Genomic DNA, 72089 nt, shown 5'->3' with positions numbered 1-72089 from the left:
ACATCACTGGTAAGAATATGAATTGGTAAAGTATTTTGAGCTATATATTTGGAAGACTTTTTTACTAGTTAATTGTATATCCCGTTCCACCGAGCAATTTTTCTTGTCCCACAGTAACTTGAAAACACATGTTTAAGAATTTTTATTGTAATCTTGTTTATAATAGAGAAAAAACTGTGCATCAAAGTGTTCATTAATAGGGAAAGGGTAAATATACTCTAATATATTCATACTTCGTAATTTTTTGCAGCAGTAAAAAAAAAAAAGATCTTTAAATGTAGCAACTAAACGCCCAAAGTTACAAAATGACAGCAAACACTGAAACCTGTTTATAATCAAGGTGCTTAAAAAACAAAGCAATAGCTTTGAAACGCTACAAAACTTCTGCTCATATTTCACTGGACAAAGTAAGTCGCATGACCAATTCTGATATCAAAGGGGCAGGAAAACTCAATCCTCTCACAGGGAGGGGCAGCAAATAATCAGGAATGATAATGCAATCTATCAAATTATTAATCAAATGTCAAAGCTGTGATGCATAAGGCCACATTTTTTGACATCTGTGATTTTGCTGTCCATGCCTGTAAAAGTGAAAAGTGGTGGAGGGGATGTTAAATTCATCCACATCCTATGTTCTTGATTTTTCTTCCCTTGTTTTAAGAGTCTGTGACAGGATTCTATATGTTTTCTTTCTCAATCTTTCCTTCTCCTAAGGATGTATGGGATGTGGTTTGATGTTTCTTAGCTTCCAGGAATATAAAAAAAATTTGGCGGGTAGATCATATTATTGCTCTTAGCCCTTCACTCTTCCTTCCTATGGAAGAATTGCACTTCTCGTCTGTTGCCATAGACTTTCCGTGACTCCTCTGAGAAGAGGAAGATACAGTCCCATCCCCTCAACGTAGGGCTTGGCCATGTAACTTGCTTTGGCCAATAGAATGCAAGCGGATATGAGTTATGCCACCATTTAAAGAGAAGTCCTTTGCCATGAGAATTACATGTTGTAAATAAAGGCTCCTCCCTCAGCCTGTAACCCAAATAGAGCAGAGTCCAGCAGGGTCATAGTAGACAGAAGTAAACCTTTGTTTTTGCAAGCCACAGGGAACTGGGGGTCACCTGTTATCACAGCAAAGATGCTCAATGTGCCTTTGGTTTAACCACCTCTGGTATTCACACAGTTACCTCTAGAGCCCGAAGATGGGAGGTAAAAAATCTCTATTTACTGTTCCTCCCTCCAGTGACCAGCAGCAGTATTCTTCACTGGGAAACATTGTTCCATGAAGCGTGGAGTTTAGTTCTTTTTCCAAATGTCCATATTTGCCTCCTGTGAAAAGAGACTCCTAGGAGAGTAACACCAACTGTAGTGTTGCCTTCTTTTTCTCTGTGTCAGAAACTAATACTCATCTATGATATCAGATTTGATTCTCCTTTGATGCTTTGAAATCTTTAAAAAAAGTTTTCCTGCTTCCTTCTTGGCTGTCTCCTTCCATGCTCTCCAGAAGCACTTAATCTTCTCTGATGAGCTGCAGCCACGGAGGGCAGGTGAACATAGTGAACAGCAGACAAGGCCCTGCCTCCAAGAGCTTACATTCCAGTGGAGAAGACACACAAGAAACAATAAACAAGTAAAAATGTACCATACTGCCAGGAAGAGGTAACTATGTAGAAAAATGAATAAAGGAGAAAGAGAATGGCAGGAAGTTTTACCTTAGATGGGGTGATCTGGAGCGATTGCCGGTATAACGGGCTTTGACACAGGGCCATCTGGGTCCACACGGGTAGACCACACCACTACACTGCGTGCTGTCACTAGCTAGCGCTCTGCAGGACTGTCCGCTCCTACAGCACATTCCACCCCAGCCCCACCTGAGAATATCCCCCTAGATTCTACTCGCTGCTCTGAAAACCTGAATGGGACTCCTTTCTTAACCGTGGGCCAAGGTATCCGCGACTGACCTCAGGTTTTGCTTATCATGTTATTTTAAAATATTTCTCTTTGTGCCTCAGATTTAGAATGGAACTCAAGAGGGCACTGGGGAGATGATAAATAAGTGAGAGGGAATATTTTTATGGATTGAAAAGACAGCAGCCGAAAGCAGCCTTGACTGTGGTCCTTCAAGACTTTGCTCCTGGGGTTGGGGTTCATTGATAACAAGGAAGCAGCCTGATAAGAAATGAACAACTTTTATCTGTAATATTTTACTTTTTAAAAAAAAAAAGACTGGAAAGAAATATGACCACAAGAAATGACTAATTTTGCATAGTAGAAAGGTGGGTGTTTGTTATGTTCTCTCTGCATTTTAAAAATTTCTTAAAAGAAGAAAAAGAAAGAAAGGAAGGAAGAAAGGAAGGAAGGAAGGAAGGAAGGAAGGAAGAAAGAAAGAAAGAAAGAAAGATGGAAGGAAAGAAAGAAGAAAGAAAGAAAAAGAAAGAAAGAAAGAAAGATGGAAGGAAAGAAAGAAGAAAGAAAAAAAGAAAGAAAGAAAGAAAGAAAGATGGAAGGAAAGAAAGAAGAAAGAAAAAAAGAAAGAAAGAAAGATGGAAGGAAAGAAAGAAGAAAGAAAAAAGAAAGAAAGAAAGAAAGAAGAAAGAAAGAAAGAAAGAAAGAAAGATGGAAGGAAAGAAAGAAGAAAGAAAGAAAGAAAAAGAAAGAAAGAAAGATGGAAGGAAAGAAAGAAGAAAGAAAAAAGAAAGAAAGAAAGAAAGAAGAAAGAAAGAAAGAAAGAAAGAAAGAAAGAAAGAAAGAAAGAAAGAAAGAAAGAAAGAAAGAAAGTTTCTTAAGGAAAAAGAAGAAGATGAGATTTAGCATTCAAAACCTTTGGTCCTGCTATTGCATTACCCTCTGCTGGCCATGTGTCCTTGAGCAAGTAACTGAAATTCCATAAGCCTCGTTTTCTGTGCCTGTAAAATGATGATAAGGTGTGCCATTTAGGACGTGACGGATGTTAAGTGAGAAAATGGATGCAGAGTGTTCAGCATTGATCAGTCCTCACCATGTGGTGGCTGTATGGCTTTGTGATTTCCCAAAGTGTGTCTGTGGGACATTAATACCATAAGAGGTTCCCAAGTAAAGGATTCCAAGGTCAAAAAAGTTTGGGAAACTCTACATATTACATTCCCTTCTTGGGGACTCAGAGTGACATTAGGATATTAAGGCCACTGAGAATATCTGCTGTAAAGACATCTGTTTTGTTTCTTCATTTAAATCAGTGTTTTCCAGATGTTGAACATGAAACGCTGGCGGACGGTATCCTTGCCTGAAAAGAACAAGGGAGATACACGGGGAGTTCCTGAACTTTGTGAGAAAAGACTACGTTTCTGTTCCTTGAAGAGCTTGGTGCATAGGGTAGGGGTGCTAATGGTGAGGATGTTCTCTCCACGGGGATGTGGCAAACTGTAGAGAGGGGTGGTCACTCAGAGCTGAACCTGACGTGGAGGCCACCCAGAAAAGCATCGAACTCTACTGGTGGGTGCCCGTTAGCTGGTTGAAAAGCTAAACCTGGTATCTTTACAGTTGGGAAATGATGGGACTTTTTGAAGATCCCACAAAGCAAACAAAATATACATTTTAATGACTTTGTATTTCTAGCTACTGAAAACTACCCAACAGGCAAGAATCAGCTTCTACCAAAAGCACGTGATTTGTGCCTTGTTTTGCAGGGAAGAGACCGTTAATAACAGCCCTACCACTAATCCTATTGGCAGATGGTCACTCGGTGTGAAAAGGACAAATATAGATGGGTGTCATGCTTGGAGCTCATTTTTATGATCCGCTGGAGCACTGAAAGAGTTTTATCATGAAAGGGATTCATCCTCCCTGCTCTGGGTTATGCATTTGAGGAGGAAAGATGGGCTGAAAGGAACCTGCATTATTACTGGCAGTGGGTCCTGGGACCGTTGGCCGAGTGTGACCTCAGAGGAGGCAGACGGATCTTCAAAATCGAAGACAGCATGTCTCCAAAGAGGATGAAGAGCCAAGGAGAAAAGCAACACGTTCAGCAGCCTAGGCAGGAGCAGAGGGACGCAGACGATAATGTCTCCTTTCCAGAGAGGAGGTTTCTTTCCCATGCATTCGTCTTTTCTAAACAGGGAAGGGCTGAGTGTTAGGAAGGGGTGGAAGGAAACCCTTACTAGGAGTGGAAACTCGGGTCAGGTAATTATCGTCTCCAAGGCTTGATTTCCTGATCTATAAAACTGAGATACTAGTAATTGTATCTCCCTTGTGTGGTTGTCATGCGGATTCTATGAGATTAAATCTGGAGTCTTAGCATGGTACCTGGCTTCTAGGAGGAGTTCTGTTAACGTTGGATGTAATTTAGATTGTGATAAAAGAGAATTTAACTGGCAGGTCCCATGTCATGTGCTGGCCACATTTACCCTGCTTTTCCCAAGAGGCACCTGTGTCCCAGCAGGCACTTGGCTGAAGCATGCTCCTTGTAATTGAATCTAAGGTCTGGTCATGCTGTGTAAAGATTAATTGATATGCAGAGACTCTGAAACAAGCTTTGGGAATCAAACATCTGGTTTGGAAGGCGGCCTTGTAGGCCAACCCCCTGTAGACTTGGGTAGGAGAGGAAAACAGGAAGTTTTATTCAGCTTAACTTTCTTGGTTTTTCAAGTTATGGTCTCCAGCTGTTTACATCAACTTTGTTTTTCCTAAAGTAAAGAGAGAGAGAGAGAAAGGGAGAGCCACTATAAAGAACCATAAGTCACAATCTTTCCATGAAGTAGCCCTTTGTAGAAAATCAGAGTTATTCTTTTAACTTGCTAGCTCAACTTTTATTTTTCTCTACTCCTCCCAAAGCAAATATCATTTCCCTGGCTGCTTTTCAGGCTTAAATAAGTTGTGGAGAAGAAGGAGAGAAAGGAAGTCTACGGAGAAGGTAAGGAAGAGGCAGAAAGAAATAGAAAAAAAAAAAAAAAGCCTGGAGAAGAGGAAAGAAAGAGAAAGAGTTCATGCCCCTGAAATTAGAGATGGTTTCAGAACTGTAGCTTCCGCCACAGGAATGGATGGATGGATGTGAATGCGGTGGGGCATCACAGATGTGGGTAGTCGGCCTCAGAGCTGAAAAGAACAAGGGCAAAGAAGCCCTCAGAGCATAAGTGAAAGACTGTTGCTGTGTTTCTTGAAAATAAATGATGTTTAAGTTTTTTACCCTGAAGTTAACGAAACACAGGGCAAACATTTAATGTGGTATTTCCTAATGTGCCCTTTGTTTGTGGACCTTCATCTTCTAGAATAGGGGAGAAGCCAATGTTGCCTATTGTCCTAGACTACAGGGGCTCAAACCCCAGCGGGGCTACTTACTTGCAAGCTAGGTGACCTTGAGCAAGCCACTTAACCTTCTGGATCACAGTATCTTCGTTTGTAAAATGGGGATAATGGTGGTGATGATGACGATGAAAGTAAGAGTTTATCTACAGCTTAGGCTGCTGTGGGGATAAAGTGAGTTAATATATGTAAAGCACCTAGCCCCGAGATAAGTGCTCTATGAATGTTAACTATTATTGTCCTATCCCACTCTAATGCAGGTATTTAATCCTATGCCACAGAGTGGCATGCGTTGGCCCTTTATAGCATTTGCAGGCACTGTCCTGAACACTTCACACACCATTTCATCTCACACCAACCCTGGGAGGCAGGTGTACTATCATTATCTCCCAAGTGATAGGTGAGGAAACTGACACACAAAGAGATGGTCACTTGCTTAATTTCATACATATGATAAATGGCTTAGCTGTCCTTAAACCCAAGTAGTTTAGCTTAGAAAGGGGTCTCAGAGAAGGCATGGAAACTCCATGCCCCTTCCCACATCCTCGCTCCATGCATCTCTCCCATTTGGTCGTTCCTGAGTTGTATCCTTTATAATAAACAAGTAACTGTAAGTAAAGCATATTCCTGAGTTCTGTGAGCCATCCTAATAAATGATCAAACCAAAGGAAGGGGTCATGGGACACCCCCTTCTCAATTTATAGCCAGTCAGAACCTGGGACTTGCTCTTGGCATCTGAAATGGGAGGAGCCTTGTGGGACCAGGTTCTTGACCTATAGGTCTCTACTAGTTCCTGGAGGTTACTGCCATTATTGAATGGTAGCACACCCAGCTGGTGTCCAGGGAGTTGGAGAACTGGCTGATGTAAGAAAAACTCACACCTCTAGCATCAGAAGTGTTGAGAGTAGGAGAAACAGGTTTTTCTTTTATGTATATATAACATTATATTATAAACTTTTGGAGTCCATATTAAAATTTGCCTTTTAATGTCTTAAAACATAGTGAGTAACACCAGAGAAACAGATGTGTAACTGATGAAAATATGAAAAAGATTTGTACAGGTTAGGATGGCTCATTTAGTTTGGCCAATTTTCTTCAAGGAGGGCTACTCAGGGATGACACCAGAGTTTGCAACAGCTCATTCTTTTTTTTTAAAATTATTTTGAATGTATTTAGAGTTTCTTTATTTTAATTTTTATTGGAGTATAGTTGATTTGCAATGCTGTGTTAGTTTCAGGTGTACAGCAAACTGAATCAGTTATACATATACATGTATCCACTCTTGGAACAGCTCATTCTTGAAAAGGTGGCATCCCAGGGTTTGAAAGAGCAGAGGTTTATTTTCCAGGGAGATGTTTACTTTTACTTTTCCTTCCCCATAAGACCTGACTCATTATTATTCTTTCATCCCTCCCTCCTTGTATATAACCTTTCAGTAAAGGATCAAACTCTGGCCTTGTTCCCCCCTGACACCAAGGAAGAAAAAACAAGGGAAAAACTTGGACCCGAAGAGGTCCAGGGAGACCTTCTGTAACTAGGAAATGTGCTATTTGCATTTATTTATTTTATATATGGTTTTGAATTCTTCAAGATCCTCAAGGACTTTGGTTTGGCAGACTTTGGGGCACATCAAAAGAAGGTCTATGTGGTTCAGCATTTGGTTGGCTACCTCTCCTGGTCTCTGCTTTGCTATTCTTCCTGAGACCTGCTTTGGGCTGTAGACAAACATGAGTGGACATGTGGGAATTGGGCGTTACAATGGAGTCCAGGAATTAGGTGAAACTTAAAATGGACAAAAGTTTAAAAAGATGAGCTATTCATCTCGATGGCAAGTGTATACCTCATTCAAAAAGAAAGTATTTTACATGTAAAACTGTCTCATAGTAAGGAATATACAATACCTAAAGATCAAATTAAGTAAAGCTCAACTGTGGCTTAAAATGTTTTAAAATAAATGGTCGGGGTGCGGGAGAGAGAGAGAGAAAGGGAAAGATGTTAAGAGTCTGTTGTATAAAAGACATTATGTTATATTTAGCATAAATCATGTAACCGGAGGATTTTTGGTGTCTCTGTAGGTTTTCCCTCCTCCCTAACTATTTTGAACACTGTCATTATATTAATCTTCCCAAAAGATTACTTCCATCTTTAAAGAGCCAGAAAATATTTGCTCCAACCATCTCATTTTGGATTTTAGAAACTGAAACCCAGAAAGGTGATTTGGCCAAGGCACACAACTGCTGCATGAACTGAAGCCCAGATTATCTCATTTCCAAGTGCAACACTATACTTCCTGAAGACAGAGACATTGCAAGGCAGTGCAGGAGACCTGAAGAGATGTGCAGAGGAGCTAGGAGTCAAGAGACCCGAGTTATCACCCAGGCGCTGCCATTCCTTAGCCGCATTTGGAATAAAATCTAAAACCCTTAGCCTGGTGATTGGTTCCCATCAGAAACTGACCTCAACCTCCTTTCCCACCCACCTCCAAATAAATTCTCAATTCAAGCAATATGCATCTAGTTATTCTAGATCATTCCCCTTGTCCCCCTCCATGCTTTTGCTCATTCAGTTCTCCCAACTTTTTCTCTTCTCCATCCTTCAAAGCCCCCCATCCCTTGAGACCCAGTTCAAGGGCTCCATACCTATTATATCCCCACCCCCATGCACCCCTGGCCCACCAAAACACCAAAACCTCTATCTTTCACAGCAAGGGATGACCAGAGACTATTTCCATTTCTTACCTGATCTACATTAGAGTTATGGCCTTCAGAGATGCTCTAGAAAGTTTATTGCTGCTGAATGTTTGTAACTATGTCCATCATTCTCTGTCTACTAGAGAGACAAGAGGATGATCCAGGAAAGGACCACAGGGCTCCTTCTGGGTTGTTTGTCAGTGGCCTCTCCAGGGCAGTGTTGGTTTTTACCCAAGCAGTGCCCAAACTAAACTTTCCATGGGACTGGGAGCTTCCTCTCCCCAGGAGAGGGGCATGCCGTACACACACACCCCATACACTACGGGCCCCCATGGAATCCAAGTACTGAGCATCTTGCGTTCCGCAGCTTCTCCTAAACATCCGGCATCCAATTCAGACAGACAATATCCACTCCCACTCAAGCTGAGAAGCCTCCCCCTCAAGTTCAGCTCAAAAAAGGGGGAACCAGAAGAGGGCAGAGCACCTCTCCTGGAGCGTAGCCCTATGTGTTCAGCAAGCTGGCCTGACACTTCTCTGCAGAATGGAGAGAGATCCAGGAACCACGTGTGTCTTATCTTACTAATCCTTGACTTCCAATCTGATGAACCGTGTTCTGTGACTCCCATGGCACGGCACTGTAAGAAGCCTCTTCTGCCTCCTGGCCACAGCAACTCAATGCAAATGGTCCCCAGCAGACTTTGGAGTCTCCAGAGCTTCTGCTGTGAATGCTCTGAGTTAAGCTTCCAGTGAGTTCTCCAGACACAAATCAAGGTAACGGACATTCTGTTATGCAACTTAGCATGCAACGCTCATAACTTTGGAACTTGTCATATCAATAGTAGCTACTTTGAACTGAACGTGTATTGTGTGTCTGCTCCCAAGATTTTTTCACTTAATCCCCATAACAATCCAATGAGGTTGGTACTATTTTTTTATTATTATTCAAACAGAAAGTCACAAAAATTATAATCATACTCATCAGTTCACTCGGTCCCATGTAATTAATTGTTTTAAATCTTGATCTTTTGTTAGCACTTTTATGAATTCATCAGTTTTCCACTAGAGTTCTGAAAATGCTTATTCATTCAGTTCAGCAGTCTAGTCAGTTACCAGAGGTTGGTATTATTATTATCTTCATTGTATATTTGATAAAACTGAGACTTGGTATATTCAAGAAAAATATATAGGCTCAAGGCCCCTTAGTAAGTGGCAAAGACCAAACGCTGAACCTATTTGACTATATGCATATATATATATATAATATCATTAATATATATCTCATATGTATATCATCATTATCATGAGTTTGTTGTATATCCTTATAGTTATATTTTGTAGTTTTACATAAATATATGTAGATCCATTAGCAATATAGTTTACCATGTGTATGTTTAAAGGTTACATAAATGTCATCAAAACAGATATAGCTTTCCTAAAGCCTGTCATTCTCACTTTCTTCGTCCTCACCAATTGTCTCCTCATGTCTTTTAACAGAGCAGCATGGTGATGGGGACGAGTGGACAGAGGCTGTTCTTAGATGGCTGTGACCATAAAGCAGAGAAATCGTGGTTGTACTGCAGGATGCCTTCACTCTGGAACACTCTGCTGTCCGGGTCAGTAGGCCCTTTAACTGTATGCATGTGTGTATTAGTGATTGTGTATTAGTGGTGTTTGTGCCAAGGTGGTTTGAAAAGCTCCAATTCAATAAGATACTACTGGTCAAAGTTGGACAAGCCTTTTTGTCTATTCCAGGGTCATCTGGTGCTAAAATCCTGGTAGATTTAAATTTGTTTCCATAGATGATTGTGGGTCCATTTGTAACCTTTATCCATAAGGTCGGTGCTGTATCTAGTAGCCAGATGTGAGTCTGGGTTCCAGTAAACAAACAAACACAACTTCCAGAACTATAAAATCTACTTTTTATTGATTCATAGGTTTGAGCTGCCTTTCTTAGGTTGATTTTTTTTCCTTATTGCCTAGTCATCCTTCAATAATAATATTTTTCCCCAATAAATAACATGCTGCTGAAGTGTGTCCTTTACCTTCCAAAGTCTACAGAAGGTTGTGGGAAGGTTCTGGCTTTCTAGCCCTGGCTAGAGAGTGAGGCATCCCATTTTCCAGGGCGTATGTCAGCTTACTCACAAGCCAGTGTGTGGTTAGCCATGAACTGCCCTTAGATGATTTTGTTCATTTGACTTCAAAGCTCAGTTTTTAAAAATGTAATATCAACTTTTCCCCTATTATCCAGGGTTAATAACTTAACATTTAACTAAACACACAATGTGTATCCATTAGCAATATAGAGCTTACCTTGTTTATGGTTTAAAAATGACATAGAATGTTAAAGATTGCATAAAAGATTATATACAGTGTAATCTATACTGGGCTAGGTTTTAAAATCAGCACATAAGGGAAATCACATAGAGACATGTTCTCCCTGGATCCTCCTTAAGTAGCCCATAAAGTACAGCATGGGAATGTGACACTCAAGATTTTTAACAACAGGTTCAGCACAGTCACTGGTCAATAAACACCCTGGTTGTAAATACCTCGGGGGTGCAATCACACCCATACATGCAGGTGCATCTCTGCATGGCACAGGGAACCCCTGCACATCAGTGGTTCTCAGCTGGGAGGGAGCATGCCGCCCCCAGGGGACTTAGGCCATGTCTGGAGACATGTCATGACTGGGGCTGGGGATGCTACTGGCATCTAGTGGTTAGAAGCCATAGATACTGCTAAACATCCTACTATGCACAGGAGACCTCCCCCACTGCCCCCACCTGCCCCACTCAACAAAGAATTACCAGCTACAAAATGTCAATAGTGCTGTGGTTGAGCCCCACTGGTGTATATGACTTTGTGTGCAGTGCTGTGTTTGCATAAATGTACCATATTGACAGTCATGTATAATTGAAAACTATCACTTTAAGCACACAGGGAGCGACACAAGCAATAAGCCTAACCTCAGGGTTTCCAGCTCCACTCTCTGAGGTGTTTGCTCATGGAGTGAGTGACTGATGGGTGGAGCTATTTGCTCTCCTAGATTTTTCGGTGTGTGGTCATACATGTGCTTCCTCTTACAGGTTCTTTCTTCAGCTCTGGAGTGAAAATTTCTTTAATGGTAAGGCCTTAATTATGGACATCTTTAAAGAATCCACAACTGTAGAATGGTTTATACTTGGAATAGTTCCCTCAAAATTTTAATGATCAAAATAATATATCATAATTATGGAAAACTTGGATTATGTAGAAAAGTAGAGAAAAGAAAACAAAAAACTGCCCATAATGCCACCCATCACCCAGAGAATTGACAGTGAAAATCTTAATGCTGTTCCCTTTTGTATTCTTTTGGTTTTTTTCCAGCTTTATTGAGATATAACTGACGAATAACATTGTGTAAGCCTAAGTATACAAAGTGATAATTTGATATGACATATGTACTGTGAAACGATTACAACAAAGTTAGTTAACATATCTATGGTGGCACACTGTTACTTTTTTTGTGTGGTGAGAACTTTTAAGATCTACTCTCTTAGCATCTTTCAAGTATAGAATACAGTATTACCAACTAGTCACCATGTCTTGTACATTTTGTATTTAATGCATGTATATTTTCCTCTGCTTGAGATTCGACTATAGTTTTACTCTGTCCCTTAACTTTATGAACAGTTCATGGCTATATAATTAAATCATGTGGGTTGCAATGTATTTTACATATCAATTTTCTTTTTGTGAAAAATTTAAATTATTTACACCTTTTTCTGATGTAAGTTGTACTGCAGGGAATACTTTTGTATATGACCTTTTTCCTATATTTTTTGATTTTCAATAAATTTCCAGAAATTTATTTATTGGAACAAAGATTATGTGCCTATTTAAACCTATCATTGTGAAAGTGCTTTTGTGAAAAGTTGTATCCACTTTATATTCCCAAAAGTAGTGCAAAAGTGCAGTCACCTCTGCCTCCTCTCCTGTGTTGAACCATTCATTCATTGTTGTCTTAAAGCTTTGCCATTGGAGAGGTGAAAACTGGTATGTTGTTGTCTTAATCTGCATTTTTCTGATCTCCAGTGAGGTCAACGTTTTAAAATTAGTGTGTTAGCCATTTTTTCATGTTCTCTTGATGATTTCCCCTTGTCTTTTTAGGATTGGGTTCCATAGGCTCTTTATCTGATGTCAGTACTTCATGATTCTGAAAAACTATAAACATTTCTATAAATTTACAAGAAATTGACTCACCAATCCTTTAGAAATAAGCTTACTCACCTTTAAGTTTGACCTTGGGGAAGGAGGGCAGCTTCCTCTTTCTCTGCATGCGGTTTGGGAGTTCTCGAACTTGTCCTTGGAGATGAAACACCTGAAGATCGTGTGATCCTTATGGAACAACCTAAAACATTGACATATTCCTCTTAAAATAACAAAATAACTTTATGCTTAATCAGTTGCCGTCTTTCCTTAGAATCTAGTATTAAGCCTTAAGAAGAAATTTGGGTAAAATCTTTAACATTGAGACAGTGCATCCTATTAACTCACTTTATCCATTAACTGGGGCAAAACCTCTACTGTGCACTTGTTTTTAATGGGAAAACACTGATCTAAAACACAAGCATCCCACAAAAGCGTAATTTCAGATATAATGACCCAGGCATCAAATCCTACACGTTGCACTAGAGTGGAAAGTCCCTGAAGGCAGGGATTTATGTCTGTTTTAATTACTACTGAATTTCAATGCTCAGAATAAGCCAGGTACATAATAGTTGCTCAGTAACTATTTACTGAACTCATAAATTCTGCCTCCATCAGGAGACAGTGTGGTGTCTTGGAAAGAGCAGCGTCTTTTGGATTACACAGACCTTTATAGAACTATGTCAGATGCCTACCCGCAGCCTTCACCAACTCATAGTCATCAGAAATAACTGCTAAGTACCTAGGGTACCACACCTGCTTCCCTTCACTCTCTGAGCTAAGAAAGACAAGGGCTCTCCCAGGGATTTCTGGGAAAATCCTTTGAAGCAGCAGCTCTATCAGGGAAGAAGAAAATGATTGCATATAAAACTTGTGTATATTATTTTCTTCCCAACTTGAGTACAGTCCTTTGTAAATTTTCAGGCTATTTGTAATGGGGCAGATGTTTTGTTTTGCATTTTTATCATCGCAGACCAATACTTTTATAACATACAATACAAATGAATTACTAGCAAAATTAAATTTTAAAAAATCAAAATATATGGCCAGTTTTTAAATTATTAGATTCAACAGACATAAAGTTACAGTTCAATAAACGTAGTCAGAACAAACATAATATAGGGAAAAAGAAAAAATCACCAAAACTATGAATGCTGTTCATTGAAAGAGTAGGCATAGGTGATTAAAACAGAGTTGTAATTGCACTTGTAAATTTCTATTTTAAGCAAGAATAATAAAGAATTCATGAGTGAAATAACCCATATTAGTTATCTGTATGCACACTTAGAACAAACCCCATGTATATCAATTTTTAAAGTATTAATGTGACCAAATAAGCTTGTTTCTTGCTGAATAATTTATGTCATCTAGGTAAGATTGATGGCAAATGACCCTCACAGAGGATACTATATATCTAAATAGTTTATACATTTTGTTTTAACACTCATAGTAGAGAAACTAATCTCACAGAGGCATGTTGATAGAAATGGAAGAAGAGATATTAAAGCAGTTTCCACAAGCTTAAGATATTTATTTTTAGGGACTTGCCTGGAGGTCCAGTGGTTAAAACTTCGCCTTTCAATGCAGGGGGTACGGGTTCTAATCCCTGGTAGGGGAGCTAAGATCCCACATGCCTTGCGGCCAAAAAACCAAAACATAAAACAGAAGCAATATTGTAACAAATTCAATAAAGATTTTACAAATGGTCCACATCAAAAAAATCTTTAAAAAATATTTATTTTTAAATTTTGTCCAAAATTAAGCAAGTAGGAGGACTTCCCTGGTGGTCCAGTGGTTAAGAATCCGCCTTCCAATGCAGGGGACGCCGGTTCAAGCCCTGGTGGAAGAACTAAGATCTCACATGCCGCGGGGCAACAAAACCCACGCGCTGCAACTACTGAGCCCATGTGCTTTGGAGTCTGCGCTCCACAACTAGAGAAGCCGGTGTGCTGCAACGAAGATACAAAAGAAAAAAAAAGCAAGTAGGGCTATAATTTCAAAACTTTCATCAGTAACCGGTCCACACACACACACACACACACACACACCCCTTGGCTCTGCTTAAGAGCCTCTCCCACCCCTGAATCTGACAGAACAAGAGCTCAGAGCCATAAGTGAATTTCAATTATGGAAAATGTACAAAGTTATATTTCTTTTACACTGAAGTTTGCGAAATGAGATTCACATCCATTATTTCATATATCAAAAAGTGATTCAACGGTATCTTGAGAAACTTAAAAAAAATCTACCAAAGACAACTGCTTTGTTTGATGTAATCAGTGAACAAAAACCTTCTGAAATGTAACCTTTTCGAAGACAATCAGCTTTGGTAAAATGTCTTCTTTAAGTGAAACTCCTTCTTTGTATTTAATGTATGGAAGAAGCATATGTTTTAGAGAAAGGTATATTTTATAAGGCGTTAGGTTGGGCCCCCAGCCAAATGGAGCGGGGTGAGATGTAGAAAGTGTAGCAGCCAAAGTGACTCTGACCAGTTACTCTTTTTTTTTCGGTACGCGGGACTCTCACTGTTGTGGCCTCTCCCGTCGCAGAGCACAGGCTCCGGACGCGCAGGCTCAGCGGCCATGACTCACGGGCCCAGCTGCTCCGCGGCATGTGGGATCTTCGCGGACCGGAGCACGAACCCGTGTCCCCTGCATCGGCAGGGGGACTCTCAACCACTGCGCCACCAGGGAAGCCCGTGACCAGTTACTCTTGAGCACCTTCTTCTAGGTCCATTTAAAGCCCAAATGAAGCCCAAATGAAAAGCATTGGGAAAAAGCGGGAAAAAACATCCCTTTTTCCATCATCTCATTTGGTTACAACTGAACTCACTTAGCCAACAACAAAAAAGTACATTGAATGAAGTTGTTCTTTCTAATAGCTGACATTGCTATTTTGATCTTTTCCCATACAACAACAGGGCAATCGTGCAATAATGGTTTTTATCCTGTTCACTGACATTTTCTTGAAGGAGTGCCAAGTTTAATAAAGTGAAGAAACGTTTCTACCAATCTCCGTAAAGCTTTGTCTGTAAGTAATAAAATATAGGAGAAAACACCTCTATATTTAGTCCAATGTTGCTGTGTTTCCCCAAGGTGGTTGATTAACAAACACATGAAGTCAGCAATAAAATTCAATGATGTGTCCACCAACAAGACAAAAATTATGGCTGAATCTACTGTAAGAAATAATTAATGTAAGGCAAATAGTGACACTGTGGGATTAGGAGGAGGGAAGAAAACCCACTTGGTATGGTTTTTAAAATACTCTTGGTGTACTTAAAGGAGTTTGCATGTTTAAGTGAATTACACTAGAGAACATTTACCCTAAGTGTCTGTTTTATTATCCACTAGGAACCTGTGCAGATACCTTGGCTAATCTCTTCCTTGTCTGCCAAGGTAAACATGCCAAAAAATGGACTGGGTTTGGCCAGGAATGAAGCCTGCTCTGCTCCATCAAGCATTTTTTTCTTTGTCGTGAGGCAGCACTCAACAGGTATTCCAAAGGCACACGTGCAAAATGGAATTCTCTCTGCCTGGTCGTGGTGCCTCTTCCTGCCTCAGGACACTTTCAGAGGGCTGCATCTTTCCCCAGTGGGACCTGGATGATTTATAACTCTGGAGAGAAGCTTACACTCCATCTAATCGGGTGGCCAACATTTGGACTCAATTTTGAAAATTTTTTTTTTCTGTTGTCCTTATAAACCAAACAGGATAAAGACAAGTATAGTTAATTTGGATGTGTCTGGGCTGTAATTTTTATCCATTTGTACCTTGCAGCTTAAATTTTGAAACAATTGAACCAGAAGACTTTTGCTGTTGAAAAATTGCTCTCTTAAAGGGTGTGTGTGTGCGTGCATGTGTGTGTGTGTGTGTGTGTGCATGTGTGTGTGTGTGTGTGATTCCAATAAAGAGACATAAGGAATCATTAAATTGTAAGTTTCTTGAGGGTATGATCTTGTTTTATTAAACTTTGTATCTCTTATGTCCCTAATTTAGTAACTGGTACAGAGTAGGCACTCATAAAATGTTTAATTCAGTCACTTTAATTCATTCCTTTTAATCAACGAATATTTACTATTTTCCTAACACTACCAATCAATTGATAAATGAATAAAGAAATAAATGAACAAATGAATGAATAAACCACCAGCTCCATGATATTACCATATCTCTCTAACATTACGTGCTCTTGATTTTCATGTCCTCAGAAAATATAACAATTTTTTAAAGTCTGTTACAGTCCATAGACCTTATACTTGGGAAATGAAAACAGCAGTAAATGTCACTAGTATCAAGGAAAAACATTTTTAATGTACAGTACATGTAGCTTCATGGTAATTAATGATTCTGTTGAGTACCTTCTGGCTTTTCACACGCTGTGGGTATTCTAATATCAGTCAACATTAAGCCTTTACTGTGGATGAAGGAATGTTCTAAATTCATGTGTATTTTCTAATGTAATTCTCATGACAATCCTACAAGGTGGGTACTGTTACCTCCCCTTCAGAGTTGGGGAACTGAGATGCTAGTACGTGAGGGAACCCTGGCAGTCTGACTCTAGCACCTTAATCAGGCCATACTTCCTACCCTCTCTGTAGCGCCATCGACCGGTCCAACCACAGTAAAGAGTCTGGCCTGTTGCAAAGGGCTCTATCTGCTTAGAGCAAACTTTCTTCTTTACCCACAATCATCATAATCATAAACTTCAATAAGGAAACAGAAGGTTTGAGTTGTACTGACCAGCAAGCAAAAAGAGCTCCATGAACCGACATTAGCGTAAGGATTTCATTTGTGCAACATGGTGTATGCCCGTGTGTGTGTGTGTGTGTGTGTGCGCGCGCAAGCTCGCTCATGCACATAAAGGGATGCACAGAAAAATAGTTACCAAATGTGAACGTTCATTATCTCAAGGTGATGGCATTTCAGGTGAATTGGACCCTTTCTATTACATTTTCCTGTGTTGTTTGAATTTTTACAATGAGTAATATGTCATTTATAAAATCAGAAAAGAACATACTAAATTATTTTTGTTGTGGAATAAAGAGTGGGGCTCTGGAGTCAGCTTGGGTTTGAGTCACTGTGTTTCTGAGCTTGGGCAAGTTTCTTATCCTCCCTACCTTGGGCTTCCTTATCTGCAAATAGGGCTAATAAAAAGCACCTGCTGTGGGAGTGGAGGGAAGGATATGACAGAGCAGCTATAGTGCGGAGTCCTAGTCACTCTCACAGGCCTGAGGAAGAATGTCAAAGGAAGATGCACCCTGCATTCAGGGAAACTCCTGCCGTTGGCTTCTGAAGAAACAAATGAAATTTGCATCCCTAAGACCTGCCACTGGGTCTCATTTCCGAGGAAGACCAGGCCACCATCACAGGTCAGGCAGTTAGATTTGTTTCAACTCCAGTTTGGATTGTCAAAACCCCTTTTCTGTTTTACATCAGGAGTTCAAAACAGCTCCAGGCAGCAGTGGTCCAAATGACTCCACTCTTGGCCATCCTTGCATGGGAATCGTGTGGGAACAACATTCCAGAATGTTTAATCCATTGGTCTCCTTTTGTCTGGCCAAAGAGGAGGCGTGTCCCATAAAACAAGTATAGCAGTTCTTGTCTTTAATGCTGACAATGCAAGTTCGCTCTTTGAAAAGAGCAGTGATTGGCAGTAAAATCCATCCGAGGACCTGATGATGGAGACAACTGGCAAGACTGGTTTCACTGCTGCTCGTGGGTGGAGGATACTCTCGGCGAAGATCGTGGCAGCTGAGAAAAGAAAAATGCAGGAGCCAAGGGCCTGAGCAATAATACCACACTCTGTCACCTTCCCTGTCCGTGGAAGAACTTTGCGATGTTTGGAGGAATTCCCGGACGTCTATGGCCAGGTTCAGTGAAAACCTGCAACCCTTGGTTTCCAAAACAGCCAGGGCAGGTCATGTGATAGAGGCTCCTCTAACCAGGCTCACTCGGGTGACACTTCTACTTTGGGAGATCAAGTCTATTGGTAAGGGTGGCACCGGGGGTGTCTGGCTTCCACAGAGGTTTACAATGTCAAGTTCCTGGTGGGGCAGTAGCCCCAGTGGTTTCTCTAGTGTCTGGTGGAGCAGCAGTTGCAGTTTCCTCATCAGGCCATCCTGGGCTTGGTTTTGTCCATGGCTCCTGGAAGCCTTGCCTCAAGTCATCCAGTATCTTTTTACAAACTCCTTCTGCTTAGTTAGCAGCAAGCTTCCTTACAAATAACTAAGAAGCCTGAAAGATACAAGTGCCGAATACCAGGGAATTGTCTTCAGCCTTCCAGGAGCCCGAGAAGCGCTGCTGGGCAGAGTTACTGCTAACGAGTCATATGCACTTTGAGACTCTGAGCACAAGTGCACTCTTCACCCGCCTGTTTATCACTGTCCAGAGCAACGATCTTCTGAAAGGGATGGTTTACCACTTCACACACTCGGGGATTCTGATGCCCTCATTCTTTTTTTTTTTTAAGCTTACATATATATTTTTTGTGATTTTTATTTTGTATTGGAGTAGAGTTGATTAACAGTGTTGTGTTAGTTTCAGGCAGAATGGCCGTCATCAAAAAGCCTACAAATGCTGGAAAGGGTATGGAGAAAAGGGAACCTGACGCCCTCGTTGTTCTTCACATACGAGTTTCTGTTCCCATATCAGTGGTTCTCAAATTTTGTTACACATTACAATCACCTGGGGAGATTTAAAAAATCTCTTCTGCCCAGGTCAACTTCCATACACATTAAATGAGTCACTGGGGGTGGGGTGCAGGCATCATTAATTTTTATGTAGCCAGGTCTCAGAGCCAGTTATCTAATCTAATCAGTGGTTCTTAAAGTGTCCTCCCCAGACCAGCAGCACCTGAGAGCTTGTTAGAAATTCGGATTCTCAAGCTCCATTCCAGACCTACTGAATCAGAAACTCTAGGGACTGATTGCCACCCCACAGCAGCAATCTGTGTTTTAATAAACCCTCTTTGTGCCTCTGTTTTACACTCAAGGTGGAGACTAAATCGCTCTTGTCTGTCATGTAGGCATTTTTAGAGCTTACTCTTTCAGGTCACTGCTTAAGAAAACTTTCATTATTTCAATGAATACATCGGGATTCAAATTTCTTCACAGACAGAATTTTCCATGTCCCAGAGTCAGTACAGATTCCAAACCAAACTCCATCCCTGATAAGTTTTGAATGAATTCATTTTTTAAAAAAGCCTAAAATATCTATTTCATTGTGTCTATTCCATGAGACTTTGTTTACTTAATTTGGAAATGTTGACCTAAAAATAAAATAAGAGGAGCTGCTTAACATAAAGAACACAACCAGAGACTTGAGCTCTAGCAAACACACACACCTGTGCGCCCATGCACACAAATGCACACATGAACAGATTCTCATGTGCACGCACACAGTTCCATGAGGTGAATGTCACCTGTCCCTAGCGGCACTCCTGGATCTAAGGGACAGGATGAAGTTGGTAGTCGACCAGGAGAGACCTGTGTGAGACGCTGCATTGCCTGGCACAAAATCGTAGAGTCCTAGGTGAGGACTGTGACCTTTTATCCTGTGACCTTTTCTGTAATAGACGATTGGACTTGCTTTCAAAGCCAGCTTCTGTCACTTACCAGCCGTGACATGAGAATACTGATGTTCCTCCTCTAGTAACAAGTACCATCAATCAACGGTTTTATAGCTGTTCATTTTATTATTGCTCTTAGCATCATAACGGCAGTGGGCACCGGGGGTGCTTCCAGATACACTCACCCACTTGAGACTTGCAAGCACAGAGAAGGATTTCCCCATCCAACTTATTTTTTGGTTCAATCCTGAAAAAGTAGGCTTCAAGAAAGCCTGAAAGAGAGGAGAGTTTGGATAAATTTTCAGTACAAGCCACCCTTCCCAACCTCTAAAATAAAATAGAGCACCTGGGTTACAGGAAATCATATAAGAAAGTGAGTAATCAGCTGAAGAATGTTCTAAGGTGTCTATTCTCTATGTAATGTGCTCACATTTGCTATTTTGAAAACAGCATAGTGATCAGTAGGCAACACCCTTCCATGAAGGACCTATTAAGGGACTAGTGGGAAAAGAAGAGGTGTTTATATCACATCTTGCGCAGTGAAGTCCTTGGAGTAGATTGCAGCAGCTTCAAAATGAAGAAAGGGAACGCCAGGGGTCTCAGAAGTGATAGTTGATCATCACAACCAACATTAATTAAACACTTCAATAATGCAAATTAAGCATTAATTGTCAGGTTCTGGGATGAGAGTTCCCACCCATTTTAGCCAGGTACCATCATGAGCCCCCATGTTACGGATGGAAACTGAGGCACAGAAAGTTTACCTGAACGCAGTTTCCCGATTGGCGAATGTCTGAATTTGAAACTATTTGCCACACTTGACCAGCCAAAGAGTGAGAGGTGACTTCCATCCCCGCCCCACCCCTTAATTAAAATCTCCAGGGTCCTGTTCATCTCCTCTACAGATACCGTTGCTTTTATTGCCTACCAATGATGTAGCAAGTATTGTCTTAGTTCGGAGTGGAAATAATGGTGGGTAAGACAGGCACAGGCCATCTTCAGGTGGGCGTACAGGAAATAATGGCAGTCGGATATGATCAGTGTCACCCTGGGGGCTTATTAGTGGGAGTTACAGCTGAGCTGAGAGCTAAAGGAGTTATCACTGGCCGAGGAGGGTGATCCCAGGCAGAGGGAATAGCCTGGATGAAGCCTGGAGGCTGGAAACCACGGCCCTTTAGCAACTCACAAGAGTTCAACATGGCTGGAATGCAGGTCAAAGGCCCTTATTAGTTTTTTTAAGAGCTTTTGGATAGGGAGGGTGGGAGGGAGGGAGACGCAAGAGGGAAGAGATATGGGAACATATGTATATGTGTAACTGATTCACTTTGTTATAAAGCAGAAACTAACACACCATTGTAAAGCAATTATACTCCAATAAAGATGTTAAAAAAAAAAAGAGATTTTGGCTTGAGCCTGACAACTAAGGAGTCATTGAAGGCCCTTAAATAGGGAAGGGTCTTGATCAAATTTGAGTTTTAGAAAAATTGTTCTGACTGCAGCATAGGAAATGTATTGGGTTTGCGTAGTTCCTGACCGGGGGCATGGGGAACATTAACAAGTATCAGTCGGTGTTTCCTCGCCATGTGCCCATCACCACTCTGGCCTTGGGTGCTGTGGTTAACAAGACAGCAAGAGCCGGGCTCTCCTAGGACTCACATGTTAATGGGGGGAGGAAATCAAGCAAGTCACCACATACACAGAGGTGATGGTGAGAGGTGCGGGGTGTTTCCCCCATGCTTCTCAAACTATCTGTACTGAAGATGAGAAGTTTTTTCCAGTTCAGCCTAGACCAATATGTGATTCTAATGGGCACGATGAGTGCACCTTACACCACATGTGACCCACCACTTGAGCTTGTTCACACCCGAGTGTCCTCTACTCCATTCCAGGAGACCAGTTCATTGATTTTGCATGGCAGTGTTGCAGCGATGTCAAACTGCAACCAAAGTTTTTACACCTTTACTCTCGTTTACTCACAACTAGGGAGGGGTATGAGATAGAAGCAGATCTGGAGGAAGGTTCTATGTTGGAGATATTGATTACGGGGTACTTAGTGGAGTACGAGAGATGGCGGGACAAATGAGTAGGTGGGCTTGAACTTTAATCCCCGTACTCAGACGGGAAGAGCAATATGCATTGTCATTTCCTTCAAGTCAACTTAAATCTGAATCTGATTCACTGTCCCAGAATTTTGGATCAACTAATTTAGATGATAAAGCCAATTTCAACTGACTTCACAGTGAAAAAGAAACAATATTGCTAACCGAATTATGCTTGTGCACATACTGAGTGAGAATGTAATAGGGAAGAGAAATGAGAGAAACAGACCCAGAGGCAGCAGGATCTCCAGTATACACGCATAGTGAACTGGCCCCTGCTGGTAGGAAACTGCTTTTTCCCAAAAGGCCTTGACTCTCCGGATGAGGTCAGTGGTCCGCATCTTGAACAGAAATCCTTGTTCGTCAGTGTCAGGAAGCAGAGGCAGGCCCTGGCTTTCTCCTTTCAGGTAGCCAGCCCCGCAGGCGCTATCTCCGTGGCCTTCCTTCTGCTCTTGCAGCCAAGTTCTGGGATCAGGGCTTGGCTGCAGGCTTTTGTGATGACCTTCAACCCTGGGCCAGCCCAGAGAAGATGTGAACAGAGGCACGTAAGAGGCCTTCCTACCCCCATCTTTTCTAAAAGTGATGACATCCAAGGGAAGAGGGTCCCACAGCTTTTCACTTGGTGGTGGTGTACTGGGAAGACTGACCAGGGACTGTGCACCCCCTTCCTCGCACTTCCCGTGCCTCCTCCACTGCCCCTCACTGGAGGCCCTGTGAGTGCGTCTCCTCAGCGCTACCCCTGGGAGGGAGGGAGGCCACTGACCTCACCTCACTCCGCCAAAAGCCTTGCCATCATCCCAAAGGCGGTGTTAGATGCAATTAAGGACCAAGATGGATTATGAATGAAAGAAAACTACTTTGTTTTCCATCCCTAGACTGAACTGCCAGCAGTGTACTTTCAATCGACACTTTCACGAATCTAATTATTTTGTGGAAGCACCGTTACAGTATTTTGTATTTGTGTGTGTTTAAAATACGAATCAGCTAAATATAAACACGTTTTAAGTATCACAACTTCCATTTCTTCATTGTAAAAGGTAAGTAAACTGAGAATCTCAACTAGTGGAAATTGTCTGACCCTATCTCCCCCTAAGATGCTCGTTTCTCCCTCACCCATCCACCCCCAGGAACCTGCCCTTTTATTTCCTTAGTTAAGAAAGAAAAAGAAAGAAAGTAAGTAAGAAAGAAAGAAAGAAAGAAAGGAAGGAAGGAAGGAAGGAAGGAAGGAAGGAAGGAAGGAAGGAAGAAAGGAAGGAAGGAAGGAAGGAAGGAAGGAAGAAAAAAATACAAGCAATAGTTTTCCCAGCAGGGGGCAGCAAGAGACAAAAAATATGATGCTCCATTGGGCTTCCCCAGCCCCCAACTTGTCTGAAATCCTAGATTTAAATTGGGAAGAGGGTGGTGGTGGGGGAACAGGGATGCAATCCAAACCACAGAACCCAAATTCATAAAGTTAAGTGGATGCAGAACTTGCTGGAACAAGATTTACTGAGGACAATAGCAGGACTGCTTTTTTTAAAAATTTTTTTTAAAGCTTTATGGAAGAAGGCGGGCCAGTGGAATTTTTAAAAGAATCTGGTTCTCTGTGGTGACGTCCACAAACTTGGTAATATGATTGTTCTTTAGGAAATATCCCATATAAGAGGAAAACATGTTGTTCTCTTTGAATAAAATCCCCCAACCTATCTTCACACAACTATGAGCTGGAAACATGGGTCTCACAAGCCAGAAGTACCTGGGTAGCTGGGATATACAGCACCCAGCATGGGGCATCTTAAATAGGACTCACCTGATCCGGTGAGAAGTAATATGGGATGCTGGAAAGAGAGTGAGATCAGGTAGGCTTTGTGGTCCAGGACTGAACCTCTCACTGGCCCAAGAATCCTTGTGGTATGTAAAAATGTGAGCCCTGATATAAAAAGGCCTAAACCAGAAGAAGAGCATAAGGAGAAACAGGAAACGAAATGATTGCAATGGGAGGGTTCTGCTTGGGAAATATTTATCCGGGCTCCCAGGCTGTAAACGTTGTAATTATAAGTCCTGGCAACAACAGCTGGGAGCGCTTGGGCTTGTGTCCCTTTCGGGGAATCTTACTAGTTTCTTGGGGCTGCCATAACAAAGTACCACAAACTGAGTGGCTTATAACAACAGAAATTTATTCTCTCGCGGTTCTGGAGGCCAGAAGTCCTAAATAAAGTGTCGGCAGGGCCACGTACCCTCTGAAGTCTCTAGGGAAGACCTGTTCCTCTCCTCTTCCTAGCCTCTGGTGGCCCCTGGCATTCCCTAGAGACCCTTGGTTTGTGGCTGCAGTCCCTGCCTCCATCCTCACGTGGCCTTCTTTCCTGTGTGTATGTGCCTGTGTGTCTGAATCTCCTTCCTTTTCCTCTTGTAAAGACACCAGCCATTGGCTTTAGGGCCCACTCTAGTTCAGTATGACCTCATTTTAATGTAAATCCTTACATCTGCAAAGACCCTATTTTCCAAATAAGGTCACATTTTGAGGCTCTGGATACATATAACTTTAGGGAACATTATTCAGCCCAGCACAGACCCCAAATAGCACTTATGTTATGGTGATAAAACTAGACAATGCTGCTCTCAAATCCTGGCTCTGCCTCTTCCTGTCCCTTCATCCCATGAACCTTGGCTTTCTTATCTGTCAGATGGTAGCAGTAATCCCCAGTGGGATTGTGGGATGGGTCAGAGGTTCCATGCTTGGTACAGGTGGTATAAGACAGTAGGGGAGGCTGGTGGAGCTGCAGTAGGGGCTCCTCTCTCCCATTCACAGGAAGCCCCAGGGCACTTGCCCAGGATCGTCCTCAACTGCTTTGCCCCAAACGCTCCTCTCAGGAGCTTCGCTCACCAACTTACCAGCTAGAAATCTGGTACATTGATCTTTGTTGATGAGCTGTTGTTCGTCTCCTACTGGATGAGATACATTTAAAGGGATACTTCCTACTTAGATTCTGCTTTGGCTTCTTGGGTGATGACAGGTGCCTCAGAGACTGTTACAGACCAATGAAGGAAAGGGGGTTGGGGGACATTTGAGCAGGGCCATGATTCCTCGGCCTCTGATGGCATCCAGTAGTGACACCTGACCTTGCTGCTGGTGGGGCTGGCCTGGCTATAGCAGGGTTTTGTTTTGGAAATTTGGCACAATCAACAGTCACCAGTCCTGTGGGAAGAAAACAGGCACATCCTGAGAATTGTGCTGCAGGCTTTTATAGGAATATTTCTAGTTTCCAGGGGCTCTTACCTTGGGGCTCGTTCGGGCACCGTGTTTGGTAGGGCCAGGAGCATGGTTCCTCAACCAGTGTCCACACTGGATGCCCTGAGATGGATAACTGCAAAGGTCCTTTGATATTTGATAGTGTTATTCACTCATTTACTCGTCTGAAGTCCTTCTGGTGTCTCTGTTGGGCCAGTTTATTGATTCCAAAAGGGAATTCTTTTTAATGTGCAAATATGGTCACCTAGGATTTATTTATAATCAGGAAAAATAAGAAATAGCTACATAAGCATTTTGGCCAGGGACGGTTAAAAAAATGTGCAGAACTTTTAATAATCTTTTCTTAAAAGCAACCTGTCAATGTGCATCGAGATATATATATTTTTTTAAGTATTTATACTCTTTTTTAAAATTTTTATGAGTATAGTTTATTTACAATGTTGTGTTAGTTTCAGGTGTACAGCAAAATATATCAGTGATACATGTATCCACTCTTTTTTTAGATTCTTTTCCCATATAGGCTATACAGAGTACTGGATACAGTTCCCTGTGCTATACCGCTGGCTCGTATTAGTTATCTATTTTACATATAGTAGCGTGAATATGTCAGTCCCAGTCTTCCAATTTATCCCTTCCCCTTTCCCTCCCCCCACCCCAGTAGTCACAAGTTTGTTTTCTACGTCTGTGACTCCTGTTTTATAGATAAGTTCATTCGTACTCTTTTTTTAGATTCCACATATAAGCGATATCATATGATATTTGTCTTTCTGTGTCTGACTTACTTCACTCAGTATGATAATCTCTAGGTCTATCCACGTCGCTGCAGATGACATTATTTTGTTCTTTTTTATGGCTGAGTAATATTCCACTGTATGTACATACCACATCTTCTTTATCCATTCGTCTCTGGATGGGCATTTAGGTTGCTTCCATGTCCTGGCTATTGTAAACAGTACTGAAATGAACATTGGGGTGCATGTATCTTTTTGAATTATGGTTTTCTCTGGGTATATGCTGAGGAGTGGGATTGCTGGATCATATTGTAGCTCTATTTTTAATTTTTTAAGGAACCTCCACACTGTTCTCCATAGTGGCTGAACCCATTTACATTCCCACCAACAGTGTAGGAGGGTTCCCAAAAGGGGATTTTTTCTTGGGCTCATATCAGTCTTTTTTGGTTTATTTAAGGAAAGGGTTTTTTTATATATGTATATGCCCAAGATTTTTATGAGCCTGAACCTTCTTGAGTGAATCAGTGACAGCTGACTGGAAATGTTTACCTTCCACAGCCAGATTGGCAGATTCCAACCAGACACAAATAAACATCTTAAGGAAGTGTCTCCATGTCTCACTAACTCAACAAAGCTGGGGAAACATCTAACTCTCTAACAGAGCCTTCCAAGAATGGACCTTCATTGAAATGTGCTTTGACCCAGAAGTGTTCAATCAGATGGACTGAGTTTGTCAAGGGTGTCATGGAGTCTGTCCTTTTGTAAGGATTGGCATTAGACTATATAACCTCACATATCCATTATCCATTCATTTAACAAATATACAAGCATCAGGCGGTAGACAGCTCCTAAAATGTCTCCCAACCATCTCTGCCTCCTGGTACTATGCATTTATAGATTTCCTTACAGTTGAGTATGGCCTGGGTTTAGGGACTTGCTTCTGACTAAAAGAATGCAGCAAAAGTGATGGAATAGCACCTCAAGAATGGGTTACAGAAGACTGTGACTTTTGTTCTCATTCTCTGTCTGTGTGTCTGTCTCTCTTTCCCTGGCCTCTTCTCTCTTTTTCTGGCCTCTCCTCGCTTGCTTACCTCTGTCTGGTGAAGTAAGTGGCGGTACTGTGAGCCGCCCTGTGGAGAGGCTCACGAGGCAAGAAACTGAATCCCTTGAGCTGCGTGAGTGAGCCCAGAAGCGTGTTCTGCTGCAGTCTAGCCTCCAGTTAACTGCAGCCCAGAATGACATCTTCACTCCAGCTTTGAGACACCTTGATTCAGAGGACCCAGCTAAGCTATGCCCAGATTTCTGACCCACAGAAACTGTGAGACAATAAATATTGATGTTTTAAGCCCCCAAGTTTTGGGGTAAATTGGTACACAGAGACAGGTGACCAATACACACTTTTCTGGCACTGAATATAAATTGAAAAAATTGTTTTGGTCTTTTAAGACATGCAAATAATTTTCATAGAAAGTGGTAACTGCCCTCACTGCATCTGTGTTCAAAATGCAGTGGTAACATAATAATAATGTGGTCTGGGCTTTTAGCCTAAATATATAAGATTCATGAAACTGACCAAAAAAAGTGATTTGGAAGAACTTTTAATTATGTGAGATATTTCTGACTGCTTGGAAATGGCTCACTAAGAACTTGAAAATACGCATAGATTTCAGAACAAAAGGTGTCTGGAAGTTGGATTAGAAATTATTTCAGATGATATCAGCCTCTATAAAATTCAACTTTATTAATGGAACCACTGTAAATAAAATTAGAAGAGGAGGTAATGAGGTCATCCCACCCACTTCTGTTACTTCCTTTTCCATCAGTAGTATGTTTTCTGCTCTAGAGTAATTGCAAAACATACACTATAAATAAAGTACACAAATAATATTTGTGCCAATAAGAATAGAAAGACTTTGAAGGAAACCTCTTGTTAAAATTTTGGGCCAGGATTCTCCGACTCCTATGAAGTCAAGATCCTGAACTTCAGGATCTGTTGAAATTTCCTGATTTTCTACTCTGCTTATACCTATGTTCTCAAATTTAATTCCAGAAAATTAGCTTGCTACCCAAATGGACTGGAGAGAGGCAGTTGAATCGAAGCATCTCGGGTTCAGTAGAAGGGTCCAAACTGGATGAAATGGAGTGGTGGAGAGAGAGTAAAGAAGAAATCCAAGGACTGTGGGCTGATAAACTCCAATGTTAGGAGGGCTAGAAGCAAAGGAGAAACTCAGAAAGAAAACTGAGAAAGTCCAGCTCGGCCCCATCCAACACAGGATTCACTGGGAGGGAAAAAATGTTCATATTGATTCATGAAGATTGTGTCCTTGGTTCTTTCTACCCTCCATCCATGCTCTCACCCTTAGTTATTTCGTTTATTCCCTTGACTACTATATATTCATTCCCATGAAAATGATTCCAAAATTTATGTCTTTATTTCTACATTCTGGACGTCTCTACCTGGATATCTATAGTGGCATCTCAATGCAGCATGTTCCAAATCAAACTCTCTCTTTTTAAAATTTTTATTGGGAGATAATGTTTTTTAAATTTTTATTGGAGTATAGTTGCTTTATAATATTGTGTTAGTTTCTACTGTACAGCAAAGTGAATCAGCTATACATATATCCCCTCTTTTTTGGATTTCCTTCCCATTTAGGTCACCACAGAGCATGGAGTAGAGTTCCCTGTGCTATACAGTAGGTTCTCATTAGTTATCTATTTTATACATAGTATCAATAGTGTGTATATGTCAATCCCAATCTCCCAATTCATCTCACCACCATCCCCCCGCTTTCCCGCCTTGGTGTCTATACATTTGTTCTCTACATCTGTGTCTCTATTTCTGTCTCGCATACTGGTTCATATGTACCATTTTTCAAGATACCACATATATGCGTTAATATACGATATTTGTTTTTCTTTTTCTGACTTACCTCACTCTGTATGACAGTCTCTAGGTCCATCCACGTCTCTACAAACCAATTTCGTTCCTTTTTATGGCTGAGTAATATTCCATTGTATATAGGTACCACATCTTCTTTATCCATTCATCTGTCAATGAGCATTTAGGTTGCTTCCATGAACTGGCTATTGTAAATACTGCTGCAATGAACACTGGGGTTCATGCGTCTTTTTGAATTATGGTTTTCTCTGGGTATATGCCCAGTAGTGGGAACGCTGAGTCATATGGTAATTCTATTTTTGGTTTTTTAAAGAACCTCCCTACTGTTCTCCACAGTGGCTATATCAATTTACATTCCCACCAACAGTGCAAGAGGGTTCCCTTTTCTCCACACCCTCTCCAGCATTTGTTGTTTGTAGATTTTCTGATGATGGCCATTCTGACCGGTGTGAGGTGATACCTCATTGAAGTTTTGATTTGCATTTCTCTAATAATTAGCCATGTTGAGCAGCTTTTCATTGTCCTCTTGGCCATCTGTGTGTCTTCTTTGGAGAAGTGTCTATTTAGGTCTTTTGTCCATTTTTTGATTGGGTTTCTTTGTTTTTTTAATATTGAGCTACATGAGCTGTTTCTATATTTTGGAGATTAGTCCTTTGCCCATCGATTCATTTGCAAATATTTTCTCCCATTCTGAGGGTTGTCTTTTTGTCTTGTTTATAGTTTCCTTTGCTGTGCAAAAGCTTTTAAGTTCCATTAGGTCCTATTTGTTTATTTTTGTTTTTATTCTCATTACTCTATGAGGTGGGGCAAAAAAGACCTTGTTGTGATTTATGTCAAAGTGTTCTTCCTACGTTTTCCTCTAAGAGTTTTATAGTGTCTGCTCTTACATTTAGGTCTTTAATCCATTCGGAGTTTATGTTTGTGTATGGTGTTAGGGAGTGTTTTAATTTCATTCTTTTACATGTAGCTGTCTAGTTTTCCCAGCACCACTTATTGAAGAGACTGTCTTTTCTTCATTGTATATCCTTGCCTCCTTTGTCATAGATTAGGTGACCATAGGTGCATGGGTTTATCTCTGGGCCTTCTATCCTGTTCCATTGATCTATATTTCTGTTTTTGTGCCAGTACCATACTCTCTTGATTACTGTAGCTTTGTAGTATAATCTGAAGTCAGGGAGTCTGATTCCTCCAGCTCCGTTTTTTTCCCTCAAGACTGCTTTGGCTATTCGGGGTCTTTTGTGTCTCCATACAAATTTTAAGATTTTTTGTTCTAGTTCTGTAAAAAATGCCATTGGTAATTTGATAGGGATTGCATTGAATCTGTAAATTGCTTTGGGTAGTATAGTCATTTTCACAATATTGATTCTGCCAACCCAAGAAGCTGGCATATCTCTCCATCTGTTTGTGTCATCTTTGATTTCTTTCATCAGTGTCTTATAGTTTTCTGAGTAGAGGTCTTTTACCTCCTTAGGTAGGTTTATTCCTAGGTATTTTATTCTTTTTGTTGCAATGGTAAATGGGAGTGTTTCCTTAATTTCTCTTTCTGATCTTTTGTTGTTAGTGTATAGGAATGCCAGAGATTTCTGTGCATTAATTTTGTATCCTGCCACTTTACCAAATTCATTGATTAGCTCTAGTAGTTTTCTGGTGACATCTTTAGGGTTATCTATGTATAGTATCATGCCATCTGCAAACAGTGACAGTTTTACTTGGGGGATAATTGATTTACAATGCTGTGTTAGTTTTAGGTGTACAGCAAAGTGACTCTGTTATACAAATACATATATCCATTCTTTTTTAGATTCTTTTCCCATATAGGCCATTACAGAATATTGAGTATAGTTCCGGGTGCTATACAGTATGTCCCTGTTAGTTATCTATTTTGTATATAGCAGCGTGTATGCATCAATCCTAATCTTCCAATTTTTCCTTCCCCCCTTACCCCCCCAGTAACCATAAGTTTATTTTCTACATCTGTAACTCTATTTCAGTTTTGTAGATAAGTTCATTTGTAGCCTTTTTTCTTAGATTCCACATATAAGTGATGTCATATGATTTTTGTCTTTCTCTGTCTGACTTACTTCACTCAGTATGAGACTCTCTATGTCCATCCATCAGATCAAACTCTTAAATCTCCCCACAGATGCCATCTTCTCCTGAAACACCTTCCAGGATCAACTTACCTAAAAATCCTCCTACCCTTCCCCTCAATCACTATTTCCTTAAATTGTTTTATTTTTAGTAATAGCACTTACCAACATTGAACATTACATTATGAATTTATTTCTTTGTTAATTCTCTCTCTCCCACACTAGACTATAAGCCGTATGAGGGCAGGGACTTAGCCTCTGATTCCCTGATGTATCCTTTGCTCCAAAAGTGGTCCCTGGCCATAGTAACTGCTCAATAAATATCTCCTGATTCAGGTTTTTTGAAACCTCTCATTACTGGATTTTAAAAACTAAATTTATTATTTTTAGATAATTTTAGATTTATGTGCAGTTCTAAGAAACAATACAGTAGGGATCCAATGTAGCTTTTACCCAGTTTCTCTCAGTGATAATGTCTTACAAAACTGTAGTGCAATATCACAACCACAATACTGACATTGATGCAGTCAAGATACAGAACATTTCCATCACCACAGGGATCCCTCACATTGCCCTTTTATAACCACATCCATTTCTTCTTGCCTCCACTCCCTCCTTAACCCCTGACAACCACTAATCTGTTCTCTAATTCTATAATTTTGTCACTTCAAGAATGTCGTATAAATGGAATCATATAACATGTAACCTTTGGAGATTTGATTTTTTTCACTTAGCATAATTCTCTGGAGATTGGTCCAGGTTTTTACATGTATCAACAACTTCTTGTTGCTAAGCAGTGGTCCACAGGATGCATGCATCACAGTTTGTTTAACTATTCAACCATTACAGGACATCTAGGTTGTTTCCAGTTTGGAGCTATTAAAAATGAAGATGCTATAAATATTCATGCACAGGTTTCCATGTAAACAGAAGTCTTCATTTCTCTAGGATAAATGCCCAAGAGTACAATTGCTGCGTTCAATGATAGTTGCATTTTAAAGAAACCATCAAACTGTTTTCTAGAGTGGCTGTACCATTCCTACTAGCAATGTATGAATGATCCAGTTTCTCCACATCCTTACCAGCATTTTGTGTTTTCACTATTTTTTAGTTTATTTTTTCTAACATGTGTGTAGTGATATCTCATTGTGGTTTAATTTGCATTTCCCTAAAGGCTAATGATGGTGAGCATCTTTACATGTTATTACTTCCCATTTGTATATCCACTTGGTGAAATGTCTGTTTAGGTCTTTTGTCTATTTTTTAACTGGATTACTTAGTTTTTTTACTGCAGACTTTTCAGACTTCTTAATATATTTGAATACTAGGTTTTTGTTGGGTATGTGCTTTGCAAATATTTTCTCTCAGTCTGTAGCTTGTCTTTTCCTCCTCTTAAGAAGGTCTTTCATAGAGCAAAAGTCTTTAATTTCTATCAAGTCCAGTTTATCAATTTTTGTGCTTTTGGTATTACATCTAAGAACTTCTCTCCTAGCTCTAGATCCTGAAGTTTTTCTTCTTTGCTTATTTTTTCTAAAAGTTTTACAGTTTTACATTTAAGCTCATGACCTATTTTGAGTTAATTTTTGTGTAAGCTGTGAGACATAGGTCAAGGTTCACTTTCTTGCCTATGGATATCAAAATTTGTTGAGAAGGTTATCTTTCCTCCCTTGAATTACTTTCACACCTTTGTGAAAAGTCAGGCGTATTTTGGGAACTCTATTTCCGGGTTCTCTATTCTGTTACATTGGTCTGTGTGTTTATCCCTCCAACACAATCCAATATAACAAAATCCTGATAACTGTAGATATTTAATGTCTTGAAATCAAGTAAACTGATTCCTCTCACTTCATTCTTATTTCTCAAAAATGGTTTCAGCTATTGTAGCTCTTTTGCCTTTCTATATGAATTTTAGAATAATGTTGCTATATCTGCATAAAATCTAGCTGGCATTTTGATAGGAATTGCATTAAATCTGTATATCAAATTGGGAATAATTGACATTTTGCTATCTTGAAATCCATGAACATTGTACATCTCTCCATTTATTTAGATCTTCTTTGATTTCTTTCATCAGCATTCTGTAGTTTTCAACACACAAGTCCTGTACATGCTTTGTTAGATTTATACCTAAGTTTTTCTGCCCCCCGCTTCTGCAATTGTAAATGGTATTGTATTTTTAATTTCATTGTCCACATGTTCTATGTTTTATGAATTCTTTACTTGCTAATATTTTATTAAGGATTTTCTGTGTCTGTATATTTTTGAAAATATTGGTCTGTAGTTTTCTTTCTATATAATATATTCCCTTGGTTTTGGTATCAGGGTAATGTTAGTCATAAAGTGAATTGCGAAGTATTCTTTCCTCTTCTATTTAGTGGAATTGATTGTGAAGAATTGGTGTTAATTTTCCTTTAGACATTTGGTAGAATTCTTCACTGAAACCATGTGTGCATGGAGATTTCTTTGGGGGAATTTTAAAATTACAAATTTAAATTTTTTAATAGTTATGGAACTATTCCAATTATCTCTTTCATATTGAGTGAGCTATGGTAGTTTATGGGTTTTTTTTGAGAAATTGGCCCATTTCATCTATGTTTACCAACTTAATGTCAACATGATGGCAAATTTGTTGTCAACAAATGTCAAATTTATGTGTGTAGAGATATTCAGAGAATTCTCTTTTTATCTTTTTGGTGTCTGCAGGATCTGTAGTGATATTCTCTATTTCATTCCTGTTGTTGGTGATTTGTGTCTTTCTCTCTCTTTTTCTTTTTGTCAGTCTTGCTAAAGATTTGTCAAGTTCATTAATCTTTTCTAAGACAACTTTTTCTTTCATTGATTTTCTCTGTTTTCTATTTCAATTTCAATAAGTTCAGCTCTTTATTTCTCCCTTTCTTTTACTTGCTTTGGGTTTATTTTGCTCTCTTGAAATGGGAGCTTATATTATTCATTTGAGACTTTTCTTCTTCTCTAGTGTATGCATTTAGTGCTATAAATTTTCCTCTCAGCAGTGCTTAAGTGTCTCCCACAAATCTTTTCCAGATTTATTGAGATATAACTGACAAATAAGAATTTATACAACTTGATGTTTAGATATATATATGTAATAATCACCACAATCAAACTAATCAACATATCTATCACCTCACATAGTTACCATTTTCTTTTCCTTGTGGTGAGAACACTTAAGATCTACCTTCTTAGCAAATCATGCATACAATACAGTATTACTAACCATAATCATATTGCTGTACATTAGATCTCCAGAACTTAACTTGCATACCTGAAATTCCCATGAATTTTGATATGTTGTATTTTCATTTTTGTTCAATATATTTTTTAAGATCTCCCTTAAGATTTTCTCTTTGATCCCTGGATTATTTAAAAGCATGTTGCTTCCAAGTTTGGAGATTTCTGTTATCTTTTTAAATTGATTTCTAGTTTGACTCCTTTAATGTCTGAAAACACACTCTGAACACTGTATGATTTCAATTCTTTTCAATTTGTTGAAGTTTACTTTACGGCCCAGGATGTGTTCTGTTTTGTTATATATTCTATGGGTACTTGAAAAGAATGGGTATTCTGCTATTATTGGGTAGAGTGTTTTATAAATGTCCATTATATCTTGCTGGTTGATGGTGTTGTTGAGTTCTTCTGTATCTTTGCTAATTTTATTCTATTTCTTCTATCAATTGTAAGAGAGGACATTACATTGAAGTCATCAACTATGATTGTGGATTTGTCTGTTCCTCCTTTTAGTTCTATCAGTTTTGCTTCACATCTTTGGTACCTCTGTTGCATAAACATTTAGAATTACTTTTTTTTTTTTGGTGTATTGGCCCTTTTATCATTATATATGTTCCTCTCTGTCTCTGGTAATTTTCTTTGCTCTGAAGTCTACTTTATCTGGTATTAAGATAACCTCTTCTGCATTCCTTTGATTAATATTTGCATGATGTAACTTTTTCCATTCTTTTGCTTTCAACTGGCTCCTATATCGTTATTGACGCATATAGTTGAGTCCTGTTTTTAAATCCACTCTGCCAATCTCTGCCTTTTAATTGGTGCATTTGGACGATTTCCATTTAATGTAATGATTGATGTCAGTGCATAAATATGCCATTTTAATGTTTGTTTTATTTGTTATCACTGTTTTTCATTTCTCTGTTTTCTTTTTCCTTCCTTTCTGTGGATTACTTGAACAATTTTTAGAATTCCATTTCTGACTTATCTGCAGTATTTTTGAATGTATATTAATATAGATATTTTTAGTAGTTGTAAATATTACTTTATATAACTTAACACAATCTACTGGTGTTGCCATTTTAGCAGTTCAAATCAAGCGTAGAAAACTTACCTTTCTTAATGTCCCTTTACTCTTCCCCATTTATAATGTAATCATTGTAAATATTTTCTCTACATACACTTAGAACCAAAGCAGACAATGTTATCCTTTCTACTTCCACCATCAGATATACTTTAGAAAACTCAAGAGAAATAAATTCTATTGTATTTATCTGTACTTTTGCTGTGTTCTCTCTTCCTTCTTGATGATCCAAGGTTTCTTCCTTTATTGTTTTCTTTCTGCTTAGAGAACTTTAGTTAGCCATTCTTTTAGCGTAGGTATGCTAGTGACATATTCTCTTAGTTTCTTTATCTGAGAATGTTTTGATTCCTCTTTCATTCCTGAAAGATATATTTTCACTGGAAATAGGATTCTGGGTTGATAGTTCTTTTTTTTCAACATTTGGAAAATGTGTCACTGGCCTCCATGGTTTCTGATGAGAAATCCAATGCCATTCCATTTGTTTTCCCCCTTTAGATAAGGTTTTGCTTCCCTCTCATTACTTTCGAGATATTTTTCTGTCTTTATTTTTCAGAAGTTTGATTGTGATGTGTCTTGGTGTTAATTCCTTTCAGCCAATTATGTTTGGGATTCACTCAGCTTCTTGCATCTGTGAACTTATATCATTTGCCAAATTTGGGGACTTTTCAGCCATTATTACTTCAAGTACTTTTTCAGCTTAACCCTCTTTTCCCTCTCTTTTTGAGACTCTGTTAACATGAATGTTAGATTTTTTTTATAGTCTATCTTGCATATAAGTAACGTCATTCTGATAAATTGCAGGGATGGAGTATACCATTTTTCTTACAGTCACAGCCAGGCACTGCCTCCAGCATGTATTAAAAAAAAAATTCCATGCCTATTGTAAATCCATTTCTCTCACAGTGTGTGACCTTCTGTTAGGGCTCCCATATTTCTTTCTTTATTAAAGGCAGATTGGGACTTCACAGCATTTAATAGGCTCTTTATCTCTTAAAGAAAATTTTATGAAGGAGTTATAGAAAAGGCAAAATGAAGCTTGAAATAATGGAAATAATATTTAGAGAAAAAGATCAAAGTAGTAAAAAAGATTAAATATAATGCTTTGTTAAAGGGCTGGCTTTGAACATAATACTTTCTCAGAAAGGCTTTAAGAGAAATAAAATGGTGCTCAAAATTCCTAATGTAGCCTCAGAACAGAATGATTTACCCTTGATTAACAGTTGGAAAGCCCTGTTATGAGCCAGTCTGAGCCTCCCTTATTGAAGACAGGTGCTTGCAGGTAAACAGTTTATCAGTGTTCATAAAAACAATCAAGGTCATCCCTTATGTAAGGTCTGGTCCCCTCGAGTGGGTTCATGCATTTGCTGTCTAGCCGAACTCAATCCTGCTGGATTGACAGGTGTTAAAACATCATCATTTGCTCCTGGAACAAATCTGAGAGTGTCCCCCTACCCCAAAAGTGACTTCAAAGCCCCCAGAACTTCCCCTGTTACCACTTTTCACACTTTACTGATACTCCTTCTTGAATGCCTGTCTCCTCAGATACACTCTGTGCTCTGTGACATCTGACAAAATCCCGTCTTTTTACTCAGCACATGAACCATATACTGGCACATGGGGGCACTGAGTAAATGTTTGTCTAATAAATGTCTAAGTGAACAAGGTCTCTCTATAGGTATAGAAAAAGATCTACCCACTCCTAACTCTATACTTCATTCTGTAATTTATTCCAAGAAAGTTTTATGGTTGTCTACTATGTGCCAGGTGAGGTGTTAGACACTGAAAGTACAAGAAAATAAAATGTGATTTATATTCTGACCAGGAGTCCCATGGAAATATCCTGCCTGATAGACACTGAAAGTACAAGAAAATAAAATGTGATTTATATTCTGGCCAGGAGTCCCATGGAAATATCCTGCCTGATCTATGCTCTCACATGGTGGGTTGGGCTCCTACATGTGTCCCTAGATTAGGGTTTGGCAAATTATTGTTGGTGAACCAAATCGGGCCACTACCATTTTTGTAAGTAAAATTTTATTGAAATGTAACCATGGTGATTTATTTGTGTATTGCCTAAAAACGCTTTCACACTAGAATGACCTGTAAAAGCCTAAAATATTTACTGTCTAAACATTGACAGAAAAATGTTGCCAACCTCTGCCTTAAATCATAAATTGGGGAATGCTGGATATGCCCTCCCCTTACCTGGAAATTCCTGCGATGCCAAAAAGCAGGCAAAGATGGCTCCATCCGTTAGCCAGCACATCCTTTGGTCAAGACTGTTAGGGAAAAATATTTAATTAATAAACAAAATATATACTGTTCCCTAAAAATCTGCAGATCACATATTACTGTTAACAACCTGATTTTACTGGACTGTCTTCTATCTGCATTAAGACTCCCAGGATGGACTCACAGGACTCGCTAGCAAAGGCGGTCTGTAATCAGAGTTCAGGGCAATTGTTTGGTTCCCATTATTTAGAGGTGGGGGACACGTGATATTTAAGCATGAGCAATATGCAGCTAACACCCCATTGGCCTTGAAGTCAGACCGTGCCTGACATGTTTGAGGAACTGCCAGGGGTTCAATGTGGCTGGAGGGAAGTGAGTGAGGGGATGCAGTGGGGGATAAGACCAGAGAGCTGGGAGGGGATGAAGAGCTGGCCACTGAAAGGACTTGTACTCTAAGATGGGAGCCATCTGTAGGTTTTGAGCAGAGGAGTGATCTGATCTGATTTGTGTTTTAAGAAGACCACTCCGGTGAACAAGTGGAGACTAGACTGGGGCGGGCAGGGGGGCGAGGGTGAAGCAGGGCCATTGGTGAGGAGACTGTTGGAATGATCCAGATGAGACGTGATAGTGGCTGGCTGAGCCCAGGAAGCAGTGGTGGAGGTGTAAGAGGTGGTTGGATTCTGCACTTTGAAAGTGGAGCCAATAGGATTTTCTGAGGGATGAAATGTAGGAAGAAGAGTCAAGGAAGGGTCCGAGGTTTTTGAACTGACGGACCGGAAGGATAGATTGCCGCTGACTGAGATGGGAAAGACAGGGAGAATTGGGTTTTGGGGGGTGAAATCAAGAGTTCATTTTAAACATGTGTGACACGTCTTATTTTTTCCAAATTTCATCCCCTTCCCTTGAATTACCCTTCTTTAAAAACCAGGACCTCTACATTCTTTTCTTCAATTGTTGATTTACAATGTTTCAGGTGTAGAGCAAAGTGATTCATTTATACATGCATACATACATATGTATTATTTTTCAGATTCTTTTCCATGATGGATTATTACAAGATATTGAATATAGTGCCCTGTGCTTTATAGTAGGTCCTTGTTGTTTATCTATTTAATATATAGAGGTGTGTATCTGTTAATCCCAAATTCCCGATTTATCCCTCCCCCCGCCTTCCCCTTTGGTAACCAAATGTTTGTTTTCTATGTCTGTGAGTCTATTTCTGTTTTGTAAATAAGTTCATTTGCATCATTTTTTTAGATTTCACATGTAAGTGATCTCATATGATATTTGCCTTTCTCCTTCTGACTTGCTTCACTTAGTATGATAATGTCTAGGTCCATCCATGTTGCTGCAAATGGCATTATTTCATTCTTTTTTTATGGTTTAGTTGTATTCCATTGCGTGTGTGTGTGTATGTAGACCTCATCTTCTTTACCCATTCATCTGTTGATGGACATGCAAGCTGCTTCCACAGGCCCTCTACATTCTGGTTTCTAGACCTGTCCCACTCCCTTCCCTTCATTAACACCCCAACCAAGAGATGACAGTGTAGCACGGTGGTTGAGAGTGTGGACTACAGAGACAGAATTCTGCACTCACATCTGGGTCTGCCACTTCCTAGCTGTGTGACCTTGGAAAACTTGCTTAAGTTCTCTGAATTTCAGTTCCCCATTCGTAAAATAGAAAAAAATAGTCATTGCTTTCCCCTCGTGGTTGTGAGGATTTCGAGGGAGATTATATGAGAAACTGGCAAGTGTACTGTCAGTGTTCTCTCCCTGGCTATATCCCAGTTTCCTGTATCTAAATTTTTTTCCAGTTTCTTGTGCCATATCTCAGGACTGGGGTGTGAGGATGAGGTTCTTAGGGGAGGGAGACAATGTGGGGCAGGTGAGAGGGGAGGAGCCAGCATCTAGCACAAGGATCTTTGTCTACTAGACTGGCCTGGGGCTTGGGTGCAGGTATGATTGGCCAAAGAGAGTTGCCCAGATAGGCGAGTCACATAAGGACTTAGCACCCTGCCATCTCTTGGAAATACACCATAAATCTTCCCAGGAGTAAGAGGGGCAGATGGGGACGCCAGGACCTGACTTGAGGCACAGCTAGGAGGAGAGGGCAGTGGGTTAGCTAAGCAAGTAATGTCTAGTGTCCAAGCACAAGGCAAGAAGTATTAAGATTTTACAATGGCCTGCAAAGGGCTTCCAGGAAGAAATGGTGGGATTCTAACAGAGGCTGGAACACAGTGATGGAGGGTAGGCATCATCTGGAAGGTTTTTCTATGGCTGGGGCTCCCCAGCAGAGCCCAGGCCCTTGTGGTGAGTAGGTGAAAATAACAGTTATTCCTCCAGACCCATGATCCAGGTGTCCCCACCTGAGTGCTGGGCTCTGAATCTCTGTCCCTCCTATGCCCACACACCCTAGTCCCTGAGACTGAACCACTGCCTTTTTTTCAGGAAACTCTTCCCCTACCCAGTTCCGCTGTTAGGGAAATAACAGCGTGTTATTCACCTCACCCTTTGATGAGCAGTTGAGTTCTCCAGCTTTGGAGTCAACACTGGTCACTGCCCTGCTATATAACAGAGCACTTCTCTCATGCTCTCAAGCCTCAGTTTCCTGATCTAGAAAATGGGTATACTAGTAACACCTCCGTCTCAGCATTAGTCGTGTGGATTCAATGAAACTTAGCACTGAACCTGTCACACTGCAAGCGTTCCTGGGATGGCAGCTATGATTATGATCATGAAGTTGACTTGCCCGCCCAGCCTACTTTTCACTGCTTGGTCATCAAGCTGGGTGATTACCTCCTATGGTACAGAAAAAGATGAAAGGAGTCTAAATTCCTTTTGTAGTTTAAAAACTGGATAAGAATGCAATTCTTTAAAAGATTTTCATGTTTTTAGCAATTACATATGATGTTCTTATGGAAAGACCACTGAAAGATGGTCCTTGTTTGCATGTAAGAATTCCAGTGTGTTTATTAAGAACCACTTACTGGTTTTATAGTCACACCTAGATGTATGAGGTGCAAAATTCAGGAGGGGGAAAAAAGAAATCCCTCTATTACCATGATGAGCATTCACATATCTAGAGCAAAACAGTTTTGCTTCAGAAAATTCTAATTGAGGTAGCCTTGGTGTTAATTTTTCCTATTCGGGCAGCCCGTGAGGCTACCTCACAAATGCCGTTTAATTCTTTTTAAGGAGACGCTGCACCCACCAATTGTCCAGCCCCTCACCCTAAGGAGAAGTCTGCACAGCGTTTGTAGGAAAACATTTTCCTCTAGCTCCCATCTGGTTCTCTAAATTAGCAGAAGTGCTTCTGCAGAGCAAGATTGTATTATGCAGCAGAAGCTACAAAGATGTCAGAAATTCTATTCCTAAGAATTTATTCTAAGGAAATGTTAATAAGAAGGCAAAAACTATATGCAAGAAGATGCTTCCCGCAACATTAACTAAAGAGGAGTAAAAATATGAGAAATGAACTAATTGCACAATAATGTGGGAAAGTTTAATAAGTCATGAAATATTGTGAAGCCATTGAAATTTTTAAACATGAAGGCTTTGCAAACATAGAAAATGTTTTTGATGGAATGTTAAATGAAACGGCAGAATACAAAATAGACATTGCTTTGTGGTTGCAAGCGTATAAAATGCTTATATGTGGATGAGCATGGGTAGATAATGGGCAAAAATGAATCATTACTTGAGGGTGCTGGAAATAGAATCTGTCCCTTCAGAATATTTGTCCATGCTGTTGCCATGACAACTTTTCAACAAAAATGTTTAAAATAATTAAGTAAACCAGAGGGACCAAAGATGTGGACTCCCTAAGGCTTTGTGAAATGATGCACTGCTTACGAGAGAAAATGCCTCCTCCGTTGCTTAGGCATACTTACAGATCACCTGCTGACATGCATCTTTTCACTGAGGCAGGAAGCTACTGTTGCTGGTAAATCTTCAGTATGTGCCTCATAGACATCAAAGGCCCCAAATCTATGTAGCCAGAGCTAGAAACACTTGCTGCCTCCACCAGGAATTTTAGTGATTGATTTCCTGTCCAGAGAAACTGGGTCTGGGTGAAAGAAAAAGTTTGACTTACATCCCTTTACCTATAGGAATGGTAGGGTCCATGCTTTGAATAATTAGTTCTTTAAGCCAGACTAGGCTTGTAAACATTCACTGTAGTCGTTCACTCATTCATTCATTCACTCACTCACTCACCAAGCCTTTTTGAAACATCTTTCATGTGCCCAGCATTTGCTCTGCATGAAGAATTAAAATGCATAAGAAATAATGTTATCAAGAACTCAAAATCTAATTGGGAAAGACAGACATATCCTCAATTTTACATGATGAGTTAAGGTCTTGCTTTCATCATCTGTGAAGTAGAGAGAGGATTTAGTGAGGTGACATGTGTAAGAAACACCCAGGAAATAGATAATACTTGGGAAATACTGGTTTGTTTCCTATTGACATTGATCATTGGGCTGCTGTGGTCATTCTAACACGAAGGAAAAGCAGAATTCCTAAGATTTTGCTGATTATAGGAAGGGAAGGCTCCTCGGATGCAGGGACGCTTATCCTGGACCCAGGAGGATGGGTGGGATTTCTCCAGCGAGAAGAGAAGGGACAGGACCATTCCAGACAGAAGGAACTGGGTACACAGGTACAGAGGGGGTAGAACCATGCTACATGCATGCAACCTCCATGAGTATTGCTCTATCATGTTTGACTAGCTTGGGGTTCAAAATCAGGTGACAATACTTTCAACATTCTCTGGAAATAAACGAAGACCAACCAAATGAGATCAAGCAAAGAATATTTATTCGGAGCTTGCTATAGAAAAGGAGTCAGTCACCATCATTTATGTTTTGGCAGAGACTCAAAGGCAGAGGGGTAGGAAAACTTTATAGTGGGGAAAGGGGAAGGCTTTGGGCGTGCCCTGATCAAAGGCTGCTGGCATGGGGAAGCTGGAGGTGGGCTAAGGAAACAGGCATCCTCTGTGATTGGCTAGGAGTACATATCCAGCTTTCTCTGATGGGTCCTAAGTTGCAAGCAGAGACAAAAATTAGGGAAGCAAGGCCTGGCCGTTTAGGGAAGATTGTTGCAGGAGTTACTGTTTGGCTTCCTGGTTTGTTCCTAGAGATAGCCATCGGACTTCCTACAAATCTGACTTACAGCAGGCTGGCTTCCTGGGCTGGTATGTCTCAATAATGGGTTGATTTCCTGAGCAGGTTGCTGCAGATTGTGGGTCAGAGTTCTATTCTTATAAATGATCTGGCCGTTGTCCATTTGTATATTGTCTCTCAATTGAAATTAAATGTCCTGGGTCCCCCATCTCACTTAGAGTGAAAATGTTCTTCTTTCCTCCTAGGGTTCCCCTAAGGGTTCACTTGTGTCCAAAGGACCGGTTCTGAAACCATGAAAGATGTCTCCACCCTGACTTCAGCCCCCAAGCATGCCCTGTTATCCCAGAACATGCTTCATTCTTCTGCATGCAGTTGTCACCAACCTCCCAGGAGTCTGAGGAGACATGGATCTTTCTCTCCCTCCAGTCCTCGTCCTGGGCTTGGAACTAGCCCACATTCAGTTCAAAGGCACATTCTAGCTTTTCCTGCCTCACTGCCGGAGCCAGAACTCAGCTCACTCTCAGGAAGCAGACACTGGATTATAATTGGCAGCAACTTTAACTATGATTTTGCAAAAGACAGATTTTTCCCACAGATGGGTATTTTTTATATTTCCCTCTACCAAAAAAAAAGTTAAATCACAACTTTTTCCCCACCAAACGCACTTCTGTGAAAAGCTCAAATAATAGAGCCCAGACCTGCTGTTTTTGAAGAATAGAGCCCAGACCTGTTGTTCTTCTAGTGAGATGACTCTGTACTGGGATAACACTTAGAGAATGAAGAGGAATGGGGAGTTAATATGCTGTTTAGACCATCTGAAAAATCAGATGTCTCCATCACTCTCTTGGCAAATGTTGAATTGCAATCAATTCTTGGATGAATTCTCTGACAGGTGCTCAAAGTGATGACATTCTGGGCTGTTGATTAAAAAGTGAGCCGTATGTTTTAGATGCCAGTTGTGCAGACAGCAAAGTCAATAGTTAATTGAGAAAATGTAAGAGCCTGGCTGATATTTCCCCCAGATGGATGGCAGGGTTGTCGGCAAGTGAATGAAGTATTATTTTTTTAAGGGTTAGGTCATAAAGAATGAAGCGATCATTCTTGCCAGAAAAGATAGAAAAGGCATTTAAAAATCATTTTTAATCTGCTTGGATCTCCACCAGTTTATTTTCGAAAGGTGAATTACCCTTCCATTTAAGAAAATAAATGTCCACCGAATGCCTGCTAGGCTAGCTTTTGACTTCCTGCAGGAAACAGGGATTTTAAAGGCAACCAGAATACAAAGGAGAGGGTGACTATTACATATTGGTTGTTCCTCATAACATGATTCTGAGCCAGAGCAGGATTGCTGGCTAATAGAATAAGGCACTTCGATACAAAGAAGAGCTGTCCTCAGATCACACACAGACCTACTATGTGCAAAATACCATACTTAGCTCTACGGTAGATGATAAAAGAAAAGTGACATCTATCTAAAGCAGTGGTCCTCAACCAGACCATTCTGCCTCCCAGGGGACATTTGGCAATTGTCACACTGTGGGCGGTGCTACCTGCATCTAGTGGGTTGAGGCCAGGGATGTTGCTAAACATCCTACAGTGCACAGGACAGGCCCACAACAAAGAATGATCTGGCCCCAAATGTGGTGGAGATACCCTGGTCTGGAGGAAGCTGTGTGCTCCATTCCCTGAAGAAGCTAAAATTGCTGGTAAGGGAGATGGCTCTGTGATATATTGCTTAGAACAGGGAGGCAGCCTGACACTCAAAATCTAGCAGGAGTGGCTTATGGGCTAGTGATGGCTCCCACCCTCCTCCTCTTCCCTGTCACCTCACCTTTCCAGCCTCCCCTTCCTGGGATGCCCCATGGAACAGCTATCACTTTCCCGGCAGCCCATGACTCTTGACCTCTGCCCCCACTCACTCTCCTCCTTGCTCTCTGGCAACTTCTTAACTATCCTTCAAGAACCCATTCAGGGACTTCCCTGGTGGCACAATGGTTAATAATCCACCTGCCAATGCAGGAGACATGGGTTCGAGCCCTGGTCCGGGAAGATCCCACGTGCCGCAACTGAGCCCGTGCGGCACAGCTACTGAACCTGCGCTCTAGAGCCTGCGAGCCACAGCTACTGAGCCCACAAGCCACAACTACTGAGCCCGAGAGCCGCAACTACTGAGCCCATGAGCCACAGCTACTGAAGCCTGCATGCCTAGAGCCTGTGCTCCACAACAAGAGAAGACACCACAATGAGAAGCCCGGGCACCACAACGAAGATTGACCCCCTCTCGCCACAACTAGAGAAAGCCTGCATGTAGCAACGAAGACCCAACACAGCCAAAAATAAATAATATATATAAATAAAATAAATACATTTTTAAAAAGACCCTATTCAGACGCTACACACCTCCTTTGTGACACCTTCTCTTACCCCCACCTCGCAGTCCACTCTGTCCTTCTAGGCAGAGAAAATTCCCTGCCCCCCTCTGTCTCCCACTATAGCATTCATTACATCGTATTGTGATTGTTTTTTGCATTTTAGAGAAAAGTGAGCTCCTGAAACTTAGACATGGAGCCTTTCCCATCTCTGTATTCCTAAGACCAAACATCACGTCTGGCATTAGTAAGTGAGCAATAATTTTATGCCAAATTACTCCTTTAAAAAGATCCCCAAGTACTATGTCTTTCCCACAGTGATCCCAAATTTCAAAAATAGAGAGAAACAGCTTTTGTTGTGATTCAGGGAGAACCTGTGCTGTCTGGGTTTTATGGAAATCTCCTAGCACAATGCCTGACACAGATTTTATTAAATGAGCATTGTTTTCCTTTCCAAGCAGCCAGGGTGGCTAAATGAGTTGCATGGTAGAGATCTAGGGAACACGCTGGTGTGACGGTGTCACATCACACTGCTGTTATAAAGACTGTTGATTGTTGTCGAGAAAAGTGTAATTCTGCCCAGTTCTTACCATTGCCTCTCTCCTCCATCCTGGTCCCTTTCTTCACTGACAAAGAAGACCAGATGTACAACCAGATCCATCCACACAGAGGTGTAGCTGAGAAGGGGCTGCCTAGTTAAGAACTACGTGGTCCATCCTCCTTGATTCTAAGTGGATATAAGACTAGATCTTGCCAATAGAATGCATGCAGATGCCACGTGTGTGCTGCTGGCCCAGTGCTTTTAAGAAGCAGGTATGCCTCTTCCACACTCCTATTCGTCTTCTGCCAGCCAGGTGCAGATACCAGGGCAGCCCCAAGGGGTGGCAAAACCATAGGATAGGTTGAACCTGGGTCCTTGAATCACTGCATTAAGGAGAGCCATTGCCAGAAACCTTGGACTATTATACTAATGTGAAATAAACTTCTATTCTATGGTATATACTTTAGGATCAATTTGGTACAGCAGTTCAGCCTACCTTAATCAACACACCATGTTTTTATAATTAAAACAAATATAGCAGTGTCCAAGGTGACAGACTGAACATGATGTTTATCCCTTCTCCCTCCCATAATCACACTAAAATGACATGAGGAATGACAGCCAGGACAGGAGGGGCCCATCAGAGTCTGTGAGATCTCAGGACTTTCCGGGATATAGGAAGCAGGTGGAAGAACACTGACTGAGCGGCGTGGACAAGGCAGCCCCAAGTCCAGCAGGGTGCGCAAGGAGGGAGTCTTCCGTGTCTTCGGGATTCTGCCTACTAAAGTCCCGAGGACCCGCCAGCCGTGGAAAGATACAGTGGAGGGCAGGAGTGAGAAGGGAGGTACAAAATAAAAGTATTATTTCAGAATCAGTCTATGGAGCAACACGTCCACCAGTGACCTCCCCTCCCCAGTACTGTGCTCAGAACAAGCAGCAGCCAGGCATCTAGCTCCCCCTCTGCCACAAAGAGAGACTTCTTTTCTAAAGAGACCACATAAGCTGCTTAGGAATCACCAGGGCAGCTAGTGTGAGTGTTGGTGTCCCAGATAAATTCTCTGCATTCCAATGTTTGGAGAGGCCCCGGAATAAGAGACAGCCCCCTTTTCACCCTGAAGTGAAATCTATTAGCCAACAAGCTCTGCTCCCATAGACAGAGCTCCGAGCCCTCCTGTTTATTGATTGATATCCAAGTATGAATTAGGAACTGAGGATCTCCAGAAATTTGAAAACAAACTGAAATGTCAGAGAAAGACTATGATGAGCAAACTCTTGAGGAAACAGTAATTCTGTGAACTCAAGAGATCCTCCTTGCCAAAATCTCCAATGATATTGTCAAAAAATATTAAGACAGTGTAGCATGTGTTTACTAGGGAGAAGAGACAAGCTTCCCATGCAGAGAAATTCCAGATAATTTATGTAAATAATTTCATGTTCTCTTCTCGGGAGAGGAAACATAACTCCCCAGGCCTTAAGTGTGGGCTGCACATAATGACTTCTTCCAAAGAGTAGAATATGGAAAGTGGGAGAGGGAGAGGGTAACTCCATGTGGAGAAATATGGCAAGCACTGCCTCAGGCAGGTGGCCAAGACCAACCTCGACCATCGTACATCATGCTGATAGAATGCACCCTTGATAGGATGTGGTGACAATGGCATTCTACCACTGAGGTCTTCCTCCCAATAATCCCTAACCCCAGTTTTATGATAAGGAAAACATCAAACAAATTTCAGTAGTGGGACATCCTGCAAAATATCTGACCAACACTCCTCAACACTGTCAAGGCCATCAAAGACAAGGAAATTCTGAGAAACTGCCACAGCCAGGAGGGACCTAAAAAGACATGATAACAAGTGTAGCATGGGATCTTGGATGGGATCTAGGAAAAGAAAAAGAGCATTAGGTAAAAATCTAAGGAAATCTAAATAGACTGTGAACTTCAGTTAATAATAATGTATCAATATTGGTTCATTAATTGTAAACCATGTATCATACTGGTGTCAGATGCTAATAATGGGGGAAACTGGGGGCAGGGTATATATGAGAACTCTCTGTACTATCTTTCCAATTTTTCTGTAAATCTAAGGCTGTTGTAAGAGATCAGTTCTATTTTTAAAATGTGGTGCCTGAATTCAAAGTGTCAATAGTCAAGTTTAAAGAGAAAACTGAAGAATTTTCTCAAACTGTAAAACAAACAAACAACAAGAAAATGGGACTTTGCAGTAGAAAGGTAAGCGATATAAATGATTAATTTGAGAGATTCAACTTACCACTAATGTGGATTCTAGAAAGAGAAAATGAGGAAAAAGGGAGGAGTGGAAATTATCAAAAGAGTACAAGAACATTTATGAAATAAGACATGTCTTTAAAATAAAAGCATCTACCAAATGTCAACCAGGATAAATGGAAAAAAAGACTATTAACTGTAATGTTCAGTTGTTGCATTGTTTGAAAATATGCAATTCTGCTACAGAAGAAAACAAATGGGTTGGATAAAACTCATAACATGTCTAAAGCATAGACAAGTGGTGAGTAGAGAATGTGTGTGTTAGACATAGAAGGGATGGAAGAACTAAAAGATAACTAATATTCATGAGACATGAATATACATAAGGCACCCAGATACTAAATATTCATGATATATTAAATACACAATGGACACTAAGTGCTCATAATTCACTGAATATACACAACTAGTATTCAGAGGCCTAATTCAACCACCCATTAGTGACGACCATTCTGGCTCCATGTGTCTTCTCCTCAAGAAACAACAATAAAACCCATGGCTACCAAGCTGGCTAATTGGCTAATTATAGCTATAGCCAGGCGTACTTGTCCTGCATTTCTCCAGCAGAACACGTCTCTGCCATTGGCCCAGGGTAGCTTCCATCTTCAGGCACCGTTGCATAAACACATCCAACTCTGCTCCTAATAACCAACCATCAATGGGGAAGGCTGATGCAGCGGAGAAAGAGGGAGAGAGATGACACATGCACATGTGTGCCCCAGGAAAATCGGGGTCATTCACAGTTACAAGTTCAGCCCGCACATTCTGCAAAACATTTGTTCCCGTGAAAGGAAAATGTTAAAAAAATTAATAAATAAAGTAGGAAAAGTTAATCTTGTTCAGTCTGTTCATCACACATCAGAAGTTCTTTCCTCTCCTGAGTGTCCCCCTTTCCTATCTCTACCAGCTCCACTGCCACACACACACACATATTCTCTCTCTCTCTTATATACTCACACACATAATCACATACATACACACACACTCATACATACAAATTCTTACTCAATCTCTTCACCCCTCTGAGACTTTTCACATAGTCTCACCTCTCCTGAATGGCTTCTTCATCCAACACCACTATCACACAGACTCATACACACAATTGGTGCACATGTTTTACCCACCTGGCAAACTCCTAGTCATCTTTCAATCATTCTTAGGGTACCTGGTCCATGGTAAGATCTTGGAAAAATATTTATTGAGTGACTGTGTGAGGGCATGCCTTAGGTGTGTCTGTTTCCCCACTATCACTGATCTCCTTGAAGCAGAGATCATGTTTTTTTGCCATGAGTCCACAGCAGAGTGATTTAAGGCCTAATGGCAATAAATGAAAATAGATTTATGAAATTGAAAAGTAGTGAATATTAGACAATTATGTAACTCAAAGAGTTTTTTAATTCAACACAAATTCCATAAATGTCAATGTTTTAATCCTCTATTAATTCATACACTTTGGCTAAGTCATTGTGTTTAAGTCAAACTCAATACTTTTGACTCAGAATAGTTTTTTTTCAAAATTACCTTTACCATTTTTACACTTTGAAAGAAATTAATTTTCTCCATAATTTAAGCAGGGTATATTTGTTGGTTTGATGGTACAAGCTCAAGCAAAAAGTAGAGTCTCTGGAAACCTGAGTTCTAGAGTTAGATTACCTGGGTTCAAATTCTTATCTTTGACACATAATAAGTAAGTATTTGGGGGCAGATTACTTGATCTCTTGAGTCTCTGGCTCCTCATCTTTTAAACGGGAGTAACAATAATAAGACCTAATATGATTATTAAGCAGATTAAATGAATTAGTTCTTATGTTAGTCTGCTTGGGCTGCCATACAAAATGCCACAGAATGGGTAGCTTAAACAACAGAAATTTATTTTCTCACAGTTCTGGAGACTGGAAGCCCAAGATCAAGGTGGCAGCAGGGTCAGTGTCTGGTGAGAACTCCCCCCTTGGGTTGCTGATGGCTGCCTTCTTGCTGTGTACTCATGTGACCTTTCCTCTCTGCATGTGCTTGCAGGGAGAGAGTGAACTTGCTCAAGCTCTCTGGTGTCTCTTTCTATTAGGGCACTAATTCCATTGGATCAGGGCCCCACACTGTGGTCTCATTTAACCTTAATTACTTCCTTAGAGACCCACCTCCAAGTATAGGCACATGGAGCAGGGAATGGGGCCTGTGTTAGGACTTCAACGTATGAATTTCTGGAGAGACACAAACATTCAGTTCATAACAGTGTATGTATATCAGCAGAATACCTGTTGTCCAGGGCAACAATGTTAACTGTTTTTGTCAGCCACTTTCTGTTTACGAGAAGAATCAAGCTGGACCTCTCAGATTCCATCCCACAAATATTTATTTTACGTCTCACCCTATTGCTGGCTTAAATTTGACGCATAGTCTGGACAAAAAGATTGACTGTTAAAACAAGGGGGTGAGTGTAAACCAGGCAAAATGTTAACAGTGAGGGAAAGGAGCCAGGAGCCACGTTGAGGTAGCAGATCAGAGCAAAGCAGAGAATTCAAAAACAGATGTGAGAGGAAGGAAAAGAAAGAGAAAGCAGAGAAGGGGGTAGGCAGTGAGAGAGACAGACAAAGAGACAGGAGAACAGTCTATCTGGTGACCCAGCAGGACCTTACAAACACCTCTTAGTGTTTTTCCATCATTCCTGGGCTTGGCTCAGCACTGTAGCCTCAGAATCTTGATTTTGTCTTCTCATCAAGAATGGGTCACCTTTCGGAAAGCAATTCTTAATAATCAAGTCTATGAAAATAAAAAGAATTAATCATATAATCAGTATATTTATTTTTAATAATAGGTGTATATCCCCGGAGTCATAAATGCCAGATGCTGCTCCCCAGGTACCTAGTATTGATGTACTTGAGAAATAAAATCAGTAATCAGAGGATTGCTCTTGGTAAGCCAAACATCGGATCAAAGAATGGTCTAGAAGCAGTTTCACGTGGAAGGAACCCATTGTAGAATGGTCTTCACTTGCTTCTGGCATATCCAGAATGTTCATACAGGGTTTTCCCCTTACTTTTTTCACTCACTGTCTCTCAGACAAAAGAACTAAAGCTTAGAAAACTAATCTTATAGGAAGTTTACTTCAGTGTCCTAGAGGCAGGACCAGATAGGCATTTAGAAAAGTCAGACTCCCATCTAGAGATTTTTAAGGGAATGGAGGGTTCAACATGTATCTGCCTGCATACTACATATGAAGCACTCTGCTGGGTGCTTGCAATATCTTATGATATTTAATGCTCACAATAACCTTGTATTATCCTCTAATTTTCAGAGATGGAAATTAAGCTCAGAGATATTGCGAATAATCTAGGCAAGATCACACATCTGGTTAGACTTTGAAAGCACGTGTAACTATGATACATAATTGTTGGAGATTTCTAAACTCAGAAAGATGCAAATATTAAGAGACCACTGCCATTGTGAGAACTCAGTGGTTAGAGAATGCATAGATGAACTAGAATTATCCATAGTCTAACAAATACTAGCAATCAGCAAATATTTAGTGTTAGCGTAGTTGCGAAATGTTTTATATTTGAACTCTCAGATGGAATAAAAACCTCAGTGATTTGTCAGAAGGCAGAGGACAGTTATGATTTAAAGCTTATTAACAGTGGAGGCTGTGTACCTATGCTGAGACGAGGAGAGCCCAGCTGAATCAAAATAGATGTCTTCTAATTAAAAGCAAATGCAAGGCTTTGACAAACATGATGAGGACAAATCACGTTCGATAAAAGGAAAGAGAATCTGAGATTGTGTGATGGCAAACATCTGGATTTGGGGGAATGGATGGCTGGTTGAACCGAATTATATGTGTTTGGACAGCTGGGTTATATCATATTTAGGGCAGGATCTTCTCACCACCCTTGCCCCAGCTTCCTAGCAAACAAAAATAAGTTTCTTCTCCAAAGCAGTCCCAGGTCACGTTTCCAATCTCCACTGGTGAAGATAGTTGGGACCAGAGGCTGTCACTTCATCAAGTGATTGACCTGCAGCCCGAGGCTACCGGGGTCATGCAAGGAGTTGAAAGCTTTCCAATCATAATCATAGCATTCATGAGACTTTGGAAATAAATATCTCCTGGTTTCTGAAAAGGCAAAGTCATGTCATCTTGCTGCTGTTCTGTTTCTCTTTGCTTTCTGCTTAGAAAAGGAAACAAGGTCATCAGAGCCAAAGGTATTTTTTTTTATTTTCAACAATTCAAGGTCCTTGTTTAAAGTGACATTTTGGAATGCCCTTGCTTTCTCTTAGGCTTCACTGTTTGTTTAGTTTCCTGCAAGGTGAGATAATAAGAAAGAGATCAATGGGGTGATCTCCGTTCGCGTACAAGAATTTTCATTGCAGCAGTCTTCAATATAATGAAAAAACGCCAACAGCAAAAATAGCTAACAATAGGAGTAAGTTAAATACATCATGGAATATCCATAACTACATACTTTGGAGCTATTAGAAATCTGGAACGTTTAGAGAAACAATGGCATAGAAAAATGTTCTCGATAAAACATATTAACTGTTAAAAATCAGGTCATCCCCAGTTTTGTTTAAGAAACACAATTAGATATAATAATGAAAGGATCTATTCTCAAACTGTTAACAGTTGTTGTATCTATTGATGGGAATATGGGTGGTATCTATACATCATCCAAACTGAAACATTTTTGAAAGTAAAAAGGGGTACCAAAACGTATTAAAATTAGGTAACCTTTGAAATAGTCATTTGTTAACAGACCAATGGTTTTATCATATTGGTAAGTCTATAAAATAGGTCTAAAATTATCTTCAAAATATAAAAAATAGTTCTTAAAAACTAAAAATAATACCTATTTTTGTATATTAAAGCAACATAAGGAACTTCTTTATATTGATTATTCAATCATTAAAAATTACCATAAACAATTATTATTTTGGTACTTACATGCTTTGGTACATATTAATGTACTTTAATCTGTCTCTTTGTACATCTAATATCATATCACTGGTATTTTTAAAGAATGTACTTATTCCAATATGGCTTTAAATTTTCCAAAAATATTGTCTGAAATCTTTTTCAAAAATGCATCTTAAGTTTTCAGTACCTTGCAAAATAGCCCCCGTTCACCATCTATCCATGTATCCACACTCTTTGACAGGTAACTTTGCCATGCCCTCCCACTCTGACTCTAGGCACAGCCATATGACTTCTTTAGACCATTGGGATGATAACAAATGATACAAATAGAGTCTCGAATAGCCCTTGCCATGAGAACATACACAGGCTACCTGCTAGGGAATAAGGGACAGGGCAGCAGAGCAGAGGTTGTACCAGCTGAGGCCAGCCTAGATCAATGAACAGCCAGCCAACAAGGATGCAAGGCCAGCCAGGATCAGCAGAGCCCCTGGCTGACCACCCCAGACATGTGAATAACAAGCACTTATTGTCATATGCCACTGACATTTTGTGTGATTGTGAGTTACTGAGTATTGCTGTTGCAATAGATAAATGACATAATAATTAATGAATTAAAAAATATTGACACTTTGGGGGACTTCCTTGGTGACGCAGTGGTTAAGAATCCGTCTGCCAGTGCAGGGGACATGCATTAGAGCCCTGGTCCGGGAAGATCCCATATGCCTCGGAGCAACTGGGCCCGTGTGCCACAACTACTGAAGCCTGTGTGCCTAGAGCCTGTGCTCTGCAACAAGAGAAGCCACGGCAGTGAGAAGCCCGTGCACCGCAACGAAGAGTAGCCCCCGCTCGCCGCAACTAGAGTGTTCTGCCTATGTTTTAAAAAATATATATTGACTCCTTCAATTAACTCTTCTCTGAGATAACATTTTAAATTAAGAATATTTTCTCTCTGTAGATGCTGACGTACTTGGTAGTTTTGGAGTCAATTGTGGTAAATGGAGGATATCTCTATCCTATTTTTTATATATTGAAATCTATAAGTATTCCAACTGAACTATTTTCTTTTTTCCTTTATTCAGGTTACCATCCTCTAGAAAGAAAAATGGAAAGGAAGAAAGTTGGAAGAGAGATGGGAGAGCCATGAAAAACAGGCAGAAGAATTTAGAAGTAACGAGGTAGTTAAGTCACAGGTGTTGTCTGTTCCACAGTTAGAAACTGGCAGAAGAAAAGTGGGTTTTGTGTGTATGTGAAGGGTTAACTGGAATTAAGATGGACTGGAAGCATGGACCCCAGGTAGGATGCTGTTATAGCAATAGAGACCCAAGGTGGTAAGGTCCTGGGCTATAAGTGGGGATGAGGGTAACGGTGAGGAAGGTGGTGAGATATTGACATGCATTAATGATGGTGATGGGGTAATGGATCAGGTGATGATGAAGGGGATGTTGATGATCACGTTGGTGATGGTGGTGCTGATGGGGCAGTTGGGTATCAGTGGAAGAAAAAGAGGAAGCAACGGCCACTGTGTTTCTTTAGAGAGAACCAACATGTTCTGAGTAACACCCACTCCACTCTCCCGGGCACGTTTAACTTCCATCAGTGGTCCTGAACAAATGGGCAAACGTGAGCCATAAACGTGCCACCCTCACAGTTCTGACATATTCATGAGTTATTAGTCACGTTTGCTTCTTTAAATCACTTACTTTTTAAGCTCAAGGAATATCGTTTTTAAAGAAGACAAAGTGAGAGAGTGGCATGGACATATATACACTACCAAACGTAAAATAGATAGCTAGTGGGAAGCAGCCGCATAGCACAGGGAGATCAGCTCCGAGCTTTGTGACCGCCTGGAGGGGTGGGAGGGAGACGCAAGAGGGAAAAGATATGGGAACATATGTATATGTATAACTGATTCACTTTGTTATAAAGCAGAAACAGCACGCCATTGTAAAGCAATTATACTCCAATAAAGATGTTTAAAAAAGTTTTATTTATTATTATTCATGGGAAATTTATTTTTTAAAAGATACCCAATTATTTTATTATTATTAAGTGAAAAACAGTCTATCTTTGGCATAAATTGGAAATGCTAGTAAAATTAAACACTGTGAAAACAAAACTTTATAGTCAAATCTTAGTGTGCCCAAGACTCTGAACCTGCTCTCTGCTCTTTCTTTGTTAAAAATGAAGGCTGAAAGCAATAGAGACGTGTTAAAGACAGAGTAGTGCTAAACTGTAGACTTTCCCCTTCATGAAATCAAAAGCACTAAAGAGAATTGAAAGGGAATGATTTTCTCAGTATGTGATAAAATGTCATGTCATGGAGGATCAGTATGTCACCTACAATCACCTAAAATCACATTCCACAGTTTGGGAACGCTGTTCTAAGAAAAGATCGTTTCTGCACATCTGGAACACTGCAGACTCCTGTATCTTAGGAATGACGGATGCGTGAGGGAAGGGAGGAAAGAGGGAGGGTGAGCAACAAACGGGCAGGGTCTAATCACGCGGCAAAGCCACTGAGAGATGGAGACAGATGGTTGGTAAAAATACCTTTGTTTTTATTCTTACAAAAAGTGCCATTAGCAAGAAAGAAACCATAAATGATCATATAAGTACCTCATGGTGAAGAGGTCAAAGGAACTGAAAGAGAAAAATAACTTCGATACCACAAGCTTTGTAAAACTTCCACTTAAATAAACAAATTGTTGCAGGGAGGCTCCCAGAATGCCATCTGGGAAGTGATGGCAGAACTGAGACCCCAGCATCTGCGGAAACATAAAAGTGTATATTTCTTTCCTATCTGAAAAAAAAAACAGAATCTTGACATATGCCTTCCAATTTGTGTAGCTGATTTCTCACACTTTTAACAGTCTAATCATGTCTTCAACAGCAAGAAAATTTTTTTTCCTTTGGGAAGTTGATGTAAGGGATGAGACCGGCCTCTTCGTGTCTTCCCCAGCACTTCGCAGATGTTTACATGAATATTCTCATTTTTGGCAGCCCTAACAGCTAGGTAATGTTAGCCATACTCTTACGCGGATCTGAGCCCCATGAAGGCTAGTGAGCAACAAAACTGAGATTCATCCCAAGTCCACGCCTTTGCCACCATCCTGACTGCTCCCAGGTAAAGTGAATGAACTTTGGTGGTTGTGTGTGTGTCTTTTCTTCTTCGTACTCATAGGGACTCCTTGGCTCAGCATGGCCATTAGGTAACGAAGAGCAGCGCTCGGCAATTTGATGGTTATTCTTCACCCAGATATTAAGCTGCCTTAGATTCTGGTCAGCACACAGACATCTCAAATAAGTGGGTGGAAAGCAAATGCCCAATACTGTTTCCAAATAATACCCAGAAAACCCATGGAGTCATTTGATTCTTAAGACTAGGGTTTTCGCATTCAATATATACTTTTCTTTAAAAGTTGTTATTCAGGAATTGAGAAATGTCTTTGGGTTTGATAAATAGATATTAGCACCCTGGAGCAACATTTATCAAGAGCCCACCCAAGCATGTGAAAACTGCAGTATTGTTCAGCGTGCATGCAAATTAATTAGTGCCTTACATGTTAATAGCACGTATCTTAGGAACACCTCAAAAGAAGTTGCCAAATAAGTGTCTGAAGCTGACTCAGGGGAGTCCTGTGGTTATAATCAACACAGAGGTGCTGAGCTACTTCCTGTGTTCTGAGATATTTTTTGCTCTCCCCCGGGCACCATTTAAAATACCCAAGGAGCAAATAAAATGGTATTGAGTGAAGGACCTTCTGTTTACCCACACGCCTCTACTAGGAGACTATTCTTCCTGCCTCTGAAAGTACCATACAGCTTGATAATGAGTCAGTGACACTACAGACAGTCGGTGAGTCAGTGGTTAGGGGCGGTCCATATGCCCGGATCTGTTTTCACAGAGGATCTGGGTGATTATTATTCAGGAAGGCTATGTGGATGGGAATCAGGACACAGATTTCTATTTCCACTTTGGCTAACTTGCTGGGTCTTATGAGATGGGTTACATTTTACCTCTGTAAAAAGAAGAAATGGGTTAGAGTCTCTCCAGTTCCAAAACCAAACAAACGTACAGTAAAAAAAAAACCTCTGGAGCCCGAATGTTGATGTAGAAAGTCTATAAAGTGCAGCGTTTCTTAGTGGGAACTACCATAGTGAAGCTGAAATGTTAAAGGGACTTTGTGATTTATCAGATCTACCAGAAGCCGGAGGGATGTCATTCTCAAGGCATTCTCTGCACAGGGTCATTGCCTGAACCACTGCAGGGCTCAAGGTAGTTGGAAGAAACAAGTCGCAGAATCCTCATGGGAACCTGATCCCTCCAGCTCCATCATAGACTAGCCGTGGCTGTCTTTCATGAGCTGATTTGTGCAGTCAGTTTACAGATGAACCTTGGGAACACAAATTCTTTTGTAATTAACGCTCCCTGCTATCCAAGCAGAATTTGGAGATAAGAAAACACGTGTTCTGGGATAAGCATATCCGAACCAACCAGCAGCGTCCACCTCCACTGTTAACTTGGACACCAAGATTTAGTTCTACCTAGGTTTCAAGTAGATGAAGAAAGAAGGGTGTTTGTTAGAATTAGATTTGGCTAAAAGAGACAAAAAAAAAAAAAAAAAGACCTAGAGAAACATCGGCTCAAACAAGTTGAGAATTGATTTCTCTTTCAGGTAAGTGCAGATTGTACATGTGCAGAAGAGATAATACAGCAGCCCTGAAACTGCTCTCCTTAGAAAGACCTGCTTGCAAGGTCAGCCTTTAGCTAGCATCTGGGAACTTGGCTCCCAGGGTGTCCAAGTCGACAGTAAGCCGATCTTAAGGAACATTAGCCATCTCTGGCACAGAAGACAAGAAATAGCGGGTGATTCTTTTTTAAAATTGTGATCAAGGGTCTTATCCCACTAAGCCTATGCTTCAACTCTCTGTCCACTTCCTCATGAGAGTTTGGGATTTGGGTACGTCCTGGGCAGAGGGTGCCTAACAGAACCAGCTCCCAGTGGGCACAGAGTCTCTGCTGGGCTTTCCTGTGCAGAGACATCTCATGCACATTGCTGCATTTTCACTGCTAAGGGAAGAGTGGTTCTGTGTTACCCCTCACGGGAGGCAGAATGCACAAGGAAGCCTGCACGTGGATTCTTCCAGACTCCACCTATCCGTTTTTCCCTTACGATTGGCTGTATACCCTCATGACATGACGGTAATGAATCTTAGCTGTGAGCACACCCATATGCTGAGTCCTGCGAGTCCTAACAAATCTCCAAGCGTCAGGGTGGTCTTGGGGAGCGGAAACCGTTCGGGACTGCTGGGGCAGCTCCACAGTGATAGAGACCTGGGCTTCCACTCCCTCTCGTTTGCTGTCTTCAATGAGCATCTGGTCCTTGTGGTCCAGGATGACCCTTCCTTACGTCTACATTCCAACCAGCAGGAAGGAGAAAAAGAACAAGAGAAGAACAACCCTCCCCACCATGATTTAATTACATTTCCTAACTGTTATACAAATCAATTACATCCCATAAGCCAGAATTTAGTCAGATAGCCACACCCGGCTGCAAAGGCAGCTGGAAAATGTCATCTTTATTCTGGGCAGTCACGTGTCCAGCCAGCATCCCAGAGTTCTCTACTGAGGAATGAGGAGATGGATACTGGGGGAAAACTAACAGTTTCTGACACAGAAGGCAAGAAAATAGTGGGGGATTGTTGTTTTTTTTTTTTAAATTGAGATCAAGTTACGAATTTTTATACCATTTATACCATTAAGCAAAATTAGACAGCTCAGTATTACATCAATTTTAGGCTGGATCTTCTAACAATGAAAATGAGGCAGGCTTCTTGCCTATTAAAAGATTTATTCTGGGATCAGTGACCAGCTGCTAAATCATTTATAAGCTATTAAATGATTTACATATGGATGGAGTTGAGAGTTCCTGGACGTTGAGTCCCTACCATTTTCCTCACTCTCTTTCTCACCCCATTTTCTGAATATTTCTAAAAAGAAAGTATTTTGACTGGAAATCTTCAGGTCAAATGGAAAAATCAAGGCTACTATGCTTGGTTCTCTATACAGCTCATAAAATTGTACCAGGCCAACATATTATAACTCTTGTCCTTAGGGAATTTCAAATTTAATACATGACAGTATTGAATATTATGACATATTTTTATGCAAATCTATTACTATCTACCAGACACCGATGCATGCGTTATTAACCTGGGTATTCACAGATGGGCTTCGTGGAGTTCTATGTCCAGGCTTGAAATGTGCAAAATTATGTACAAATATGCATTTTTTTCTGTAGATTTCATCAGCTAATCAAAGAAGTCTAACTCCCAATGATTACAAATCTTTCCATTCATAGTTTAATTCCTCACTGCCTAGAGATGATAGATGTTCTGTGATCCAGCATGGTAACTTCCCAGTGTCCTGGACACTAGTGGTGAGGGAGGAAGAATTCACCAGCCAGCCGGTCAAGATCAGAGGTGTGGTCCAGGGAAGAAACAGAGCCAAGCATCACGCCCTAGAGGGTCAGAACTCAAAAGCTAGGTCTTAATTATAGAGGAGCTCTACCAAGCAACACCATTTTTTTAGGACAAGTCACTGTTAAGCAACATGTCTGACTTTCATGTAGTATGGCCCACGGTCTCCTGGGCCAGCAGCTAGTGCCAATCCAACGACATCCATTTTTCGTATAAATCCCAAGCTTCTTGCACACAAGCCTCTTGCAGCAGTCTCCTATCCTGAGCATGACTTCTGCTTGTCCTGGTGAGGGCTGCAATAGATGATTAGGGCAATTAGAGCAAACTTCAGAAGCCCAGGTTTAAACAGGTAGTGGATCACATCTGCTGGGCTAGCCGTCAGCAGCCATGAGGAAACAAATAATATAGTCAGTGTGTTAGAACATGGATGATGAAATTGCTTGCTTTGTTTTTGGGGGGGGCAGGGGTGTATGTTTTCTTCATATGATAGAAAATTGCAGGGCAATGCATTGGTGACCTGAGCCATTCTGCTCAGTGATGGGAAAGCAGACTTATTCTCGTGAGATTAGCAGTTTGGATGCAAGGATGAATAGCCTCCTGCCGTCTCGTGTTAGGTATGTGCAGGACGGGGCTTGTCATCTGAAGGCTGCAGCAGGCTTCTAAAGCTACAGGGATATCCAGGATCACACTGTTTAGGGACTGAGCCTGATGATGTCAGGGGCAAACAGACCTTTGTCAAAGGGCCTTGAAGTCAGCAACCCATCACAACTTGTAATTTTTACGTATCAGGAGTGGGCCAGCTCTGACATCCTAGGAAACTGTGACTAGCGTTCTTGCATCACGGAAATTATATCAGTTAGGGAATAATTTAGGCTACAAAAAACTACAGTGGCTCAAGTCAACTAGAAATTTCTCTCACTCCCCGCCCAGAGGGAGGTGCTTTGTCCAAGCTCACATTGTCCAGGGACTCACACTCCTTCTAGCTTGTTGCTCTACCATATCAGGGAAGGCCTCCAGCACTGTCACCGTGTTCCAGGCTACAGAAGGGAAAAAGAAAAAATAGCGGACAGCAGGTGGTCTCCCTTCAAGGATGTGCTGCCCAGGTAACCCACAGTTACTCCTCGGTTCTACTGGGGAGAAGTAAATCCCAAGGTCACAGCTTGCTGCAGGGCGAGCTTAGAGACGTGAGCTGCAGCTGGGAGGCTGCGTGCTCTGCCGAAACGGGTAGGGGGAGGGGGCTTGTAGTCAGTTCTATCACTAGAAGGAAAAAGGGGACAATGGGTTCTGGGAACAATGCTCAGTCTCTGACACAGTGTGGATTCTCTTTCGTAGCGTTAGTCGGAAGCAGTAAAGTGCAGTAGAAAGAGCAGGGCTTCTGAGTGAAACAGACACTTCTCAATCCTGTGTCTCTCATGTCAGGTCTGTGTGATGGTAAACATATTATTCTATTTCAATGAACTTCCGTTTCCTTAACTATAAAATAGGAATAAGAACCCCACCTAACTCACAGACCTATGAAAATTGAGTAATTATATGTCCACGGCGCCTGATACATAGAAAAAAATTGTGTGTGTATCTGTACACACACTTGTCTATATCTGTATCTCTATCTACATATATATCCATATCCATTTACATATATTTTTGCCAGGTTATGCAAGGAAAAAGATACAGAAAAGGCAAATGATCAAGGTTGCACTGACCTTGAAAACGGAAATGAAAGAACTTTCCCTTTTAAAAGTTCCATTTAGTCTGTGTCCTTAACTAGAGGCCATACTCATTTCTGAGAAGGAAAAGAGACAGACTACATTCCTTGCGAGAATAAGGCAGCAGATTTACCGTCTAAGACACTGTCAGATAATGAATTGAAAGCACCTGAGTTGATGTTACACATGAAACTTTGGGTAGAGCTTCACGACAAATGTCAAGAGTGAATATTTCTTGCTTCTCTGCGGTATGCTTATCTTCTCAGGTTTTCAGAATCCTGTTCCTTGGAGGCCCAGCTTATAGGCTGACTCTCCCCCCTCAAAGCTTCTCCTCTTCTCTCAAAGGCAGAATGAATGCTTCTCCCGCTCTAGTTCCAACACTGCACCTTCTGCCCCATCAAGTTCTTCTGCCTTTGTGACTGCTGGTGGTTTACACATCTGCATTCTCTAGAAGACTACAAGCCACTTAAGGGCAAAAATCACACTTCATGTCTTCTTTGTCATTGTCTCCCCCCTCCCTCTCTAGCTCCTAATACAAAACTTCGCACATACCATGTGCACAATAATCAACGGTAGCTATGTGAATAAATGAAGGGATTCCTCTTTGACCGCTCCAGGTCTATGTTCCAGCAACTATATATTCTGAATTAAAAAATTAGGACTTGTTATCTGAGACAGGAACGTATCAGGATAAGGAAAAGATTACTTTAAATCTTAACTGTCCTGGGGAAGATCTGAGATATTTGGCTGTGGTCAAAAAACATGCATCTTTCAGTGAGTTAATACAGCTTTAAGTTTTGTTTACCTTAAGTAAGTCATTTAACCTTTGTAGCTTCTCATTCCTCTTGGCCCAAGAGGAATAATGCTTGACCGGCCTGCCACACAGGGTTTCATTGTGATGAAATCGCGATGTGGGTGAAATCTCTAACTCACTGTAAGAGCTGAGGTCATAGTTACAGAAGTAGCTTCCCATTTTATGGAACATAAAAATTAAACTCCCAACTTTGACTTCTCTGGTCCCACACCTCCATAATCCTTCATGGCACAAGCTGGTGTTTCTTCTTGTTTCGGAGCAGTGACCTCTCACCTTTCATAGCTAGGAAGTTTCAAGACTTAGAAGACACTTAATAAATAAGTCTGAGTTAATCCAGCGAGTCAAAAAATTCAATGATCTGATTCAGCCTCTTATATTACCCCATAGAGATCAGACCAGCTAGTTCCTTTTTCTATCAGTGATGGACTTTCCTCTCTCACCTTCTGCCCCAGAATGTATAGTAATCTACCATCTTGAAAGAAAATTCTGCAAAAATAAACTTTCACGGAAAAGATGTATGAAGGCCACCCTCGCTGTGAAGATGTTAGGTTTCCACAAAAGCAGAGCAGACTGTAAATTTGAACCTTAACAGGGGCAGCATCCACCTAAGATATGGTCTAGTTTCCTAAGGCTACAATCTATTAACATTACAAAGAGGGTGTGATTAAGGACGTGGTTATATGATTTTAGAATTATGCTGAAGAGGAGGAAGGAGAGAGTAGAATCCTTCGGTAAACAGGAAATGGCCTGGAAGATCAAAGGTTCTTGTCCCCGAAGTAAGATTTCATTATTCATACAGTCCTTTTTAAAAAATGAGAAGGGTCCAGGGGAAGCACAGTTAGATAAATGATAACCAAGTCCAGGAGGCCTCCTCTTGTGTCTGAGCCACAGAGAATACAAAAGAGTCATTCAGCAGAAGGGTGCAGGATTTCTGCTGGTGGACGAAGCAGGGATGGGGTGCTGCAAAGCTGTGAAAGCCTTGGAATGTGATGTATTTTTTTTTTAACTTTTTTTTAGAGCAAGGGTTCTCAGCCTCAGCACTAATTGATATTTCGGACCAGATAATTCCAAAATGTCATGGGAGGCCCTCCTTTGCATTGTAGCATGTTTAGCAGCCGCCCTGGCCTCTACCCAGTAGATGCCAGTAACATCCCCCAGTTATAACAACCAAAAATGCCTGCAGACGTTGCCAGTGTCCTCTCATTGCCGAAATAGCTCTCCTCTTCCCAGCTTGAGAATATTGTTCTAGAGCCTGTGAGTATTGGGGGTCAGTTCTTAGAGAAAAGTTCAAAAATGTAAGACTTCTCTTTTGTTTTACTAAGACATAAACAGAGTAGGCAAAGCTGGTGCAGAGGGCATAGACTTGGGAGGAGGGCAGGACTGTTCTAGAAGGAACCGTAGGGATAGCAGGTAAGGGATGGAATTCTTGGGAAGGGTGGTCTGGGGGGGTGGGCAGGGGAAGAGATCTACTGATAATACTGCAGGGAAATATCCCGGCAGGGAAGATTGCTTAGGTAAAGTCAGCTCAGATAGGAAGAATCTGGTCAGTACCACAGGCCTAGGCAAGCAAGATTCAAGAGTGCAGAGGATGAGAGAACCAAAACCAGCAGCAGTCATGAGCAGTAGCCAGTGAAACAGATTCCAAGCCCAGGAACTGGCCCCAAAACTGTGTATCCCACCTCTAAGTTTGATGCCCTTTTCACTGGCTGCACTTCATCATTGCATCTTCACTATGCGTTAATGATCTATGTGGTGATGTCCTCTTGGGATGCTTTGGGCAACATGTATACAGAACCCAATTTAAATTGGCCTAAACAACAAGGACATTTATTATCTCAATAGGACATGTATTATCTACAATAAGACCAAAGGTCAAATGTCTTCAGGTTTGGATAATTCAATGGCTAAGCAATGTCATTGGCCATACAGGTTCTTCTCTCCTTTCCACTCTGCCATTCTCAGTGGGTTGGCTTGTCCTTAGCTAATTCTTTTCATGGCTCCAGAATGGCTGCCCAGCTCCCAACATCACAACATAGAAGAAACAGCAGAAAGAATCAGTTCCTATATATCTCTGACAAAAGGAGAGAAATCATTTTAATTGGCCTCCCTGGGCCCAGAGGTAGAGCTCAGCTATCTTGAGCCTGTGGGTGGTCTGCAAATCCCCAAGCAAAACTGTGATCTGTCAACAAGGAAGAAATAGAGAACTATTGAACAGGCGTCCAAGGGAATCTACTATCCGTGGATGATTTCGTTTGTTTTAAACTTCACTAAAATTCTGTGAGGGTGGTACTATTATTAACTTCATTTTACAGATAACGAATTAAAGTTAAATGTCTTGCCCAAGGCCTTTCAGCAAGCAAGTGGTGGGGTGATGTTTCAAATAGGATCTGACTTCAGACACCATGCTCCTTAAGAGTCATTCTATGCTGTACGGATTGCCTCACACTCACACCCCACATCATTTGTACTGAAAACTGGGCTACTGCTAGCACCCTGTCCCATTAGTTTCCAGGAATAGATCACAATTTCAAGGTCCAATCTGAAGAACTCCTAAGTTTTTGTGAGTGTGTGTGTATGTGGGTGGGTGTGTGTGCAAACACAAAAGCCAATAGGAGAGTTTTTACTTTCTTTTGTTTTTCAGTCTTCCCTCTCTCCCTGCATCTCTCCTGACTTAGTCTTTCACTCTCTTTCTTTAAATAGCTGTCAATAAACAGATACTTTATGAGAATATTACTTCTCTTTGTTTAAAGCCCCACCCAGAAATCTGCGGTAATAGCTCCTGGGCTACCCAAGACACTGACACCATTTCTCCAAGTTTCAGAGAGTTTGGTCATGATGTGTTAAAAGGAGTTTAATTAAGCAAAAGAAAATTCAATAAACATATATTTTGCAACATACCGTCATACTGTACTGATATTTATTTTCAACAGAGCTTCAATTTATCCATGTTGAAAGAAAGAAAAAAGAAAGAAAGAGAAAGAAAGAAAGAGAAGAAAGAAAGAAAGAAAGAAAGAAAGAAAGAAAGAAAGAAAGAAAGAAAGAAAGAAAGAAAGAAAGAAAGAAAGAAAGAAAGAAAGAAAGAAAGGAAAGAAAGAAAGAAAGAAAGAAAGAAAGAAAAGGGGAGGGGAGGGGAAGGAAGGAAGGGAACAATTCACCAAAAGCCAATTCACTGAGTTATATGTTTCTCTTAAGTACTTACAGAGCATACAATCCCATTTCTGAATATAAGTGAATCTTTGGGAAAATTACTTAAGTCTCTAAGCTTCGTCTTTCTCCTGCGAACATAGGACAATGGTGCTAACCCTCTGGGCAACGGTCACGGTCAGTGATAACGGAGACGCTGTGTTTTGAGCACATAGCAAAGGCTGGTCCAGGTAGGAACTCAGGTCACGTTAGTTCTCTCCACGCTCCTGCTTGCTAATAAGTTACGCATCAGGAAGTTCCTTCTCTTGAGGTTCACCCTACCTCCTACCCCTGATTTACAGCAGTTCGGGGATACCCACTTTCAGCTGCCTACCCATATGCTCCTTCTGTATGAAACCCTTCCCCCACCCACTCCCAGGTCTCCTCTTGAATAACTCGTATTCATCCTCCGTGTTTCGGCTTAAACATCACTTCCCTGAGAAAGCCTCCTCTGATTGCCTCCTAGACCAAGTCAAGTCCTGTTGAATACTCTCTTGATGCCATGTATTTCTCCTCCACAGCACTCAATACATTTGTGATCAAAGTATTGCCATGATGAGCTATGTCATGTCTGTCTTTACCTCCAGACTGAAAATCATCCAAGGGAAGTTACTCTGTCTTGTTTGCAGTTGTATCAGCAGCATATAGAACACCCTCATAGAAATATCAATTAAGTGAATAAATGAACTCCAAGTAGTACCCTGCCCTCTGCCCCCCAACCCCATCACCTCTTTAAGAAGTAAGTTTCAGGGCTTCCCTGGTGGCGCAGTGGTTGAGAGTCCGCCTGCCGATGCAGGGGACACGGGTTCGTGCCCTGGTCCGGGAAGATCCCACATGCCGCGGAGCGGCTGGGCCCGTGAGCCAGGCACATGGCTGGAGCTGGGACAGAAAGGCCAGGCTATGTGTGATGGGACGGGGTGGAGGGTGTGAGAGGGAGGGAGAGGGGAGCAGGTTGCAGGCTGTGGCTGGGAATTGATCTTCCTGTGCTGCCATGTTCAAGCTCAGATCTCAGAGGAGTCCCGGAATTCTGAATTCAAACCCAGGCTTCCAGGTCTTCATAAAGGTATATTTGTCAAAGTATATATATTTTTTGTTTAACAGTTTGTTAGGTTATTTATACCTTCTAGATGTTTAGACACAATGTATACAAACCTGCATTTGTACCTTGCCATGGGCCCTGCAAATATTGGATTCAGGCCTGTCTAGCAGGTTATGGAAACTTTCTGGGGCCCCTTCCTTTCTCCTCATTGATTCAAATATTCCTCTTTAGGTCCCATGCCTACCTAGACGGTGGTTGGCCACGGCCCCAAGACCTCCATTTAGTGAGAGTTACCTCGGAAATGGAGTCCCCTTTCTCGGGTCCCTTAGAGCCGGCTTGCTGAGGCCAACCTCTGTCCTCCCTGAACCAGATCATCAGAGGCTAAGATTGTCGCCATGGTGCTGGGACTAGATAGAAAGGTGGAGGAGGGGGGAGGCTACTTCAGGGAACACCTGGCGGCAGGAATCACGGCTCTGAACCCTCAGCTTCCAAAAGAGCTCCGGGTGGAGATTAGGGGCTTAACAGAGCCTCCGTGTCATGCCTGGATGTGGGCCAAAAAAGGCAAGACCTTATTTTTATAAATCAAGCACCAATCAGAGAGGAAAAATTCTGTGAGACCATCTTCAACAGTAAACGGAGGTGGTCACGATTCACTACGGAATGGAAGCTTAGGGATGAAAATTAGATTTCTGTGAAATGCATTGAATGTTAAATCCACTGAGAAAATTCTTTGCATGCAGTCAGGTCAGACACTAGACTAGCAACACTGACACCCAGGATGATTTGCCTCTTAGCATTCTCAAAGCTTATTAAATATTTTCTCCTAAACACAGACTGGTCCTGATGTGTTTAGAATGCAGAGCGGCCAAATCAACTAATTCCCTGTCGTGTGGCCACTTCTCTGTTACGTCTTGGTAGTGCAAGCACTAACAGCTCTACATTCTCTAGCACCTGGATTTTAGAAATTGCTAGAACTAGCCTGTAGCAGCTTGTTACTTACTTGGGAGTTAATTGTTTGGTTAGTAGATTATCCAGAATGCTGAGACAATAGCCAGGTCAGCTAATGACTTTCTGCCTTTGTAGGTAGAAAGCTCTCTTCTATTTCTTTGCCTTTGTCAGGATTTGGCCATATTTAAAGGGGTGTGGGGGTGTGGGGGAAGGGACCTCTACAGCCGTATCTGAGCTGGGCTTCACAGAAAATGCCTCTTTTTGGGGGATGACTGACTTTCAAAGCCCTCTTCCTGCTGATGAAAGTTCAGGGGTTTAGAGGTTTGTTTTTACCATCATCATGAGCTGTGTTATTGATTTGTCTTTATTTTTCTGAGGCTTAGCTATTAAACACTGAAATTCATCCAAGTGTCCAAATTGTAACTTTATCTTTTTTTTCAAGTATCCAAGGACTTTATTTTCCTCTCCAGACAAGTGATTTTTCATTCTTTTGCTATTAAAAGATTTTCACAGTACCAGTTAAGGTTAGCGTTCTGAAGTACTTGAGGGGAAGTATACTGATGTCTGCAACTCCTTTGAAATGCATCAAAAAGCAAGATGGATTGATGGATGGATAGGGGATTGGCTAGATGGATAGAAATGTGATAAATCCCGTATAGTAAAATGTTAAATGTAGAATCTAAGTGGTAAATATGTGGGGGATTGCTGTAAAATTCTTTCATGTTTTCTATATTTTTTAAACTATCATAAGAAAATGTTAAGTAAAGTAAAAAAGACTTTCACAAACTCCCTGATTATGAGTAGTCCAACCATTCCCTCAGTCAAAACATCTGAATTGTTATCAACCTCAGGCTCCATTGTGCAAATAACAAGGAAAAAAAAAAGTGCATATTTGTGTCTGGCTTAAGAGAATAAAGAAATAGTTTTTTTAAATAAAGAGACTTTAGAACAGTTTTATAAAGTCAAAGTATGTGGTGATTACACACACTTGAATAATATCCTTAAACTTGTAGTATCATATAATATCTTGAAAACAAGATTTACTGTAGCAGCAAGGTGTCATGTTCTATACATAGTTGCCTTGTATTACATAACCTGTATAAACTTCCAAGATGGTCGTTTCAATAATACACATCTAGAGAAATGATAGCCTACATTACTTCATTAATTTCCTCTTCCACTATCTAGACTGCTTTTAATCTTTTAAAGCTATGTATCAATTAAGATTTGTAATCTTTTATAATTTCCTTTATTCAAATTTGAACATTACATGTCCATGAATTGAAAAATAAAAATTTTATAGGCACTCAATCTAACCATCATGTATTTTTTATCTCATTAGATTAGTTTATCACCTCTCTCAACCTTAACTGTTCATAAAAATCTCAGTTCAACTAAGACATATAAAAGGAAATGATTTTCAATTCTCCACACACTTTCCAAGTAAAATATAGACATAGAAAAACTAAAGATACCATGCTCCCCAAAGTGAATCTCTATTTTGTTAAATGTATAATTACTCAATAAATTTCCCGCTTAAGATGGTCTTACACTAATTCAGCTGCCTATTTAAAAGTTCAATTAAAGAAAAAAATAGAATCTTAAAAAATATAAAAGAATACATTTTCTTTGGCTCAAGATTATCAAAATACAATTGCTGTATTTCTAAAATAGCAAAGGCCATTTCCTCCTTCATTTTTTAAAAGTTTCTTTTACTTATTGAAAGATGTTAGATTCAGATTTGACAATTTTGTCTTGCAGAGAGAAAATTACACCTATTTAAATATCTAATTCAGTTAATTTAGCCAAGAAGCATTAGTCAAGTTAAACAATATGCTCCTGTTCACAGTAGCTACATCTTTCATTAAGTGAGCAGCTTTATAATACTGAGGAGTTTGAGAACTACTTCATATGAGGATGGAAGCAACTTAACACATATATACCTACACAATCATATGTGTATTCTGGGGCTGCCTCATGCATCCTAGAAAGGGAGGTGTATGGTGCATGCAAGGTATGACACTAATAACATTTATATATTGTCTAGATACAACCATTCATTACATTTAAAAAAATAAAAATGAAATAGCAAGAAAAGAGATTTGCTGTATAATACTTATTCCATTTTTATAGCATGAAAGCAGGTCAATCCACTGTTTCTTTTGCAGTAATTCTTACCAATGACTTAGAATTTAGATGAGGGCCATGAAAATGGCCTGCATTTGCATTTATCCTTCAACAGATTCTAACATATACTCTGCATGAAGTTCAGTTTCTCTGTATTTAACATTCACTATTCAATGCACATCTCTTGCTTTTTACATTGCCTCATGCTTTCCAAGGAAATTTCCCCTGAAAAGAATAGGTGAAGGTAACAGCACAAGGTGAGCTAACACGGGGACCACCTGGAACACAGCTGCTCTTCTGTACATGATTAGAATCATGTCTCCAAATGGAAGGAGCACTCAGAGAGAGAGGAATCTGTGGATGCTACGCTGCCCAGGATGAGACGAAGCTGGTTTCTGTTCTTCCAAGTAAAAGGCCAAGGATTGTTAACCTCGTGGGTTCAGGTGTTGTGCACAAGGCCACTCAGGATCAGGCGAGACTAAGGTCACCCCCAGTGACTTCTGTGAAGCCTCAAGACAGGACACCACATTTATCCTTAAATGAGCAGAATCTTCTAGCAACATTGAGTATCACTTTTCAGAGAAAGTGGATGAGGCTGCAGAAAGACCGGGCTGCAGCGGGAAGCTGTTGCTTATTTCTACACTGGCCAAAACGATGTTCCCGCTGGTGACAGCAATTCCATTTGTGAGAAATTACAAGCTGCTGTGGCAGAACAATTAGTGCAGCCATTCCTTTCCAGGACAGGGCATCCACTGTCGCAAAATGCATCCTCTTACAACAAAAGAGGTTGTCAGAGTTGAAAACATTCTAAAGTCATCTTATTTTGTATGTCTTCATCTGATAGTGGAAGCCAGTTGTCATGGTGGCCAGCAACTACACTGAGCTGCACGTGAGGTGGATGACTGAACACTTGACAACATCTCCCCAAATCATCCATTAGCCTAGAAGGAGCCCCACCTTCCTTTCTTCTGAGGCATCAATCAGAGCAAAGATGGTCTCAGGTTGCAGCAACTATGCGTGGTCTGGAAGGTTCTCTCTATTTGCCATTTTCTTCATAATCCATCTATCTCATGACCTCTTATTTCCCCAAGTAAGTGGCTCTCAGCCAAAAACATGATCCGTATTAGCGCAGGATCAAGAACCGAAAGCTGACATTTTCATCTCAGGCCAACCATATTGAAAGATTACTAAGTAATAGATAAAAAATTCACAAAATAGAAGAACTGCAAAGAGAGCAGCCGTGAGCATCAGCTGCAAAACTCTCTCCTTCTTTAATGGAAAAAAAATTCTGCCTTCTAAATCCTAAACTGATTGGAGCCTTTTCTTCTGCATAAGCTGGGTTCCAGTGTTGACCTGTTGAATCCAGGTCAGCATGATATGATATCACTTACCTGTGGAATCTAAAACAAAAAAAGAAGAAGATACAAAAAAACCCTTCTCTTTCTAATTGTTCATGGTACATAGAGAGAAATACAATTGGTTTTGTACATTGATGTGTATCTTGCAACCATGCTAAGCTCACTTAATTGTTCTAGGGGGGCTTCCCTGGTGGCGCAGTGGTTGAGAATCTGCCTGCTAATGCAGCGGACACGGGTTCGAGCCCTGGTCTGGGAAGATCCCACATGTCGCGGAGCAACTAGGCCCGTGAGCCACAACTACTGAGCCTGCGCATCTGGAGCCTGTGCTCCGCAACAAGAGAGGCTGCAATAGTGAGAGGCCCGCACGCCACGATGAAGAGTGGCCCCCGCTTGCCACAACTAGAGAAAGCCATCGCACAGAAACGAAGACCCAACAGAGCCAAAAATAAATTTAAAAATATAAATAAATAAATAAGAAGACCCCAAGATCACTATTAAAAAAAAATAGGGCTTCCCTGGTGGCGCAGCGGTTGAGAGTCCGCCTGCCGATGCAGGGGACACGGGTTCATGCCCCGGTCTGGGAAGATCCCACATGCCGCAGAGCGGCTAGGCCCGTGAGCCATGGCCGCTGAGCCTGCATGTCCGGAGTCTGTGCTCTGCAACAGGAGAGACCACAACAGCGAAAGGTCCGCATACCGCAAAAAAAAAAAAAAAAAAAAAAAGTTCTAGGAACTTTTTTAGAATCCTTGGCATTTTCTATGTAGAGAATCATGTCATCTGTGAATAAAGGCAATTTTATTTCTTGCTTTCCAGTCTATATGGCTTTACGTCTTTTTCTTGACTTATTGCACTGACCAGAATGATGCTGAATAGGAATTGTGAAAGTAGCCAGCCTTACCTTGTTCCCAATCTTAGAGGAGAAGCATCCAGCCTTTCATCCTTAAATATGATGCTAGCTATAGTTTTGTTTTGTTTTGTTTTTTTAATAAATTTATTTATTTTCTATTTATTTATTTTTGGCTGCGTTGGGTCTTCATTGCTGGGTGCAGTCTTTCTCTAGTTGTGGCTATAAGAACTGGCCCGAGGCAGGGGAACACAATCAGATTCACAAGTTGCATCAGACCGAAATTCTCCGGACCACCCAGTTCCAGAAACTGCCCTGGAGACATTCCGGACCACCCAGTTCCAGGAACTGACCTGGGGACTTTGAACCCAGCCCAGCCTTCCCGCCTTTCGAGGGGCGGGACTAACGGTCCCCTTAGGATACCCGAAAAGACCACCAAATAAGGAATACCCTGCGCCCTCCCAGATTCACCACACCCCTTTCCCTTCTTCCCCTATAAAATCTTGCCCAACCCTCGCCCGGGTGCGACTTCTCTGGCCCCTTTCTCTCGGACCAGTGAACCTCGCCCGGGAGCGCTCCCTAATAAAGCTCACTTGAAGCTTTCCTCTGTTTCGCGGTGCCGTTTGTTAAGATCCGACCTTACAGTGGCGAGCGGGGGCTACTCTTTGTTGCAGTGCGCGGGCTTATTGCAGTGGCTTCTCTTGTTGCGGAGCACGGGCTCTAGGCACAGAGGCTTCAGTAGTTGTGGCACGCGGGCTCAGTAATTGTGGCTTGCAGGCTCTAGAGTGCAGGCTCAGTAGTTGTGACACATGGGTTTAGTTGCTAAACTAAATCTGTCTGAACTGCAGTTTCCTCATCTGTAAAATAAGAATCATTACACAAACTTCATAAGATTGTTGTGAGGATTAAATCAGACATTACGTGTGTAGCGCCTGCCAGTGCTAGGCACATAAGACATGGTAACTATTTTTATTGTCAGGAACAGTTTGCATTTTTCATGTTTCTTTAACCAATTCTAGTCAAAAGACATTCT

Source organism: Lagenorhynchus albirostris, chromosome 4 (assembly GCF_949774975.1).
Source record: "Lagenorhynchus albirostris chromosome 4, mLagAlb1.1, whole genome shotgun sequence".
NCBI classification, from domain to species: domain Eukaryota; kingdom Metazoa; phylum Chordata; class Mammalia; order Artiodactyla; family Delphinidae; genus Lagenorhynchus; species Lagenorhynchus albirostris.
This window is presented reverse-complemented; position numbering follows the sequence as displayed.